The sequence below is a fragment of the Bombina bombina genome, unplaced genomic scaffold (genome assembly GCF_027579735.1).
Source record: "Bombina bombina isolate aBomBom1 unplaced genomic scaffold, aBomBom1.pri scaffold_921, whole genome shotgun sequence".
NCBI classification, from domain to species: domain Eukaryota; kingdom Metazoa; phylum Chordata; class Amphibia; order Anura; family Bombinatoridae; genus Bombina; species Bombina bombina.
The window spans coordinates 62,850-134,938 of NW_026511403.1; the positions used below are offsets into that span (position 1 = coordinate 62,850).

The 72,089-nt window shown below is 40.5% G+C and overlaps 1 long non-coding RNA gene across 1 annotated transcript; it reads right to left on the reverse strand.

Annotated features, from left to right (window-relative positions):
- Nucleotides 1-27,234: 27,234 nt before the first annotated feature.
- LOC128643732 (uncharacterized) lies at nucleotides 27,235-28,500 on the reverse strand. The gene is made up of 2 exons (XR_008399875.1): nucleotides 28,465-28,500; nucleotides 27,235-27,518 (listed from the first exon to the last, which is right to left on the reverse strand). It is a non-coding gene; the product is annotated as an uncharacterized LOC128643732 (long non-coding RNA).
- Nucleotides 28,501-72,089: the final 43,589 nt, after the last annotated feature.

Below are 72,089 nucleotides of genomic sequence, written 5' to 3' on the forward strand. Positions count from 1 at the left end.
CAGCGGTCTTCATAAGTTGTGTTTCTGGCGAGTCTGAAGACTCGCCAGAAACACGGCCCTTCAAGCTCCGTACGGAGCTTGATAAATGGGCCTGCAAAAATGTTAGTGTCTAAAAAGATAGACGATCCCTATATTTACCATTCCCCAGTTTTGCATAACCAACACTATTATAGAAATATACTTTTTTCCCTCTGTAATTACCTTGTATCTAAGCCTCTGCTTTATCTAAGTGACAGGGTATCTGTGAATAGCATTAAATAAACTAAAGAGATATCATAAAATCTAATATTTCATTTTTGGCTAAATATTTTGAAGTGAATTGGTCTCAAATACATCCAAATGAGAACAAAGAAAAAACATATGGTCTAATTAGTTCAGACAGTAATTTCAAAGGCCAGTGGGCCACTTGAAAGTAAATATTAGCATTTTGAAACCCTCAGATGTGTAGGTCCATATATAGAGTTTCCTGCCCAAAATGAATAACAAATTTACAGAAACCGTCACTGCTCAATACAGAGGGAGCCTAAACGTCTGGATACATCAGATAAGAAAACACTAAGGCCCAGGAAATAGCCCTTAGCATATAGGTGATAAATTGTCCCATCCTAAGCTCCAATATGCAGATACCAGACAATTGGCATTTCAAGTCTCTGTATGACATGGGAAAAATAAATCTTACAAACGAATTGTGGCAAATTTTCATGTAAGTTTAAGATACTCAAATGAACATGTATATTCAGACACATATTAAATATGAACATAAAAATCTGAGAGATTATCTATGCCTAGGAGGTTGAAAGCCTGAGAGTTAAGATTTTAACATGTCTTAACCTATGTATTTAAAAAAAATAAAAATAAAATCATAGAAGTCTTAAGGATTTGAAGTTTGGAAAAGCATATATATAGTTTTCAAACATTAAATATATGTACCTCAGACTGTATAAATATCTATACATGGATCTAAGAAATGCCTTTCAGATTTGTAATAAATTAAAATGAATAACTGCAAATAGATGTATAAACGTTTGACATTTTTAACAACATTTTTTCTTTATTTTACAGACAGCAGGATGTCCTATGAATATTAGCCATAAACATGGATATACGTGGATATATTTTATTTTAACATAGAAATTGATAAATACTAATGTTTGGTGTCAAATTGTACATTTTCTGTTATGTTAAATGAAATATAGTTGCTGACAAGAGAGGTTTATTAATGCAAGAAGTTATAATGTGTTAAATAATCACTTTAAAAGGATATATTAAGATGTGGAAATAAATGAATGGTAAGACTATATTTCTGGTTGTCTACTGCCCCCTAGGGGATTAGAAATGGTATGACAGGCAAGTAAATTAAAGGGACACTGAACCCTAATTTTCTCTTTCGTGATTCAGATAGAGCATGCAATTTTAAGCAACTTTCTAATTTACTCAAATTATCAATTTTTCTTCATTTTCTTGCTATCTTTATTTGAAAAAGAAGGCATCTAAGCTTTTTTGGGGGTTCAGACCTCTGGACAGCACTTTTTCATTGGTAGATGAATTTATCCACCAATCAGCAAGGACAACCCAGGTTGTTCACCAAAAATGGCCCGGCATCTAAACTTACATTCTTGCATTTAAAATAAAGATACCAAGAGAATGAAGAAAATTTGATAACAGGAGTAAATTAGAAAGTTGCTTAAAATGTCATGCTCTATCTGAATCATGAAAGAAAAAATTTGGGTACAGTATCCCTTTAACTAATGGAACACAAGCAGAGCCAAATGAGCCAATCAGGGAGGCGTCTCCCAAATAACCAATGAGAGGGACAAGCTCCGCAAGGGCGAATCAGAGACAATAATCACGGATGATTAGAATAAAAAGGGGTGGGATAATAATGTGTGATATAACCCCAGGCAAGAGAGAGAAAAAAGGGCTGCTGCTGAATTTTTGACTGTTTTGGGATCCAATCTATTATAAAGCAACCTGGGCCTAATTTTTATCTATCTTGGATTTATCAGAGGAAACCTGGAAGAATTGATTTGTTTATTTGGTGATGTATGACTGTTCTATATTTTAAATATCTTAAAGCAAATACATTCATTATTGCTACAGTCTAATTGCAGTTAGTAAATTTACAAGGGCCCAATATGTATTTTAAACTTGTGTTCATAGCCCTGTGTAGTTTAAAACTAATCATTCATGTTAAGTAATTTAAGTAATTTATCTTTGCAAATATATATATATATATATATATATATATATATATATATATTAGAATTTGTCGTAATTGCAGATAAATAAGAATTTATTTCAGCTCAGATAAATTGGCATAGAAATTGGCTGTTAAAGTATATCGTTCTATTGTTTAACTAAGCACTGTTAAAGTGAGTACCCATATTCTGGTGTTTTATTGTGATACTTTAATGTGAAAATTGTGAGTAAAGTGAATTCTAAAGGTACATTTGGTTTGTTTTGAATAGAATATTTTAACAGTTTACGCTTGTATAGTGTTTGTTTTAAAGAATAATTATTAAATATATTGTATTATAACCTGGCGATATACTGACATATTCCTCTGCTGACTGCCTCCTTATCTCAGATCTTTTGACAGACTTGCATTTCAGGCAATTAGTGCTGACTTTTAAGTGAGCACAATGTTATCTAGATGAAACACATGAACTAACGCCCTCTAGCAGTGAAAAACTGTCAAATGCACTGAGATTAGAGGCGACCTTCAACGTCTTAGAAATTAGCATATGAGTCTACCTAGGTTTAGCTTTCAACTAAGAATAACAAGAGAACAACGCAAATTTGATAATAAAAGTAAATTAGAAAGTTGTTTAAAATTACATGCCCTATCTGAATAATGAAAGTTTAATTTGGACTTTACTATCCCTTTAATGACTAGCCTTGTTGTCTGCAGACTCAAGATCAGATTGACTACTCCGAATAAGGCAAGAAGTGGATAGAGTTTAGAAAATTGCACCAAAAAAAAGTTTATATTTGGTTGATATGTTTTTCAATAGCAAGCCAACAGAAGTTTATTCTAATTACAAGGTGTTTATGGTCACTTTAAGGAAAAAAACAAATTATGCTTACCAGATCATTTCCTTTCCTTCTGTACAGGGAGAGTCCACAGCTGCATTCATTACTTGTGGGAAATACTGAACCTGGCCACCAGGAGGAGGCAAAGACACCCCAGCCAAAGGCTTAAATACCTCCCCCACTTCCCTCATTCCCCAGTCATTCTGCCGCGGAACAAGGAACAGTAGGAGAAATATCAGGGTGAAAAAGGTGCCAGAAGACCAAGTTAAAACTTAGGGCCGTCCAACGGAGAACACGGGCGGGAGCTGTGGAATATCTCTGTACAGAAGGAAAGGAAATTATCTGGTAAGCATAATTTATGTTTTCCTTCTTAATACAGGGAGAGTCCACAGCTGCATTCATTACTTGTGGGAAATTATATCAAAGCTACAGAGGACACTAAATGCTAATGGGAGGGCTTCAACAGAAACAAAAAACTCAATAAAATTTTGGAAAAAGAATGTAAGGAAGACCAAGTAGTCCACCCAACCAAACTGATTTATAGAGGCCTCATTTTAGAGGCCCAAAGAGGACGTCACTACTCGAAAAAACTGAAGCCGTAAACCTCTGAGGAGGCTTGCATCCCGCTGACTCATATCCCAAGCGGAAGATACTCCTCAACTATAAGATAAGGAAGTCTAAGATGTCTTCTGACCCTTACCCAGATAGGTAATAAACAGAGAAAACTGTCTATTCCTATATAGCCCGAAGATAGAGCCTTAAGGTACGACTCCATATTAAGTAGTAAACTTTCCTTCGCAAAGAAGGAATAGGATATATAAAATGGACCACAAATTCTCGGCTGAAGATGCGATTTGACACAACCTTAGGAGGAATCCCAACTAAGTTCGTAGAACAGCCTTACTGTCGTGGAACACCCGATAAGGAGGGTCACATTGCAAGGCCGTAAACTCAGCGACTTCTGCACGCAAAAGCTAAATTTAGAGGTAAAGGGACTTCTAGGTTAACAACTTAAAGACAACCTCATGCATAGGTACAAAGGTAGCCCGATGCAAAAACCATAAGAACAAGATCCAAAACCCCAAGAAGCAGCATCAGAACTACATACTAGCCTGAACGCAGTGAGAGCCCTAACAAAAACATAATTTATGCTTACCTGATAAATTTATTTCTCTTGTAGTGTATCCAGTCCACGGATCATCCATTACTTATGGAATATATTCTCCTTCCCAACAGGAAGTTGCAAGAGTCCACACACAGCAAAGCTGCTATATAGCTCCTCCCCTAACTGCCATATTCAGTCATTCGACCGAAAACATGCAGAGAAAGGAAAAACCATAGGGTGGAGTGGTGACTGTAGTTCAAATGAAAAAATTACCTGCCTTAAAGTGACAGGGCGGGCCGTGGACTGGATACACTACAAGAGAAATAAATTTATCAGGTAAGCATAAATTATGTTTTCTCTTGTTAAGTGTATCCAGTCCACGGATCATCCATTACTTATGGAATACCAATACCAAAGCTAAAGTACACGGATGATGGGAGGGACAAGGCAGGTACTTAAACGGAAGTTACCACTGCCTGTAAAAAAAAACCTTTCTCCCAAAAATAGCCTCCGAAGAAGCAAGGTATCAAATTTGTTAAACTTGAAAAAGTATGAAGCGCAGACCAAGACTCCGTCTTGTAAATCTGTTCAACAGAAGCCACATTTAAAAAAGGCCCAAGTGAAAACCACAGCTCTAGTAGAATGAGCTGCAATCCCTTCAGGAGGCTGCTGTCCAGCAGTCTCATAAGCTAAATGAATTATGCTTTTTAACAAAAAGACAGAGAGGCTGCTGAAGTCTTTTGACCTCTCCTCTGTCCAGAATAGACAACAAACAAGGTGAACGTTTGATGAAAACTGTAGTAACTTGTAAGTAAACTTTAAAGCACAAACCACGTCCAATATTGTGTAATAGACGTTCCTTCTTTGAGGAAGGATTAGGATACAAGCATGGAACAACTATCTCTTGAGTGATGTTCTTGTTAGATACCACCTTAGGAAAAAACCCAGGTTGGTACGCAGGACTACCTTATCCGTACGAAGGACCAGATAAGGAGAATCACATTGTAACACAGATAACTTGGAGACTCTACGAGTCGAGGAAATAGCTACCCAAAAGGAACTTTCCAAGATAAAGATTGATATCTATGGAACAAAAAAGGTTCAAACGGAACTTCTTGAAGAGCCATAAGAACCAGGTTTAAGCTCCATGGTGGAGCAACAGTTTTAAACACAGGCTTGGATCTAACCAAAGCCTGACCAAATGCCTGAACGTCTAGAATACCTGCCAGACGCTGGTGCAAAAAAAAATAGACAGAGTAAAAATCTGTCCCTTTTAAGGAATTAGCTGACAACCCTTTTCTCAAAAACATCTTGGAGAAAAGATAATATCCTGGGAATCCAGGCTTTACTTCATGAGTAACCCTTGGATTCATAACAATAAGATATTTACACCATATCTATGTTCAATTTTCCTAGAGACAGGCTTTCATGTCTGTATTTAAGGTATCAATGACTGACTCGGAGAAGCCATGCTTTGATAACATCAAGCGTTCAGTCTCCAGGCAGTCCATCTCAGATTGATTCTATTTAGATGGTTGAAAGGACCCTGAGGTAGAGGGACCTGTCTCAGAAGCAGAGACCGTGATGGAAAGGATGACATGTCCACCAGATCTGCATACCAGGTCCTGCGTGGCTACGCAGGCGCTGTGAAAAACACCAAAGCCCTCTCCTGCTTGGTCTTGACCTCCGGAGGAAATCCCACTCCCCCGGAAGAAAAGTCTGACGACTTAGAAAATCCACCTCCCAGTTCTCAACACCTGGGATATGGATAGCTGATAGACAAGAGTGAGCCTCTGTCCAGTGAATTATTGTAAGACTTCTAACCTCACTAGGGAACTTCTGTTCCCCCTTGATGGCTGATGTAAGCCACAGTCGTGTATATTGTCCGACTGAGTATGATGTACCTCAGAGTTGCTAACTGAGGCCAAGTCTGAAGAGCATGGAATATCACTCCCATAATAGTTATTAGAAGGAGGGTCTCCTCCTAAGCCCACTATCCCTGAGCCTTCAGGAAGTTCCAGACTGCATCCCAACCTTAAAGGCTGGCATCCATTGCAACAATTGTCCCATCTGACCTGCGGAAGGTCATACCCTTGGACAGATGGACCCGACATAGTCACCAGAGAAGAGAATCTCTGGTCTCTTGGTCCAGGATCAACAGGGGGACAAATCTGTGGAATCCCCGTTCCTCTGACTGAGCATTCATAGTTGCAGCGGTCTGAAATGTAGACGTGCAAACGGTACTATGTCCCTTGCCGCTACCTATTAAGCCGATTTCATTCATGTACTGAGCCACCGAAGGGCGCGGATGGGATGAAAAACACTGCAGAAATTTAGAAACTTTGACAACCTGGACTCCGTCAGGTAAATTTTCATTTCTACAGAATCTATCAGAGTCCCTAGGAGGGAAACCCTTGAGATTGGAGATAGAGAACTCTTTCCTTGTTCACTTTCCACCCATGTGATCTCAGAAATGCCAGTACTACGTCCGTCTGAGACTTGGCAATTTGGATGTTTGACGCCTGTATCAGGATGTCGTCTAACTAAGGGGCCACTTCTATGCCCCGCGGCCTAAGGGCCGCCAAAGCGACCCCAGAACCTCCATAAAGATTCTTGGGGCTGTAGATATCCCAAAGGAAAGAGCTACAAACTGGTAATGCCTGTCTAGAAAGGCAAACCTGAAAAACGAAGGTGATCTTTATGCATCACAATGTGAGGATAAGCATCCTTCAAATCCATTGTAGTCCTCTATTGACTCTCCTGGATCATAGTTAAGATGGTACGAATAGTTTCCATCTTAAATGACGGAATTCTAATTTGTTTAAGATCTTTAGATCCAAAATAGGTCTGAAGGTTCCCTCACCTTGGGAACCACAAACAGATTTGAGTAAAAACTCTGTCCCTGTTCCTCTCTTGGAACTGGATGGATCTCGTACACAATGTAAGAATGCCTCCTTCTTTATCTGGTTTGCAGATAATTGTGAAGGCGAAATCTCCCCTTTTTTGGGGGGGATATCTTTGAAATCTCTGGGATATAAATTCCAATGCCTAGGGATCCTGGGCATCTCTTGCCCACGCCCGGGCAAAGAATGAAAGTCTGCCCCCTATAGGATCCGTTACCGGATAGGGGTCCGTTCCTTCATGCTGCCTTAGAGGCAGCAGCAGGCTCCTTGGCCTGCTTATCTTTGTTCCAGGTCCAATTGTCTCCAGACCGCCTTGGACTGAGCAAAAATTCCCTCTTGTTTTGCCTTAGAGGAAGTGGATGCCACACCTGCCCTGAAGTTTTAAAAGGCACGAAAATTAGACCATTTTTGGCCCTTGATTCCTATCCTGAGGAAGGGCATGACCTTTTCCTCCAGTGATATAAGCAATAATCTCCTTCAAACCAGGCCCAAATAGGGTCTGCCCCTTGAAGGGAAGTTAAGTAGCTTATTTATAAAAGTCACGACAGCTGACCATGATATAAGCCATAGCGCTCTGCGCGCCAGTATAGTAAAAAACAGAATTCTTAGCTGTTAGTCTAGTCAAATGAACAAAGGCATCAGAAAACAAAGGAATTGGCTAGCATAAGCTTGTCAAATATATTCATCCAATGGAGTCGCTAACTTAAAGCCTCATCAAGAGACTCAACCCAGAACGCCGCAGCAGCAGTGACAGAAGCAATGTATGCAAGGGGCTGCAGGATAAAACCCTGTTGAATAAACATTTTTTATCCATTGGATCTAAAAAGCACAACTGTCCTCGCCAGAGGTAGTGGTACGCTTAGCTAGAGTAGAAACTCTTCTCTCCACCTTAGGAACTGTCTGCCAGAAGTCCCGTGGTGGTAACTATTAGAAAACATTCTTCTAAAAAATAGGAGGGGAAGAGAACGGCACACCTGGTCTATCCCATTCCTTATTAAAAAAAAATTTTAGTAAACCTCTTTAGGTATTGGAAAAACATCAGTACACACCGGCACTGCATATTATTTATCCAGTCTACACAATTTCTCTGGCCCTGCGATTGTACACATTCAATCAGAGCAGCCAAAGCCTCCCTGAGCAACAAGTGGAGGTTCTCAAGCATAAATTTTAAATGTAGAAATATCAGAATCAGGTTAAATCATCTTCCCTGAGTCAAAAAAAAATCACCCACAGACTAAGCATATTGTGAGGTAGTATCATACATGGTTCTTAAAGCGTCTGTATGCTCTGTATCTACCCCCAGAGCTATCTGCTTTCCTTTAATTTCAGGTAGTCTGACTAATACTGCTGCCAGAGTATTAATCACCACCTTTGCCATGTTTTGTAAAATAAACGCTATGGACGCCCTTGATGTACTTGGCGCCATTTGAGCGTGAGTCCCTGAAGCGGGAGTCGAAGGGTCTGACACGTGGGGAGAGTTAATCGGCATAACTTTCCCCTCGACAGAATCCCCTGGTAAAATAAACGCTATGGGTGCCCTTGATGTACTTGGCGCCATTTGAGCGTGAGTCCCTAAAGCGGGAGTCAAAAGGTCTGACACGTGGGGAGAGTTAGTCGGCATAACTACCCCCACGACAGAATCCTCTGGTGATAATGTTTTTAAAGACAAAAAATGATCTTTATTGTTTAACATGAAATCAGTACATCTGGTACACATTCTAAGATGGGGTTCCACCATGGCCTTAAAACATAATGAACACAGAGCTTCCTCTATGTCAGACATGTTAGAACAGACTAATAATGAGACTAATAAGCTTGGAAAACACTTTAAATCAAGTTAACAAGCAAATATATAAAACGTTACTGTGCCTTTAAGAGAAACAAATTTTGTCAAAATTTGAAAAACAGTGAAAAAAAGGCAGTAAAACAAACGAAATTTTTACAGTACATGTAATAAGGTAACAGAGCATTGCACCCACTTGCAAATGGATGATTAACCCCTTAATGCAAAAAACAGATAAAAAAAAACAAAAAACGACAGACGTTTTTTTTAAAAACAGACACAACAAAACTGCCACAGCAGAGCTGTGGATTACCTTCCCTAAAAACGATTTTGGAAGTCTTTTTAGCCCTTTAGAAATGTCCTGTAGTATTCATGGGACTGCTGAGGGAATCTGGATAATTCATTTTGTAATTTCAACTGCGCAAAAAAGCGCTAAATTAGGCCCCTCCCACTCATATTACAACAGTGGGAAGCTTCAGTTAACTGTTTCTATGCAAAATTTAAGCCAGCCATGTGGAAAAAAACTTAGGCCCCAATAAGTTTTATCACCAAACATATGTTAAAAAACGATTAAACATGCCAGCAAACGTTTTAAAACACATTTTTACAAGAGTATGTATCTCTATTAATAAGCCTTATACCAGTCGCTTTTACTGCATTTAAGGCTATACCAACATTACAGTGTTATCACCAATGTACGTTAAAAAACGATTAAACATGCCAGCAAACGTTTTAAAACGCATTTTTATAAGAGTATGTATCTCTATTAATAAGCCTGATACCAGTCGCTATCGCTGCATTTAAGGCTTTACTTACATTACTTCGGTATCAGCAGTATTTTCAATTCCATTCCTAGAAAAATATTTTACTGCACATACCTTATCTGCAGGAAAACCTGCACGCCATTCCCCCTCTGAAGTACCTCACTCCTCAGAATGTGTGAGAACAGCAAATGGATCTCAGTTACGTCTGCTAAGATCATAGAAAAACGCAGGCAGATTCTTCTTCCAAATACTGCCTGAGATAAACAGCACACTCCGGTGCCATTTAAAAATAACAAACTTTTGATTGAAGAATAAACTAAGTATAAATCACCACAGACTCTCACGACCTCCTATCTATGTTGAGGCTTGCAAGAGAATGACTGAATATGGCAGTTAGGGGAGGAGCTATATAGCAGCTTTGCTGTGGGTGGACTCTTGCAACTTCCTGTTGGGAAGGAGAATATATTCCATAAGTAATGGATGATCCGTGGATTGGATACACTTAACAAAAGAAAACTGTACGTCCAGAAGCTCAACAAGCCTCTGAAGCTGAAAAAAACAGACAGTGCCAAAACTGCCCCAACAAGGAACTAGCTAAGAGGCCCTTCTCCAGATCATCCTGGAGGAAGGAAAGAATCCTGGCAGGCCTGAATAGTGAGCCAGGACGAACCACGCTCTTCACAGCCGAAGGGGTCCTCCACACCTATGATAGATGACGAGGGACCAGCTTACGTGCTTTAAGGAGAGGACCATAACCTCTCAGTAAAACCTTCTCTTCGGCTAAGACTACCAAACCCGAGATACTTCCCCTTAACTATAGGGAGTCTCTCGTCCTCAGAAGGAGATCCAAGCCAGCAAAAGTAAGACCGACTAGAATCCCTACACTGGGACGAACCCAGTAGACTAAACCCTCAGAGCAGGAAAGATTTCCTGAAGATCCAGATCCATCTCTGAAGATCGAGGCAGACAGATGAAAACCCTAAAGGTTTCTATCAGAAGAGACAATAGTAAATAAACCAGAATCGTCAAGACAAGGGAAGCTACTGTTAGATCTGGATTCTAGCCACCACCCCGCCCCCCTCAAAAAAAAAGTACTAGAAGTGCCGGGCCTTAGGAACCAGAAAGTTCCCAAAGGAGGAATCAAAAGGTATGATATCCATCCTCGACAGTGATCCTGCACTGCTCCTCCCGTACAAAAGGTTGAATGTACCTTATAGTCTCCCTCTGGAACAAGGAGACATGATAAGTTTTGCTTTAGAACTATAGGACTCAAATACAGGAGTTCCCTCCCTCTAACGGACCATGAAACAACAGCGGTTTGAATAATATCCCAAACCTCACACTGCGATAGGCAATGACTCCAAAAGAGAACAAAAACTCACACCCACCTGAAAGGCTTCCCTCTCTCTGTCGAAAAGACAGGATCAAGAGAAGGAAAAACTGCCCTGGAAGGCTGGATTATTTGAAGCCTAGCTCTGACCTCTAGGACCCATGGATCCTATACGATCCTGAATCAAGCGCCTGAAAAAAAAGGCGATAGTCAGTCCCCAACGCGATCCAAGATAGGACCTGAAACAGGTCCCTCCTGTCATCTATGTTAGCTGGGCCTGCACTGCCTGGACTTATTCCAGGACTGAGTCGGCTCCAAAACCACCTGGATAGCTCAGGTCATCAAAACGGTAAAAAAACGCAGAATAGTGGAACCAAATTAACTCACTGAAGAAGAAGGAAAGAGCAGACTTAGAAGTCAAGGTCTAAACAGAAAAAACCTGAAGCCCTATCTTAGGGCTAGCAGTCTGTGAATAATCCAGATAAGGAATTATAAGCTCCAATGGCTTAATACTTTCTTGAAAATATCGAGGGAAATATCACCCCGAATTGAGACAGAGGTGCTTCAACAGGAAGTTTCCAGAAAGTGCGGCAACCTAAGTCGTCAATACATAAATATCCCGTATGACGAACCATCTTTCTAAAAAGAGTTTCCTCAATAACCAAGAGCTCTAAGAATAAACTATCCTTAAATGGAAAAGAAAAAACAATAGGCAAGAGCACAAAAAAGTGACAGCCAAGTAGTGATGTGCAACAACACAACCCCCCATACAGCCCGGAACTGGGATTCTAAAAAGGAAATAGACAAAAGGAATAGGATCTCCATCCTTCTCCACCCGTCTTAATCAAGTTCGCTATCTGATTTAGAGATCTGAGATTCGACTGGCAGATCAGTACTAGGAATCTCTAATATCGCCAAAACTTCTCTCAGAAGCAAGCGCAGACATGCCACTCTAAATCTAAAGGCGAAATCCTCCTCTGCCGGAGAAATAGAAACAGAAGGCTCTGACCCAGGAGGTCCGTCCTCTGAAGCCTCAGAGAGAACCGCATCCCCAGATGACTGATCAGATACAACCATCAATTTACGCAATGCTCCCTGGGAAGGAATGCATGGATTAACCCTTCGTTTGCGCATAGCAGTACGAGGCAAAACCAATAAGGCCGCAAACATGGCCATACAGAACTGCGCAGTAACGTCTGGTGGAAAAAGCCCCCCCTCCAGGCGGAGGATTAGTGGTGCCAGGGGAAGCTGCATGTGTAGGATCAGATGACTCTAGGGGACACAAATCACGGGACGAAGAGTCCTCAGAGGCAGAAGGCTCAGTGGTATCTAACATCTCAACATTGGTTGATGAAAACACCCTGTTGCGGCATACAGAACATAATTGAGAGGGCTGGACTACCCGGGCCTCCTCACAATATACACAAGTATCGAATTCTGTCGTAGGGGGATCCCCCTCTAAAAAAATCAGAATCCTCCATAACTAGGTAACCCTAATTAAATCAAAGAAAAACAACCGGCACCTTATACCCCCTATGGCTGGGGCACTCACCACCTCCTATGACCCAGACAGTATAGAGAAAACATAAATTATGCTTAGCAGATAATTTCCTTTCCTTCTGTACAGGGAGAGTCCACAGCTGCATTCATTACTTGTGGGGAATTATACACAAGCTACAGAGGACACTGAATGCTAACGGGAGGGAAAGAAGAGGCGGCCCAAATCTAAGGGCACCACAGCCTGCAACAAACCAATTCTCCCGAAGGCTGCTTCAGCAGAAGTAAAAAAGAAAAAGAATGCTAGGAGGACCCGATAGCCGCTCAACAATCAGAACCATAGAGATCTCATGAGACCCAAGATGACGTCACTACTCTCAAACTGAGTCATAACCTCTGAGGAGGCTAGTGTCCCGCTGACCCCTAGGTCAAGCGAACAAAACACCCCTCCCCTAAAATAAAGAAGGCAACTTAGCCTCCATAGTCTAAAAAGAACAGCAAGGCCTGATTCCCTGATAGGGGAAAAAACCCTTTACCATTTAGAAAGGGAAATGACATATAAAAAAAGAATCTTAGGGAGAAAACCCTAACAAATCTCGTAACACAGTCTTAATAAAAAGTAGACTCCTTTAAGGAGTACGTATTGCAAGATTGCAACACAGGGACTATGGCATGTAGAAATAATTTGACGAAAAGAATTCAAAGACCACCTCCTGCACGGGAACAAAAGTAACCCGATGCAACCCCCTAAAAATAAAGGTTAAACTCCAGACGGAGCAAAAGAACTAAACACCTGAAAGATCAATGATCCTCTGAAAACAGAAAAACAAACAGGGAATCGAAAAACTGCTTGCGAGCCCCCATTCAAGAAGCAAGGACTGCAGCAAGATTCAAAGCACAACCTTCCACATGCTAGGCAGCTAAGGTAACCCTCAGGTTATGACAGCTAGCAGTCCCAAAAAGGACTGCTTGAGCCATAACTAGCTAGGAAGGCCCTTCTCTAGATCATCCTGGAGGAAAATAAAGAAAAAACCCTTGAAAAAACAACGTCTTGCCAAAGACCCGGCCTCGGCTGGCTATATTACGCTTCACCCCAGTGCCAACGAAGGCCAGAAGGAGGACTAGAGGACAAAACCCGATGAGGAAATTTGCAAGATCCCAGGAAAAAAAGATTCTGTTCGTAAGACAAAACAGCATCCAAGATCCACCCTGGTGTCTACACAAGATACTCAAGTCTAGATCCCACTCTGAGGATCAAAAAGACAAGAGAGAATCCCTAAAAGTCTCTTAACAGCCGATGGTTAGAAAACCAGAAATGCCAAGGACCCAGGAGCTACTGTAACATCTGGAAGCAGAATACTGCCACATTAAACCCCAGATCCCCAAAAGGAAACCTAGTATCAGAACGAGGTCTACTGGAAGATATGGTTCCTAAGAACCGGATTTGATCAAAAGGATGAAACAGGAAAGACATCCTTCTGAACAAAGGGAAGAGAGAGACTTACATTTTCCGGCAAAAAAGAAGAACTAATAAGTTTAGCTTAAAAATCATAGAACCTAATTAGGACGGGAAGTCCCTCCCCTTATTGGACCCTGTTCCAACAGTGGAAAGAAAATATTCCCACAGTGCAATAGATACCAGGACAATGACTCCAAAGTCACCACAAAAACTTCCCTCTCTCTGCAAACCAAGAGAAGAGAGACTGCCCAAAAAAGAAGCCTAGCTCTGGCCTCTAGGACCCCTAGATCCAGAATCAAGCACCCATCCAAGATAATACCTAAAACAGGTCCAGCCTGTTCTCTAGGATAGATAAACCTGCTGTGCCTGGGCTGGAAGCTAGAAAAAACAGAATTTATGCTTACCTGATAAATTACTTTCTCCAACGGTGTGTCCGGTCCACGGTGTCATCCATTACTTGTGGGATATTCTCCTCCCCCACAGGGAAAGGCAAGGAGAGCACACAGCAAGAGCTGTCCATATAGTCCCTCCCAGGCTCCGCCCCCCCAGTCATTCGACCGACGGTTAGGAGAAAAAAAGGAGAAACTATAGTGTGCCGTGGTGACTGTAGTGTATAGAGAAAGAAATTCTTCAAACCTGATTAAAAAACCAGGGCGGGCCGTGGACCGGACACACCGTTGGAGAAAGTAATTTATCAGGTAAGCATAAATTCTGTTTTCTCCAACATTGGTGTGTCCGGTCCACGGTGTCATCCATTACTTGTGGGAACCAATACCAAAGCTTTAGGACACGGATGAAGGGAGGGAGCAAATCAGGTTACCTAAACAGAAGGCACCACGGCTTGCAAAACCTTTCTCCCAAAAATAGCCTCCGAAGAAGCAAAAGTATCAAATTTGTAGAATTTGGACAAAGTGTGCAGAGAAGACCAGGTCGCTGCCTTACATATCTGATGAACAGAAGCCTCGTTCTTGAAGGCCCATGTGGAAGCCACAGCCCTAGTAGAGTGAGCTGTGATTCGTTCAGGAGGCTGCCGTCCGGCAGTCTCGTAAGCCAATCGTATGATGCTTTTCAGCCAAAAGGAAAGAGAGGTAGCAGTAGCTTTTTTGACCTCTCCTCTTGCCAGAATAAACTACAAACAGAGAAGACGTTTGTCTGAAATCCTTTGTTGCTTCTAAATAGAACTTTAAAGCACGGACTACATCTAAATTGTGTAACAAGCGTTCCTTCTTTGAAACTGGATTCGGACACAAAGAAGGCACAACTATTTCCTGGTTAATATTCTTGTTGGAAACAACCTTTGGAAGGAAACCAGGTTTAGTACGCAAAACAACCTTATCTGAATGGAACACCAGATAGGGCGGATTACACTGCAGAGCAGATAATGCAGAAACTCTTCTAGCAGAAGAATAGCAACCAAAAACAGAACTTTCCAAGATAACAACTTGATATCTATGGAATGTAAGGGTTCAAACGGAACCCCTTGAAGAACTGAAAGAACCAAATTTAGACTCCAGGGAGGAGTCAAGGGTCTGTAAACAGGCTTGATCCTGACCAAAGCCTAAACAAAAGCTTGAACATCTGGCACAGCTGCCAGTCGTTTGTGTAACAAGACAGATAAAGCAGAAATCTGTCCTTTTAGAGAACTCGCTGATAATCCCTTATCCAAACCTTCTTGGAGAAAGGAAAGGATCCTAGGAATTTTAATCTTACTCCATGAGAATCCCTTGGATTCACACCAACAGATATATCTTTTCCAGATTTTATGGTAATCTTTCTAGTCACAGGTTTTCTGGCTTGTACCAGAGTATCTATCACAGAATCCGAAAACCCACGCTTAGACAAAATCAAGCGTTCAATTTCCAAGCAGTCAGCTGGAGAGAAACTAGATTTGGATGTTCGAATGGACCTTGTACTAGAAGATCCTGTCTCAAAGGTAGCTTCCATGGTGGAGCCGATGACATATTCACCAGGTCTGCATACCAAGTCCTGCGTGGCCACGAAGGAGCTATCAAAATCACCGAGGCCTTCTCCTGTTTGATCCTGGCTACCAGCCTGGGAATGAGAAGGAACGGTGGAAACGCATAAGCTAGGTTGAAAGTCCAAGGCGCCACTAATGCATCCACTAGAGTCGCCTTGGGATCCCTGGATCTGGACCCGTAGCAAGGAACCTTGAAGTTCTGACGAGACGCCATCAGATCCATGTCTGGAATGCCCCATAATTGGGTCAACTGGGCAAACACCTCCGGGTGGAGTTCCCACTCCCCCGGATGAAAGGTCTGACGACTCAGATAATCCGCCTCCCAGTTTTCCACTCCTGGGATGTGGATCGCAGACAGGTGGTAGGAGTGATCCTCCGCCCATTTGATGATCTTGGTCACCTCTCTCATCGCCAGGGAACTCCTTGTTCCCCCCTGATGGTTGAAGTAAGCAACAGTCGTCATGTTGTCTGATTGGAATCTTATGAATCTGGCCTTTGCTAGTTGAGGCCAAGCCCGGAGAGCATTGAATATCGCTCTCAGTTCCAGGATGTTTATCGGGAGAAGAGACTATTCCCGAGACCATAGACCCTGAGCTTTCAGGGAATCCCAGACCGCGCCCCAGCCTAATAGACTGGCGTCGGTCGTGACAATGACCCACTCTGGTCTGCGGAAGCTCATTCCCTGGGACAGGTGATCCTGAGTCAGCCACCAACGGAGTGAGTCTCTGGTCTTCTGATCTACTTGAATCACTGGAGACAAGTCTGTATAGTCCCCATTCCACTGTTTGAGCATGCACAGTTGTAATGGTCTTAGATGAATTCGTGCAAAAGGAACTATGTCCATTGCTGCAACCATCAACCCTACTACTTCCATGCACTGAGCTATGGAAGGCCGTAGAACAGAGTGAAGAACTTGACAAGCGTTTAGAAGCTTTGACTCTCTGACATCTGTCAGGAAAATCTTCATTTCTAAAGAATCTATTATTGTTCCCAAGAAAGGGACTCTTGTTGACGGAGACGGGGAACATTTTTCTATGTTCACCTACCACCCGTGAGATCTGAGAAAGGCTAGAACAATGTGTGAGCCTTTGTCTTTGAAAGAGACGACGCTTGAATTAGGATGTCGTCCAAGTAAGGTGCCACTGCAATGCCCCTGGGTCTTAGAACCGCTAGAAGGGACCCGATCACCTTTGTGAAAATCCTTGGAGCAGTGGCTAGTCCGAATGGGAGAGCCACAATAGGTAATGTTTGTCCAGAAAGGCGAACCTTAGGAACTGATGATGATCTTTGTGGATAGGAATATGCAGATACACATCCTCTAGATCCACGGTAGTCATAAATTGACCCTCCTGGATTGTAAGTAAAATCGTTCGAATAGTTTCCATTTTGAACGATGGCACTCTGAGAAATTTGTTTAGAATTTTTAAATCCAGAATTGGTCTGAAAGTTCCCTCTTTTTTTTTTTTTTTTTTTTGGGAACTACAAACAGATTTGAGTAAAACCCCTGACCTTGTTCCATAGTTGGAACTGGGAGTATCACTCCCATCTTTAACAGGTCTTCTACACAATGTAAGAATGCCTGTCTCTTTACTTGGTTTGAAGATAAGTGAGACATGTGGAACCTTCCCCTTGGGGGTAGTTCCTTGAATTCTAGAAGATAACCCTGAGAGACTATTTCTAGTGCCCAGGGATCCTGAACATCTCTTGCCCAAGCCTGAGCAAAGAGAGAGAGTCTGCCCCCTACTAGATCCGGTTCCGGATCGGGGGCTACCTCTTCATGCTGTCTTGGTAGCAGCAGCAGGTTTCTTGGCCTGTTTACCCTTGTTCCAGCCTTGCATTGATTTCCAAGCTGGTTTAGTCTGGGAAGTGTTACCCTCTTGTCTAGAGGCTGCCGAGTTGGAAGCCGGTCCGTTCCTGAAATTGCGAAAGGAACGAAAATTGGACTTATTCTTAGCCTTGAAAGGTTTATCTTGTGGGAGGGCATGGCCCTTTCCCCCAGTGATGACTGGAATAATCTCTTTCAATTCTGGCACAAAAGGGGTCTTACCTTTGAAAGGGGTATTAAGCAATTTTGTCTTGGAAGATACATCCGCCGACCAAGACTTTAGCCAGAGCGCTCTGCGCGCCACAATTGTAAACCCTGAATTTTTTGCCGCTAACCTCGCTAACTGCAAAGCGGCGTCTAAAATAAAGGAATTAGCTAACTTAAGTGCGTAAATTCTGTCCATGACTTCCTCATACAGAGTCTCCCTACTGAGCGACTTTTCCAGTTCCTCGAACCAGAACCACGCCGCTGTAGTGACAGGAATAATGCACGAAATAGGTTGAAGGAGGTAACCTTGCTGTACAAAAATATTTTTAAGCAAACCCTCCAATTTTTTATCCATAGGATCTTTGAAAGCACAATTGTCCTCAATAGGAATGGTCGTGCGCTTGGCTAGAGTAGAAAACTCCCCCTCGACCTTAGGGACTGTTTGCCATGTGTCCTTCCTGGGGTCGACCATAGGGAACAATTTCTTAAATATAGGAGGAGGGACAAAAGGTATGCCTGGCTTCTCCCACTCCTTATTCACTATGTCCGCCACCCGTTTAGGTATCGGAAAAGCATCAGGGTGCACCGGGACCTCAAGGAACTGTCCATCTTGCACAATTTTTCTGGGTTGACCAGATTGTCACAATCATCCAGAGTAGATAGTACCTCCTTAAGTAATGCGCAGAGATGCTCTAATTTAAATTTAAATGTCACAACATCAGGTTCTGCCTGCTGAGAAATTCTTCCTGTATCAGAAATTTCCCCATCTGACAAACCCTCCCTCACTGCCACTTCAGATTGGTGTGAGGGTATGACAGAAAAATTATCATCAGCGCCCTCCTGCTCTACAGTGTTTAAAACAGAGCAATCGCGCTCTCTCTGAAATGCTGGCATTTTGGATAAAATATTAGCTATGGAGTTATCAATTACTGCCGTCAATTACTGCATAGTAACAAGCATTGGCGGGCTAGAAGTACTAGGGGTCGCCTGCGCGGGCATAACTGGTATAGACACAGAAGGAGATGATGTAGAACTATGTCTACTTCCTTCATCTGAGGAATCATCCTGGGCAACTTTACAATTTGTGACAGTTCTGTCCTTACTTTGTTTGGACGCAATGGCACAATTATCACACTATATTTGAATGGGGAACTACATTGGCTACCATACATACAGAACATGATCTATCTGAAGGTACAGACATGTTAAACAGGCTTAAACTGGTTAATAAAGCACAAAAACCGTTTTAAAACAAAACCGTTACTGTCTCTTTAAATGTTAAACAGGGCACACTTTATTACTGAATATGTGAAAAACTATGAAGGAATTATCCAATCTTTACCACAGTGTCTTAATACATTCAAAGTATTGCACCCCAATTTTCAAGCTGTTAACCCTTAAAATGTGTAAACCAGAGCCGTTTTTAATTTTAACCCCCTTACAGTCCCAGCCACAGCCTTTGCTGCAACTTCACCAATCCCAGGGGGGTATATGATACCAAATGAAGCCTTCTAGGAACGTTTTTAGTGGATTCCAGACCCTCACACATGCAGCTGCATGCATTGAACTCAAAATTAACTGCACAGTAATGGCGCGAAAATGAGGCTCTGCCTACTACAGAGAAAGGCCCTTCCTGACTGGGAAGGTGTCTTAACAAGTGCCTGGTGCTAAAAACGTTCCCCAATGTTATAAAAGTGTGAAATACAACTTCAAACTGCATATAATACTTAAATAAAGCAATCGATTTAGCCCCTAAAAGTGTCTACCAGTTTATAGCCCATAATAAGCCCTTTATTCTGTTTGAGACTAAGAAAATGGCTTACCGGTCCCCATGAGGGGAAATGACAGCCTTCCAGCATTACACATTCTTGTTAGAAATATGGCTAGTCATACCTTAAGCAGAAAAGTCTGCTGTTTCCCCCAACTGAAGTTATCTCATCTCAACAGTCCTATGTGGAAACAGCAATCGATTTTAGTTACTGTCTGCTAAAATCATCTTCCTCTCACAAACAGAAATCTTCATCCCTTTCTGTTTCAGAGTAAATAGTACATACCAGCACTATTTTAAAATAACAAACTCTTGATAGAAGAATAAAAAACTACAACTAAACACCACAAACTCCTCACCATCCCCGAGGAGATGCTACTTGTTCAGAGCGGCAAGGAGAATGACTGGGGGGGCGGAGCCTGGGAGGGACTATATGGACAGCTCTTGCTGTGTGCTCTCCTTGCCTTTCCCTGTGGGGGAGGAGAATATCCCACAAGTAATGGATGACACTGTGGACCGGACACACCAATGTTGGAGAAACAAACACTCCTTCTGTGTAGATGGAAGGAGCAGACTTAAATAGTACCCACAACAGGTCCTGTGTGTCACCTAGGATATGATGTATCTGCCAGAATACTCAAAGGCTAAACTCAAGGGCTAAACAGAAAATTCTCAAGTTCCAGAAATGTTAGAAAAACTTAAAATAATCAAATTAAAGAATATAAGCTCCAAGGCTTAAAAATGTTCTCGAATTATTGGGGGAACCATCACCCCAAACAGAGATATACATGCTTCCCCGGAAGTCACCAACAATCTCAACCATCTAAGTCGATAGTACCAAAAATCCCCTGTAATGAACTTGAGTGAAGAAAGCAGGCAGGAGGAGCTGTTAATATGAATCTGGATGGTTTCGCAGAAAGACTCTCCCTGCATCTCCAGACTCTAACTTTCATCAATGCTCTCACTGATAGGCTGACAAGACTACTTAAAACTCCAGTCCCATCTCAAAGGGCAGATACCCTTCCTAAGGAACTACTCCAAAATCTTCCGACACTTTTCTGCCAAACTCCTGTGACGAAAGGCAAAAAAACAGAATTTATGTTTACCTGATAAATTACTTTCTCCAACGGTGTGTCCGGTCCACGGCGTCATCCTTACTTGTGGGATATTCTCTTCCCCAACAGGAAATGGCAAAGAGCCCAGCAAAGCTGGTCACATGATCCCTCCTAGGCTCCGCCTTCCCCAGTCATTCGACCGACGTAAAGGAGGAATATTTGCATAGGAGAAACCATATGATACCGTGGTGACTGTAGTTAAAGAAAATAAATTATCAGACCTGATTAAAAAACCAGGGCGGGCCGTGGACCGGACACACCGTTGGAGAAAGTAATTTATCAGGTAAACATAAATTCTGTTTTCTCCAACATAGGTGTGTCCGGTCCACGGCGTCATCCTTACTTGTGGGAACCAATACCAAAGCTTTAGGACACGGATGAAGGGAGGGAGCAAATCAGGTCACCTAGATGGAAGGCACCACGGCTTGCAAAACCTTTCTCCCAAAAATAGCCTCAGAAGAAGCAAAAGTATCAAACTTGTAAAATTTAGTAAAAGTGTGCAGTGAAGACCAAGTCGCTGCCTTACATATCTGATCAACAGAAGCCTCGTTCTTGAAGGCCCATGTGGAAGCCACAGCCCTAGTGGAATGGGCTGTGATTCTTTCAGGAGGCTGCCGTCCGGCAGTCTCATAAGCCAATCTGATGATGCTTTTAATCCAAAAAGAGAGAGAGGTAGAAGTTGCTTTTTGACCTCTCCTTTTACCAGAATAAACAACAAACAAGGAAGATGTTTGTCTAAAATCCTTTGTAGCATCTAAATAGAATTTTAGAGCACGAACAACATCCAAATTGTGCAACAAACGTTCCTTCTTTGAAACTGGATTCGGACACAAAGAAGGCACGACTATCTCCTGGTTAATGTTTTTGTTAGAAACAACTTTCGGAAGAAAACCAGGTTTAGTACGTAAAACCACCTTATCTGCATGGAACACCAGATAAGGAGGAGAACACTGCAGAGCAGATAATTCTGAAACTCTTCTAGCAGAAGAAATTGCAACCAAAAACAAAACTTTCCAAGATAATAACTTAATATCAACGGAATGTAAGGGTTCAAACGGAACCCCCTGAAGAACTGAAAGAACTAAATTGAGACTCCAAGGAGGAGTCAAAGGTTTGTAAACAGGCTTGATTCTAACCAGAGCCTGAACAAAGGCTTGAACATCTGGCACAGCTGCCAGCTTTTTGTGAAGTAACACAGACAAGGCAGAAATCTGTCCCTTCAAGGAACTTGCAGATAATCCTTTCTCCAAACCTTCTTGAAGAAAGGATAGAATCTTAGGAATTTTTACCTTGTCCCAAGGGAATCCTTTAGATTCACACCAACAGATATATTTTTTCCATATTTTGTGGTAAATTTTTCTAGTTACAGGCTTTCTGGCCTGAACAAGAGTATCAATGACAGAATCTGAGAACCCTCGCTTTGATAAGATCAAGCGTTCAATCTCCAAGCAGTCAGTTGGAGTGAGACCAGATTCGGATGTTCGAACGGACCTTGAACAAGAAGGTCTCGTCTCAAAGGTAGCTTCCATGGTGGAGCCGATGACATATTCACCAGGTCTGCATACCAAGTCCTGCGTGGCCACGCAGGAGCTATCAAGATCACCGATGCCCTCTCCTGATTGATCCTGGCTACCAGCCTGGGGATGAGAGGAAACGGCGGGAATACATAAGCTAGTTTGAAGGTCCAAGGTGCTACTAGTGCATCTACTAGAGTCGCCTTGGGATCCCTGGATCTGGACCCGTAGCAAGGAACCTTGAAGTTCTGACGAGAGGCCATCAGATCCATGTCTGGAATGCCCCACAATTGAGTAATTTGGGCAAAGATTTCCGGATGGAGTTCCCACTCCCCCGGATGAAATGTCTGACGACTCAGAAAATCCGCTTCCCAATTTTCCACTCCTGGGATGTGGATTGCAGACAAGTGGCAGGAGTGAGTCTCCGCCCATTGAATGATTTTGGTCACTTCTTCCATCGCCAGGGAACTCCTTGTTCCCCCCTGATGGTTGATGTACGCAACAGTCGTCATGTTGTCTGATTGAAACCGTATGAACTTGGCCTTTGCTAGCTGAGGCCAAGCCTTGAGAGCATTGAATATCGCTCTCAGTTCCAGAATATTTATCGGGAGAAGAGATTCTTCCCGAGACCAAAGACCCTGAGCTTTCAGGGGTCCCCAGACCGCGCCCCAGCCCACCAGACTGGCGTCGGTCGTGACAATGACCCACTCTGGTCTGCGGAAGCTCATCCCCTGTGACAGGTTGTCCAGGGACAGCCACCAACGGAGTGAATCTCTGGTCCTCTGATCTACTTGTATCGTCGGAGACAAGTCTGTATAGTCCCCATTCCACTGACTGAGCATGCACAGTTGTAATGGTCTTAGATGAATTCGCGCAAAAGGAACTATGTCCATTGCCGCTACCATCAAACCTATTACTTCCATGCACTGCGCTATGGAAGGAAGAGGAACAGAATGAAGTATTTGACAAGAGTTTAGAAGTTTTGATTTTCTGGCCTCTGTCAGAAAAATCCTCATTTCTAAGGAGTCTATTATTGTTCCCAAGAAGGGAACCCTTGTTGACGGAGATAGAGAACTTTTTTCTACGTTCACTTTCCACCCGTGAGATCTGAGAAAGGCCAGGACAATGTCCGTGTGAGCCTTTGCTTGAGGAAGGGACGACGCTTGAATCAGAATGTCGTCCAAGTAAGGTACTACTGCAATGCCCCTTGGTCTTAGCACCGCTAGAAGGGACCCTAGTACCTTTGTGAAAATCCTTGGAGCAGTGGCTAATCCGAACGGAAGTGCCACAAATTGGTAATGCTTGTCCAGGAATGCGAACCTTAGGAACCGATGATGTTCCTTGTGGATAGGAATATGTAGATACGCATCCTTTAAATCCACCGTGGTCATGAATTGACCTTCCTGGATGGAAGGAAGAATTATTCGAATGGTTTCCATTTTGAACGATGGAACCTTGAGAAACTTGTTTAGGATCTTGAGATCTAAGATTGGTCTGAATGTTCCCTCTTTTTTGGGAACTACGAACAGATTGGAGTAGAACCCCATCCCTTGTTCTCCTAAAGGAACAGGATGAATCACTCCCATTTTTAACAGGTCTTCTACACAATGTAAGAATGCCTGTCTTTTCATGTGGTCTGAAGACAATTGAGACCTGTGGAACCTCCCCCTGAATTCCAGAAGATAACCTTGGGAGACTATTTCTAGTGCCCAAGGATCCAGAACATCTCTTGCCCAAGCCTGAGCGAAGAGAGAGAGTCTGCCCCCCACCAGATCCGGTCCCGGATCGGGGGCCAACATTTCATGCTGTCTTGGTAGCAGTGGCAGGCTTCTTGGCCTGCTTTCCCTTGTTCCAGCCTTGCATTGGTCTCCAGGCAGGCTTGGCTTGAGAAGTATTACCCTCTTGCTTAGAGGACGTAGCACTTGGGGCTGGTCCGTTTCTACGAAAGGGACGAAAATTAGGTTTATTTTTGGCCTTGAAAGACCTATCCTGAGGAAGGGCGTGGCCCTTACCCCCAGTGATATCAGAGATAATCTCTTTCAAGTCAGGGCCAAACAGCGTTTTCCCCTTGAAAGGAATGTTAAGCAATTTGTTCTTGGAAGACGCATCCGCTGACCAAGATTTCAACCAAAGCGCTCTGCGCGCCACAATAGCAAACCCAGAATTTTTCGCCGCTAACCTAGCCAATTGCAAAGTGGCGTCTAGGGTGAAAGAATTAGCCAATTTGAGAGCACGGATTCTGTCCATAATCTCCTCATAAGGAGGAGAATCACTATCGATCGCCTTTTCTAGCTCATCGAACCAGAAACACGCGGCTGTAGTGACAGGGACAATGCATGAAATTGGTTGTAGAAGGTAACCTTGCTGAACAAACATCTTTTTAAGCAAACCTTCTAATTTTTTATCCATAGGATCTTTGAAAGCACAACTATCTTCTATGGGTATAGTGGTGCGTTTGTTTAAAGTAGAAACCGCCCCCTCGACCTTGGGGACTGTCTGCCATAAGTCCTTTCTGGGGTCGACCATGGGAAACAATTTTTTAAATATGGGGGGAGGGACGAAAGGTATACCGGGCCTTTCCCATTCTTTATTTACAATGTCCGCCACCCGCTTGGGTATAGGAAAAGCTTCTGGGGGCCCCGGGACCTCTAGGAACTTGTCCATTTTACATAGTTTCTCTGGGATGATCAAATTCTCACAATCATCCAGAGTGGATAACACCTCCTTAAGCAGAGCGCGGAGATGTTCCAACTTAAATTTAAATGTAATCACATCGGGTTCAGCTTGTTGAGAAATTTTCCCTGAATCTGAAATTTCTCCCTCAGACAAAACCTCCCTGGCCCCCTCAGACTGGTGTAGGGGCATATCAGAACCATTATCCTCAGCGTCCTCATGCTCTTCAGTATCTAAAACAGAGCAGTCGCGCTTACGCTGATAAGTGGGCATTTTGGCTAAAATGTTTTTGATAGAATTATCCATTACAGCCGTTAATTTTTGCATAGTAAGGAGTATTGGCGCGCTAGATGTACTAGGGGCCTCCTGAGTGGGCAAGACTGGTGTAGACGAAGGAGGGAATGATGCAGTACCATGCTTACTCCCCTCACTTGAGGAATCATCTTGGGCATCATTTTCAGTGTCACATAAATCACATCTATTTAAATGAGAAGGAACCTTGGCTTCCCCACATTCAGAACACAGTCTATCTGGTAGTTCAGACATGTTAAACAGGCATAAACTTGATAACAAAGTACAAAAAACGTTTTAAAATAAAACCGTTACTGTCACTTTAAATTTTAAACTGAACACACTTTATTACTGCAATTGCGAAAAAGTATGAAGGAATTGTTCAAAATTCACCAAAATTTCACCACAGTGTCTTAAAGCCTTAAAAGTATTGCACACCAAATTTGGAAGCTTTAACCCTTAAAATAACGGAACCGGAGCCGTTTTTATCTTTAACCCCTTTACAGTCCCTGGTATCTGCTTTGCTGAGACCCAACCAAGCCCAAAGGGGAATACGATACCAAATGACGCCTTCAGAAAGTCTTTTTTATGTATCAGAGCTCCTCACACATGCGACTGCATGTCATGCTTCTCAAAAACAAGTGCGCAATACCGGCGCGAAAATGAGGCTCTGCCTATGATTAGGGAAAGCCCCTAGAGAATAAGGTGTCTAAAACAGTGCCTGCCGATATTATTTTACAAAAATACCCATATTAAATGATTCCTCAAGGCTAAATATGTTATATATGAATCGATTTAGCCCAGAAAATGTCTACAGTCTTAACAAGCCCTTGTGAAGCCCTTATTTACTCTGTAATAAAAATGGCTTACCGGATCCCATAGGGAAAATGACAGCTTCCAGCATTACATCGTCTTGTTAGAATGTGTCATACCTCAAGCAGCAAAAGTCTGCTCACTGTTCCCCCAACTGAAGTTAATTCCTCTCAACAGTCCTGTGTGGAACAGCCATCGATTTTAGTAACGGTTGCTAAAATCATTTTCCTCTTACAAACAGAAATCTTCATCTCTTTTCTGTTTCAGAGTAAATAGTACATACCAGCACTATTTTAAAATAACAAACTCTTGATTGAATAATAAAAACTACAGTTAAACACTAAAAAACTCTAAGCCATCTCCGTGGAGATGTTGCCTGTACAACGGCAAAGAGAATGACTGGGGAAGGCGGAGCCTAGGAGGGATCATGTGACCAGCTTTGCTGGGCTCTTTGCCATTTCCTGTTGGGGAAGAGAATATCCCACAAGTAAGGATGACGCCGTGGACCGGACACACCTATGTTGGAGAAATGACTGGGGGATGAGGGAAGTGGGGGAGGTATTTAAGCCTTTGGCTGGGGTGTCTTTGCCTCCTCTTGGTGGCCAGGTTCTGTATTTCCCACAAGTAATGAATGCAGCTGTGGACTCTCCCTGTATTAAAAAAGGAAAAAACTATTTGCTGTGAACTATTCCTAGCCTTTAACAAACAAAATATAGATCTTCAATTGCTCCTCATAAAGACACTGACTATATAATTTGTAAGACATGGTTCACTATAGATTTCAATTTAGGATTTTATGGCCTAAATATCAACTTTTATTGTTAATGAAATTAAAAGCCGTGATTGATTTAAAACCCTTCATAGCTCAAGAGGATAATGTATTCCTGGTTGTAGGGAATATGTTCCAGTTGTAAAGCAGAAATGCCTGCAAACTAGAAATCTGCTGTATTTATTTTCACCATAGGTTGTCACAACAAAATCATAAACAGAAAGAGAAAATTACAATTTATATTATCAGCTCTTGTCATTGTCTAAGGGGGTGAAGATGCTCTTAATTAGGAACTTGGATGAGCCACTGGCATAAGTATTCAACGCAGTGTTTAATTAGCACAGGTACATTCCATAAGGCAACGGCTTGATTTATTCTCAAAAATGAAACAATTATTTTACAGTTGCTGAAATTGTAACTTTATGATTTATTTCAATACGATAAAAGCATAACAGTTAAAACCTTGTATCTAGCTTATGAACAGATGGAATTTCTAGTCCAGTGCGGCCTGTTTTGAAGCAACACAATTCCAGAGTTTTATAGAACGTATTTAAATGGATGTGTTTAAACGTTACTGGTTTTTAAACATTAAAAATTAGTGATGTGAAGTCTTGTAAAATTGTATAGCATCTATCCCTCCGGCAATGCACAGGCCCCTTCTTGCTCAAATATAAATAATTGTTTAGCTCATCTGCAAAACACGTAAACATACCAGGAAACATTTAAAGGGATATGAAACATATTTGTTTTCTGCACTGTATATCATATTTACTCACCTCAAGGGATACTCAGACTAAAACAGTGATAACTTTTACTAGAAGCATATTTGGCAATACATGTATATTGCAAATATGTTATTCATCTATGTGCATTTTAATTTTGACCAGACTGTCCCTTTAAATGTATTAGGGCTCGCCTATGAGGGGTTGATAAAAGTTCATCATAAAAGCTCTGGTATATTGCACAGATACCTGCCTTAAAGGGACATGAAACCCAAATTTTTTCTTTCATGATTTAGGTAGAACATGCAATTTTAAATAACTTTCCAGTTTACTTCTATTATAAATTTTGTTTAATTTTCTTGGTATCATTTGTTGAAGGAGCAGCAATGCACTACTGGTTTCTAACTGAATACATGGGGGAACCAATGACAATCGGTATATATTCAGCTACCAATCAGAAGCTAGAACCTAGGTTATCTGCTGCTCCTAAACTTACCTAGATAAACCTTTCAGCAAAGGATAACAAGAGAAGGAAGCAAATCAACAAAAGTAAATTGGAAAGTTGTTTAAAATTGTATGCTCTGTCTAAATCATGAATGTCTAATTATGACTTTACTGTCCCTTTAAGTAATATATAATTACATGTTAACCCTTGACAGGCAAAAAAGGCACTAATGCCTTGCAAAGTGATGCTGCTATTCATGTCAGGCAAGGGTTAAAAATGTTTTTAACATGCTGTTGACTGAAACATTTGAGCTGGCATGAGAATTTACATAAAATAAATTGTGTTCATATAATTGACAAATATTTACCTGGCACATAAAATAATCATAACCATGCATCCTCTGCATGCAAAGCTGGATTTGTCTTTAAACAACTGCCAAAATAAATGCTGTCATTGAACTCATGGTTTACCTTTGGATTGGTTCTTTGCTGAAGCCTTCGTTCTTCTCTTTCCCTTTGTAATCTCTCAAATTCCTCCCTGATCTCAGCTGCTGTTCGTTTCCTTTCCACAACCTTATAGAAAGAGAAATAATACATTAGATGGACAGAACTATTACCTGTTAATATAATGTGGTTATGGGATACAGCAATATCCTAAGTGTTGCATCATAAAACTGAGCGCTTAAAGTGATGGTAAACTCTGCCCTTTATAAAATCAGATCCAGAATATTAATAATATTTTAGATTGAGTTTCATTCATCAGTTGTAATGAAGTTGCACTATAACTTGGTGTTTAATGTAGTTATGAAATTCAAATATACCCGCGCTCCGCCGCCCACTTCGAAAGTACATTTTTTGTGATCTTACTGTTTCAACTGTTGTCTAATCAGCGCTATAGCTACAATGAAAGTGCCATATGGGGAGAGCGCTGATTGGAGAACAGTTCCCCAGAGGCAGAGCTTTTCTTCACTTTCTGCGATGAGATTTTTTAGTGAACATTTTTCTGCAGGTCATTTTTAAATAAAATATAATCTTAAATTAGACAGTTACACTAAGGCACCAGTTGAACTGCAATGTGTTGGTTAACTGAAGAATAAAGCAATTTTTAATGCTTTATAATATAATTGCATTGCAAATTAGCTGCATACAAAAAAATAAATTTTAAAATGTCTCTTAAATAAATCTGTTTCCTTTTCTCTTGGTTTAACATAGAAATGTAGTAATAAAAAATATGCAATGCTCATACTAACGTCTTACATACAGAATAAACAGCTTTGCAGACTGAAAAAGGCTAGGGGGCGGGTCAACAATCTCTGAGAGCAAGTCAACAAGCAATGTGCTGCTTCTTTGAAGCGCTACTGCATATTTGACTGCTAACTTCAAACAGCGCTTTGCTCTGGATGCACTGTGTTAAGAAAAACTTACACACTGCAACCAGAGCACAGCTCTGTTTGAAGAGAACTGTCTAATGTGGAGCAGCAATAAAAAGTTCAAGCGCTAACAGTGCCTGCATGTGTCCTGTTCTTTCTGCAGACATGCTGCATTTTCTGCGATGACATCTCAGATCACTCTATGTTCTGCCTTGGGGAACAGTTCAAACCATTAGCTCACAGAAAAATTGACTTTTGAAGTGAGCAGCAGAGCGCAGGGTTTTTGAATTTTAGATCTATATTAAAAAGTAAGTCATAGCGCAACTTCATTACATCTGCTGAATTAAACTTCATCTAAAATGTCACTAACATTCCGGATCTGTTTTTAAAAAGGGGAGATTTTATCAAAAAAGCACCAAATAGGAGGTGACTTGTCTTATTCAAAATAACAAAATGTTAACAAAAAGTTGTGTATTTTACCATATTTCAGCCACATACTGTTCTAGAGAAACTTTTACACTGATGAAGTGTAATACAGGTTTACTTTAATAGGATGAAAGTGAACATAAAAAGTAATTTTTTTATATGAAAGAGAAATTAATCATTGTACGACAAAAGATCTGCATACTTAATATTTATTTTAAAATTTTAAATTAGTAAACAATGTATTACATTGTTGGACTTACCTTTGCTCCAACAAATTAGAGTAACAGCAAAAGAAACAAAAGAAACCTGAAATTTGTTTAAAAAGCAGGTAAGTGGCACCGAGGGTAATACCAAAATAGTGTGCAGCTATACGTCGGAAAGTGTGTTTCCAGAATGTTCTGTTCTTACTATCGTCACAAGAAGGTAGGAAGGAGTCCCATACTTCCCTCCTATGAGGCATGGAGAGAAGGTACACTCTGACAGCGATTTCTCCCCAGGACCTTTTAAATTGGTGCACTACCCAGCTGATTTCACAGACCACCGGGCTAAAATTTTAGCCAATATTAACTAACATTAAAACTCTTTGCTGGGGCCCCACATCTACTCTAGATTATAACAAAGTTGTTTAGGCAACAAACTACGCGTCAACCATAAACCGCACAGCAATCAACTTACTAAAAAACAAAACACTTTTCATACCAACCTTTACAGGGGTCTGAGAAGAAAAAAGCAATTCAAGAGAAAAAGTAAAAAAGATAAAGAGAGAAGAAAAAAAAATAAGGGAAAGACGAGACAGAAAGGGGTAAAAAAAATAAATATAGGGGCATACAGAGAAAGGCAGAGACCAATAAATAGAAAAAAAGTAAGGTAAAAGCACAGATGTGTACGGAGAGCGTGGGAGCAAAGTAAAATGGAGAAAAAAGAAATTGTAATAAACAATAGGGAAAATGTTATAGTAAAAAAAAAAGATTAGGTGAGAATAGGTAAAGAAAGAATGAGATGGGAGCTAATAAAAAAGAATAATTTTAAAGGGGAAAGGATAGAAAATGTATGAGGCAGCTTCTGGGGTGTTGCAGTGAAGCTGTGCATGATCAAGTCTGCAACCACAAATGTAAGTGTCAGTTCCAGCTTCTTATCCTCTCCGCCACATCTGAGGCAGCTGAGAGAAATCGCCCTGAACTCATTTTGTTTGATATGATTGACAGGCCCTTCTCCCACGTGACTGGTTGTACTACAGCAGGAGGTAGAATTGCACAAGAGAGATAGCGAGCAATCTTACATTTTGCCAAGGGATGCTGCATTGCAAATGCTCTGCTTGAGAACTTGCCTGTCTGCAGCTTAATATATTTTCCTGATGATGCACATCTTCATGCATTATAAAAGCATTTTGAAATATGCCTCTGCTTTCAAAAATGGTTCTGTTAAACCTGACATGATAACAACTCACTGGCTGTGATTTTGTGTATTTCCATTTATTTAACGCTTATGTTTAGGGATGTATTTTAAATTCCACTATTACACCATAGAGCATGCAATATTAAACAACGTCTTACATTTATTTATATTATCTAATTTGCAATTTTTTTTTTTTTTTTAAATCCTTTGTCGAAGAGCATATCTAGATAGACTCAGGAGCCGCCTGCTATACTGGAAACTAGCTGTTAATTGGTGGCTGCACAAAATGCATTTTCTCAATTGCTCAGTTGTTATGTATTATAAATAGAACATTAGTTGACAAATGTATTCCAAATTTAGGAGTCAGACACACAAGAAGTCAGTAAAGATTTATGTAAAATCATTTTTAAAAAGTTAGGAGACGGGGGGCGTGTCCTAGCAACGGCTTAGAGCAGTCGTATATCTCTGGAGCTCCGGGCGAAAATTTGATAATCCGCCGATTGTCAATACTACCCTACAGCTTTTATTAAGAGTGCAACTGCCTTTGTACTCTATCACATCACCAACAAAGAAAATTGAAATAAATTGCTGTATTTGTGAACCTGGAAACGGAGTTGGACATTAGGGACCTGTAGCGGCGGCAATACCACAGGCGGCGTGTCCCCCCCCCCCCCCCGGATCCCCGGGGTGTTTGCCTTTATTGGTCACACCAGCCAGAGACTGCTGTACAGATACACTACCGCTGCTTAGCGGAATTGAAAATTGTGAAGGAAGAGGAGAGTAAAATACTAATCTTTATATTACCGATTATCACAAACCCAAGATGGCAGCTGGAGGAGAGGATGACTTCTTAGTGCGTTTAGACAGCATCTTTGAAAGGCTTGAGATGCACCTAATGGACATGTGGGAGAGAGCTCCTTGGGATTTCTTTCAGAATTCACATTTCAACATACCCTTGGCAGTGAGCATTAAAGAAACCCCACTAACAATCTGTGAGCAAGAAGGGATCACGGTCACGGGCGCCCCCGTGGTCCCCCAGAGCCAAAAGAATCTCACGTGCTCAACGAACAAGCCATCCTCTCAGCAACTTCTGAGTAACGTACCTATAGTTCGGATGGGCATAGACAGACCCTCGCTCCCCATGCCGCTAAAGGATGACGGTTCTAGAGAGGACCACAGCATTGAATATGCACCCAGACATCTAAGCAAAACCACATCAGGTATCTACGCCGCCATTATACCCTCCTCAGAATATGGATTTCTTTCGGCCGGCATAGGAAAAGAGCACATGGGGTGTTCCCGGGGAGCTGGGGAGGATCCTCTGGATGCCGCAAATAACATTACCTTTTGCAGAGCTATTGCCGATATTGCACAATCTAAACGGAGCCATACCGTTCCAACACATTTGGACATAGTTCACTACCCAAATCATTGAAGTTGTGACATGCAGGTGACTTACTACCCTAAAATACCAGGGATAAATCAGCAAAGCAAATAATAAAGATATAAATGCATCCAGCTTATCACGAACACCTCTTCTCACTTGCATGAACTTTATTAATTAGATAACCAGAGGCTTACAAAATAATAAGGAAATAAACATATCTAGCTTAACGAGCACTCCTCTCCCCACTTAAATGGATTGTATTAATCTGATAACCAGAGGTTGGTAGTATATAGCACTGTAATATTTATGCTGTGTGCCTTTTCCATCATGTTGTATCTGTATGACTCGGGGCGTTGCTTGATGGGGTTTGGGGGGGCCTTAGAGAGTTGCCTTATTGTCTGCAGAATGGCATGGTAATTGTTAAACAGAATCATATTGAGTACAACCAGGACATTCCGTGGTTTCCCTCCCTGGGTCTTATGGCCGGGACTCGGGGCAGGACATGGACAAGAGTTTTACATGATCGCCAAAACATACTTCAGGCACAATGTGGAGATTACAAAAGACTGCCACCATATATAAGCGCTAAAACAAGGTTAATGATTTTGTAGAGTATAATATTAAAGGGGGAGAGGATTGAACATTTAGGGGTGCTCCTTCATGATACTACAGCATGGATGTAAACGTATATAAAGAGATCCTCTCCTATATCTGTTACTAGTGACTGAACTCTTCTTTGCAGCAACAAATTTGTCTGTATAGTTGTGAAAGTTTATTGTTCATGGTGTGTCCAGTTCAGGCATTTGCAGCATTTTGTTTGTGATAATCTTTTTATTCATATAAGGCTTTCTTACAGCTGCATTCTCTCTTTTTGTGTTTGTTTGTTTTTCTTTCTATTTCTTATGTTTTGGATTGACCCCTAGCATAAACTTAATATGTATGTCAAGGTCCAAAAGAGGCCTGTATTAATTTAGAAGGGGAAGATGTTATAATCCCTAATGTTCTTAAAATCCATTATGGATTCAAGATGTGTTTGCAATATACTTAAGAGGGATAAAAAAGAGGACACTTTGTTATTTAATGCATATAGGTTTATTATACAGCACTTGTATTTTCACTAAATGTATATCTTTATGCATGCTTGTATTTTGTATGTTGCAGATCCTCAATAAAAATGTATATATAAAAAAAAAAGTTAGGAGACATAGCTGCTTGTATTTAGTTAGATCTGTGTTAAAAACAAATGTGAGGTTTGTGTCTTTTTGTGCCTAGCATACACTTGAATTTTAATATTGTGATAAGGCTTCTTAAAGGAACATAAAACAAGTTGGGCTAGAGCCAAAATATAATAATATGTACTTGAATAACTTTACCTGCAAATTTATACTGCAGTGCCTCTTCATTAACTCTTTCTTTTTAGTTTCTAAATTGTAAAGCTCTAACTCCCCCCCCCACCACACACATTTCCTTCTATGGCTGTATCTATGTTTATTGTTGTTTTGGTAGAATGCGAAAATGCACAGTGATTATCTGCTGGAGCATGCCTAGAATACAATGCCTGTGTCTAAACACTGATAAGGGGGGTGGAGTTGGCTTCTCCAGGCAGCTTAGCTATGTAATTCATTTTGCTTATTTTTTTAAATTATTTTAAAATACTTGCCAGCCATTTTTAAACAATTTTTTTATGCAAACTATTTTTAATTAATTAGCCCTTTTAGGATATGCACATATCTCAACCTGTTTGATGTCCCTTTAAATACAATAAAAAGCAGGTAGAGTTTACTTATTGTTCAATAGAATGAGATAACAGGTGCTCTCTGCTGAAGAGAATTACTTGGCATCGTGATCTAGTAGCAGAAGCCAGAAAATGCCACAATGACTGATAGGCGGCAGACAGCGCCGTTACGATATCTTCTTGGGCACATCTGTAATCAGTATGCAATATTCCAAAGAATCATTACAATACTTTTTTGCAACTATGACCTACCTGTACAACTGAGTGGTTTAACTTTTTGCAAAGGACAAAATAATAAAAAGACAATAGTGCTAGTAATTAATGCACACAGCCAAGTTGAGACTCTTTTGTCTAAATATCCTTATCTTTAGAAGACACTAATGAATAAAATAGAAAAATGCCTGCAATTGCCACTACAAATCTCAAACTGTACATTAAGCAGATTATATCTAACAGATATTGCAAACGTTTCGCTTTTGGCCCATTTCCTTCATCTTTTTCTGCCAATTCTGTACCAGAGAAAGAGAATCCTATTTTTAGAAAGACAATTTCAGAAAATCACCAGTAACTGGATTTATCACTTTGCTGGTATTTCAAATCCAATGTTATCGCTTCAGAAAAAAAAACGCCCTGTTTCACAGTCAAATTATGGATAATTTGCTAACTTACTTGGCTAGTCTAAATCAATTTTATAGGCTCAGATTGCTAATGCTAAACTACGGCTTATTATATATATATATATGAAAAAAAGATAATATTATATATATATATATATGAAAAAAAGATAATATTATATATATATATATATATATATATGAAAAAAAGATAATATTATATATATATGAAAAAAAGATAATATTATATATATATATATTTGTTTTAAGCAACTTTCTAATTTATTCCTATTATCAAAATTCCTTTGTTCTCTTGGAGGGTTCTGTAATATTTCCCTACCTTGTTATGTTGTCCTACTTACGTAACACGTACGGCCAAGCCTACATCTAGATAGAGAACTTTCATATCCGCCATATTTGTTTCAAAAGGAGGCTGATGTTTAAAGTGAAGGTAAAGTTACCTGGGTCTCAATATAGGATATCATCCTTTGTCCAGAAATACTATGGCTTTCATTCATAATTTTTTTTTAACAATTTGCTTGAAGTGAAGTTATCGGCGTAATAAATTATTTATTTTTGCTTCTCAAATTCAACTCGTAATTTAATAATTTTTTTTCTTTTGGTCACATTTTAAAACTAACCTATTGAAAATCTGTCCGTTAGGCAGCCCTCTTCCCACATCATCCACCTGGTTTAGATCCCAATACTTGCGGTTGCGCGCTCCCGTTTCGCACATGCGTTTACCAATTCTTTAGGAAAGGATATCAGAAAGGATATTGCATGCGAATAGGAAAAACAGAGAAGCCGAATATCGCATGCGCAGTAGGGAGAGAATGCTGATTTGCACATGCGCAGTAGGGAGAGAATTGACTATTTGCACATGCGCAATTGATCTGGGGATCGTGAACGCGCATTGGAAACATGTATAGAGTGGGTGGGACCGCTCTATACGTCACTCATTAGAAAAGAAGGAAATAGCGGTTGGGAGGAGTAAAGCTACCAACGGTATTGGCATTGATTGATATATAACTTTTATTTCACTAATATTTAAAACATATTTTAAAGAAAGTTAGCGATTAGCTAATTGAAGTTAATAATTATTGATTTGTGTCTTCAAGAGGTTCCAAATTTACCTTCACTTTAAATAGTGATCGTATTCTGTATACTTTACCTACCACCTTATATTTCGCTGTTTTGAGTGCATATCTCGCTCAAGCATAAATAATTAAAACATAAACACCAAATATTTGTATGGTATTAGGATGTTGTAAATACTATGTTAAAATCATGAAATATATAATATCCAATATATACATGTTATCAAAATTGTGTAAGGACCGGTCCATGTGAAAAGACATGCATAAGAAAATTAGGTATAATATAAATGTACCCAGATATATAATAATCTAAAGATAATGGAGTTGTCCAGGCACAAAATGCGATTCACAATCTATGCGCAGACCTAAGCAGGTTTTAATAAAACTGAGCATAGGAATTAATACATATGTGCGCTTAAAGCGTAGATATTAGTATTGCAGCATGGCACTTGGCTGGCCGCTCCATGTGACTTGACACAATTGTTTGTGGACCGTTTGCGGAGAAGCCTGTGCGTACAACATAGCTTGTGAGCCTAAATGACTATATTCTCTCTGGAAGATGTCCCAAGGGATATGGACACTACTTTTATAATACATGCAGCGGATTACTTGCTCCAACATAAAAAAAAGTTCCTTTTTCGCTAAGTGGAAAAGGAAGTGGCGAAGCCCGGCAGCAATCAGGTGTAGTCGACAGAGGGATACAGACACATACACGTTGTATCCTCCTGCATCTTTGCTTTGAGCCAATACTGTGTTGATAAATTTTGCTTCTAATCCAATCTAAACATCTGTTGTGGATTTACACTAGACGGGTGCAGTTGACAGAGGGATACTTTTTACTAACACAAGATATCCTCCTGCATCCTTGACTGTGTTACTATAACTTTTTTATGCTGCAATACTAATATCTACGCTTTAAGTGCTTAACCATCTGTTTCATATCCATGTATGCTCTGACTCAAGATGTCCAGTATAACCTGTTATAAAATCTACCTATGGTTAAAGGATGTTTGACATCTACAAAGAGACTGTTTAGTCCACTTGGTTTTCAAATTCAGATATTATTATATTTGTTCTTTATATTGGTTTTGATATCACAATACCCGCTTTATCGTTCCACACAATATACCCTATATATGTGTCAAATTTCTTGATTTGAGGCTATGTAATGTTTAGCCTTGCATTAATTTACTAATGTATGGTATTTAATCTATACCTATGGATGTCTATGCACATATGTAATAATTCCTATGCTCAGTTTTATTAACCCTTTCGTGACAGGGTTAAAGTGTCTACATCGGAACACCTGTTCCGATGTAGACAAATTGAAACTACGCGATCGTGCATACGATCGCGAGATTTCAATTATTGGATCGCATCTGGGGGGCGTCCCTACAACCCTAGGAACGCCCTCCAGACCGCGATCAAGTCCTTGAAGCGCAGAAGGCTTCAGGACAGCCGTTTGATATGACGTTCTATTCCGTCATAACGGCTTTAAAGCCCAGTGTAAATATGACGGAATAGAACGGCATAACGGCGTTAAAAGGTTAAAACCTGCTTAGGTCTGTGCATAGATTGTGAATCACATTTTGTGCCTAGACAACTCCATTATCTTTAGATTATTATATATCTGGGTACATTTATATTATACCTAATTTTCTTATGCATCTCTTTTCACATGGACCGGTCCTTACACAATTTTGATAACATGTATAATTTGGATATTATATATTTCATGATTTTAACATAGTATTTACAACATCCATCTGTTTGGATGCTGTCTTTTTATGGGCCTGCGCTTAGCACTGTGTGAGAATAAAAATACCACTTTCTTCATACATTATTTGTGTTGCAAACTTCTTTCTAATTTTTCAAAAGAGTGCTGAATTCCCAGTCTTTGATGGGGTTTTATTGTAAACCTCTTCCTCTTCTTGATCTATAGTTGGTAAATACTTAGGGTCTGCACCATATTTACTAAACATTTACCTTCTCCTAAAATTTGTATACAAGTTGGTCTCCTTGTGTGTATATCTAAGGAAAACCTTCTATACACTTGCAACACTATATAAATTATAGCAGTTTTTCCATACACTTAAATCTTTACATAATATTTTGTGTTTATATTTTATGTTTGAGCGAGATCTGCACTCCAAACAGCCAAATATCCCCATCCGTTTAATAAAATTGCGGATATGAAAGTGCTCCATCTGGCCGAACGCGTTATGTAGGTAGGATAACGTAACACAGTAGGCAAATATAACAGAACACCGGCCCATTTTAAGTTCAGCACCTGGGTAGCACTTGCGGATTGGTGGCTAAATGCTTTTACAAATAAAGATACAAAGAGCTGCATGCGAAAACTGCTCTGGAGCCCTTGCAAGGCAGGTTCGCATATGCGAGCCTGCTTCCCGCAATGTAAGAAGCAAAGGTCATTAGACTTACACGATTGGTCAGGCGACAGAGGGGGCGGCTTTACACGCTCACTTGAGCGTGTAATGATACATATGGGACGTGGATCCAGTTAGTTCGCTGCCCGTATGTAGCCTATATACAACCTATCTAGGAACAGGGGAGAGAGGGGACTGGTGCTAAATGGAAATCAATCAAGCTACACATATTACTCACATAATATTATACATTTTCTTTCATCTCTTTTTATAGCATAGGACTCTTTAATGGTAGGTTGGTAACAAAAGGTTCTGGTTGGGAATTTTGCCACAAAGGCAATATCACCATACCACAGCCATGATGTCACCATAGACACAATATTTTTAAAAGTCACCTATAGCATTTCCATGTGGGTGGCACAATTCTTTTAGTTGCCATTTAGGACTGAAACAAATGGTCTTTTTTTGACATTCACACAGTTAACCATAGTCCTAGCCCTGACTATAATATTGGCAGCATGAAAATGCTGTTGGCCTTTTTACTTAGTGGAAATGAGGTCTACAGGGTCGTTCTACCAAATGCTACATGCAAAAAGATATATTTAGTGAGCATCTAGAAGGAAAACAAGGAAGCTAATTTGCAAAACTGTTCCATTAAAGTCTGCTTATGATTAGCCCAGAATGAAGCTATGGTCCTAGTATAAAAAAAAGTCACCTTAAATTGTGGGGATACTTTTAGGCTATAACTACATCAAGACTAAACATTAGAGCCTTTTAACAGCTCTTAAATAGCAATTACATTCTTAAAGGGTCAGTCTATGTTTTATTGTTTAAAACGATAACTAATACCTTTTTTTTTTTTTACCAATTCCCCAGTTTTGCATAACCAAAATTACCTTGTATCTAAGCTGCAGCAGACTTCCCTTTTATCTTAGTTATAATGACAGACTTGCATTTTAGCCAATCAGTGCTGACTCTACGGGAGTGAGCACAATGTTATCTATATGACTCACATGAACCATTAGTGTCTAAATGTACTGAGATAAGAGGCAGCCTTCAATTGCTTAGAAATCAGTTTAAAAGCCAAACTAGGTTTAGCTGTCAACAAAGAATACAAAGAGAACAAGTCAAATTTGATGATAAAAGTGAATTGGAAAGTTGTTTAAATTTGCATGCCCTATCTGAATCATGAAAGTTTAAATTTTGACTTGAGTATCCCTTTAAGATGGTCCCTTGTTGAAAAATAAATAAATAAATGCAGAAGAGACCAAAGCTACAACTAATAACAAGTAAGATTGTCTTGAATGGCCAATAGTTTTAAAGATTTATGTACTGGTACTAAAGGATGATGAAGGAATAGGATGTTTAAAAACAAAAATAATTTTCTACAGAATCTGGAAATGTGTCAGACAACTAAAAAAAATTCTGCGTTCAGATCCTGAAGACCATGAATGTAAAAAGCTAAATTATGCTAAGACTGATCTGTGTCAACATGGAATCTGACATTATGACCTAGCTTCCATTGAGGTGGTAAAAGTTTCCAATGAAAACTAGGCCTATGTTGGCTTATGGCTTCAAAGATAGTAAAACAACTCACATTTCAAAGTATACTGGCAGACTGGACTCCTAAGAAGATAATTTCCTTAGATTCCAAGATGATTCCAGACATCATCCCAAGAAAACAAACTAAAATCTATGATGAAAACAGCCCAACTAGACTGCAGACACGCTTGCCATGGTATCATCTTCTTTCTACCAACAACTAGTAAACAACCTTGAATGATGAGATATATCTTCTTAAAGGACCAGTAAATACAGTAGATTTGCATAACCAAAAATGCACAATAAAAAGACAAGAAAATAGCACTTAGTCTAAACTTCAAAGGAGTAGTTGATTTTATTTTTCTGACAAATTTATGTATATTTCCACTTCCCATGTATCATGTGACAGCCATGAACCAATCACAAATGCATATATGTATATTCTGTGAATTCTTGCACATGCTCAGTAGTGGCTGGTGACTCAAAAATTGTAATATAAAAAGACTGAGCACATTGTGTTAATGGAAGTAAATTGGAAAGTTGTTTAAAATTGCATGTTCTGTCTATCCGAATCATGAAAGTTTAATTTTAGACTCGTGTCCCTTTAAATAGATCCCTGGGATAATGGTTGAACTGTGTCAAAAAGCTCATCTACAGCGGTTGTCTAGTCCCAAACAATGGTCACAATATAAACGTTATCAAGTCTGTCTTTGGAGAGAAAAAATAATCAAATATTTTTTTATCCTGGGTGGTACCTAGAAATAAGTCCTTGTTTTATGTAGCATGCAAGCAAGCTTTTACATAGGTTAACGTGCCAACTATAGCTCTGAATGACTTAAATAACCGTGTAAGTGTGACAGGGTTCCAACCTACTGAGGAGGTGCAGCCAAACCCTTATCTGTACTGACAATGGTTATAATTTCTTCATCTGTTCCAACAACATTTACACTAATGGCATGATAGTGAGGGGTGTAGATGAGAATGAGTAATGTTTGATTTTTAGCATTAAAGGGACATTAAAGCTTAACATTTTCTTTATACCATTATGTGTAACAAGTACTGAATAATATATTTTCAAATAGATTTAATTATTTTGTTTTGCTTACCTTCTTAACAAATAGCGATTTAATATTTTATCATTTCAAAGCCCTCCTTTATGGTCATTATTCATGCCCTATTGATAGGATAACCGGATACGACTTTGGTCGCGAGCACGCCACGTTTGCACATGTGCACCTCTGTATCACTGACATAATGGCAAATGTCAGCCATGCTTAGTTTTAGTGGTCGGAAGTGACAAACTTATGTTGTGCAAGTGTATATAGGTTAACGCCACTGCGCATGTGTTCGGGAGTGTCCTTTACTTGATTATGTATGCAGAGATTATGTGCGTTCACATTTTTCATGAGGGGTTTGCTGTTTTAGATAAGTTGGAGTTTAGGATCTACTGACGGATACTTTGAAATGCTAAGTTTGGGTTCAAAACACAAAATATGGTTGCAAATAGAATATAACTTACATCTAGGAAGCTAAAAAAACAGCTGTAGCCTTCTGACACTATCTAGAACCTGAAAAATTATTAAACAGGCTAGAAGATTGTCTAAAACCCTTAGTAGCCTGCAAATAGAATTTTAAAGCTCTGACCACATACAAATTATAAAGAAGCCTCTCCTTAGAATTCAAAAACAGAAAACAACAATTTCACAATTAGTATTGTAAGAATATACCACTTTAGGCAAAATATCAAACTTAGTTCTCAAAACCGCCTTATCCTGACGAAAAACTCTTCTTGCAAAATAAATAGACAAAAGAAACAGAACTTTTCAGGAGAAAACATAAATATCCAGATTATGCATACATTGATAAGGAGAAATCTGAAAAACTCTTAAAACCAAATTAAAGTTCCGTGGAGGAGAAATTGGTTTAATTACTGGCTTGATCCTGACTAAAGCCTGAACAAAAGTCTGAATATCTGGAAGCTTAGCAATCTCCTTGTGAAACAAAACAAAAAAGGCCGAAATCTGGCACTTTAAGGAGTTAGCGGGTAAACCCTTATCCAAACCATCCTGAAGAAATTGACAAAGCGCATTAATGAAATAACCTAGGCACGTGAAACCAAAGCTAAAAACCCAACACCTGCATGTCTAAGTAGCGCACCAGACAGCGCTACACATATTCGTGCATTAAACAATATGTGCAATACAAACAATGCGCTATAAGCCAACGTGCGCTAAAAATAATATGCATGAAAACTTCAGAACAGTGCACAAAAACATAATTTATGCTTACCTGATAAATTCCTTTCTTCTGTTGTGTGATCAGTCCACGGGTCATCATTACTTCTGGGATATTATCTGCTCCCCTACAGGAAGTGCAAGAGGATTCACCCAGCAGAGTTGCTATATAGCTCCTCCCCTCTACGTCACCTCCAGTCATTCGACCAAAGACCAACGAGAAAGGAGAAGCCAAGGGTGTAGTGGTGACTGAATTATAATTTAAAAAATATGTACCTGCCTTAAAAAACAGGGCGGGCCGTGGACTGATCACACAACAGAAGAAAGGAATTTATCAGGTAAGCATAAATTATGTTTTCTTCTGTTATGTGTGATCAGTCCACGGGTCATCATTACTTCTGGGATACCAATACCAAAGCAAAAGTACACGGATGACGGGAGGGATAGGCAGGCTCATTAAACAGAAGGAACCACTGCCTGAAGAACCTTTCTCCCAAAAATAGCCTCCGAAGAAGCAAAAGTGTCAAATTTGTAAAATTTGGAAAAAGTATGAAGCGAAGACCAAGTTGCAGCCTTGCAAATCTGTTCAACAGAGGCCTCATTCTTAAAGGCCCAAGTGGAAGCCACAGCTCTAGTGGAGTGAGCTGTAATTCTTTCAGGAGGCTGCTGTCCAGCAGTCTCATAGGCTAAACGTATTATGCTACGAAGCCAAAAAGAGAGAGAGGTAGCAGAAGCTTTTTGACCTCTCCTCTGTCCAGAATAAACGACAAACAGGGAAGAAGTTTGGCGAAAATCTTTAGTTGCCTGCAAGTAGAACTTGAGGGCACGAACTACATCCAGATTGTGTAGAAGACGTTCCTTCTTTGAAGAAGGATTTGGACACAAGGAGGGAACAACAATCTCTTGATTGATATTCCTGTTAGAGACAACCTTAGGTAAGAACCCAGGTTTAGTACGCAGAACTACCTTGTCTGAGTGAAAGATCAGATAAGGAGAATCACAATGAAGGGCTGATAACTCAGAGACTCTTCGAGCCGAGGAAATAGCCATTAAAAATAGAACTTTCCAAGATAACAATCTTATATCAATGGAATGAAGGGGTTCAAACGGAACACCCTGTAAAACGTTAAGAACTAAGTTTAAACTCCATGGCGGAGCAACAGTTTTAAACACAGGCTTGATCCTAGCTAAAGCCTGACAAAAGGCCTGGATGTCTGAATTTTCTGACAGACGCCTGTGTAACAAGATGGACAGAGCTGAGATCTGTCCCTTTAATGAGCTAGCCGATAAACCCTTTTCTAAACCTTCTTGTAGAAAAGACAATATCCTAGGAATCCTAACCTTACTCCAGGAGTAATCTTTGGATTCACACCAGTATAGGTATTTACGCCATATTTTATGGTAAATCTTTCTGGTAACAGGCTTCCTAGCCTGTATCAGGGTATCAATAACCGACTCAGAAAACCCACGTTTTGATAAAATCAAGCGTTCAATTTCCAAGCAGTCAGCTTCAGAGAAGTTAGACTTTGATGTTTGAATGGACCCTGAATCAGAAGGTCCTGTCTTAGAGGTAGAGACCACGGCGGACAGGATGACATGTCCACTAGATCTGCATACCAAGTCCTGCGCGGCCATGCAGGCGCTATTAGAATCACTGATGCTCTCTCCTGTTTGATTTTGGCAATCAATCGAGGAAGCAGCGGGAAGGGTGGAAACACATAAGCCATCCTGAAGTTCCAAGGTGCTGTCAAAGCATCTATCAGAACCGCTCCCGGATCCCTGGATCTGGATCCGTAGCGAGGAAGTTTGGCGTTCTGGCGAGACGCCATGAGATCTCTCTCTGGTTTGCCCCAACGTCGAAGTATTTGGGCAAAGACCTCCGGATGAAGTTCCCACTCCCCCGGATGAAGAGTCTGGCGACTCAAGAAATCCGCCTCCCAGTTCTCCACTCCCGGGATGTGGATTGCTGACAGGTGGCAAGAGTGATACTCTGCCCAGCGAATTATCTTTGATACTTCTATCATTGCTAGGGAGCTTCTTGTCCCTCCCTGATGGTTGATGTAAGCTACAGTCGTGATGTTGTCCGACTGAAACCTGATGAACCCCCGAGTCTTTAACTGGGGCCAAGCTAGAAGGGCATTGAGAACTGCTCTCAATTCCAGAATGTTTATTGGCAGGAGACTTTCCTCCTGACTCCATTGTCCCTGAGCCTTCAGAGAATTCCAGACAGCGCCCCAACCTAGAAGGCTGGCGTCTGTTGTTACAATTGTCCAGTCCGGCCTGCTGAAAGGCATCCCCCTGGACAGATGTGGCCGAGAAAGCCACCATAGAAGAGAGTTTCTGGTCTCTTGATCCAGATTCAGAGTGGGGGACAAATCTGAGTAATCCCCATTCCACTGACTCAGCATGCACAATTGCAGCGGTCTGAGATGTAGGCGTGCAAAGGGAACTATGTCCATTGCTGCTACCATTAAGCCGATCACCTCCATGCATTGAGCTACTGACGGGAGTTGAATGGAATGAAGGACACGGCATGCATTTAGAAGCTTTGTTAATCTGTCTTCTGTCAGATAAATCTTCATTTCTACGGAATCTATAAGAGTCCCCAAAAATGGAACCCTTGTGAGAGGCAAGAGAGAACTCTTCTTTTCGTTCACTTTCCATCCATGCGACCTTAGAAATGCCAGAACTAACTCTGTATGAGACTTGGCAGTTTGAAAGCTTGAAGCTTGTATCAGAATGTCGTCTAGGTACGGAGCTACCGAAATTCCTCGCGGTCTCAGAACCGCCAGAAGGGCACCCAGAACCTTTGTGAAGATTCTTGGAGCCGTAGCCAATCCGAATGGAAGAGCTACAAACTGGTAATGCCTGTCTAAGAAGGCAAACCTTAGATACCGGTAATGATCTTTGTGAATCGGTATGTGAAGGTAAGCATCCTTTAAATCCACTGTGGTCATGTACTGACCCTTTTGGATCATGGGTAAGATTGTCCGAATAGTTTCCATTTTGAACGATGGAACTCTTAGGAATTTGTTTAGGATCTTTAAATCCAAGATTGGCCTGAAAGTTCCCTCTTTTTTGGGAACCACAAACAGGTTTGAGTAAAACCCTTGTCCTTGTTCCGACCGCGGAACCGGATGGATCACTCCCATTAATAATAGATCTTGTACACAGCGTAGAAACGCGTCTTTCTTTATTTGGTTTGTTGACAACCTTGACAGATGAAATCTCCCTCGTGGGGGAGATAATTTGAAGTCTAGAAGGTATCCCTGAGATATGATCTCTAGCGCCCAGGGATCCTGGACATCTCTTGCCCAAGCCTGGGCGAAGAGAGAGAGTCTGCCCCCCACTAGATCCGGTCCCGGATCGGGGGCCCTCGGTTCATGCTGTCTTAGGGGCAGCAGCAGGTTTTCTGGCCTGCTTGCCCTTATTCCAGGACTGGTTAGGTTTCCAGCCTTGTCTGTAACGAGCAACAGCTCCTTCCTGTTTTGGTGCAGTGGAAGTTGATGCTGCACCTGCTTTGAAATTCCGAAAGGGACGAAAATTAGACTGTCTAGCCTTAGCTTTGGCCTTGTCTTGAGGTAGAGCGTGGCCCTTACCTCCTGTAATGTCAGCGATAATTTCTTTCAAACCGGGCCCAAATAAAGTTTGCCCCTTGAAAGGTATATTAAGTAATTTGGACTTAGAAGTTACATCAGCCGACCAGGATTTTAGCCACAGCGCCCTACGTGCCTGAATGGCGAATCCTGAATTCTTAGCCGTAAGTTTGGTTAAATGTACTACGGCCTCCGAAACGAATGAATTAGCTAGTTTAAGGACTCTAAGCCTGTCCGTAATGTCGTCCAGCGTAGCGGAACTAAGGTTCTCTTCCAGAGACTCAATCCAAAATGCTGCCGCAGCCGTAATCGGCGCGATGCATGCAAGGGGTTGCAATATCAAACCTTGTTGAACAAACATTTTCTTAAGGTAACCCTCTAATTTTTTATCCATAGGATCTGAAAAAGCACAGCTATCCTCCACCGGGATAGTGGTGCGCTTAGCTAAAGTAGAAACTGCTCCCTCCACCTTAGGGACCGTTTGCCATAAGTCCCGTGTGGTGGCGTCTATTGGAAACATCTTTCTAAATATTGGAGGGGGTGAGAACGGCACACCGGGTCTATCCCACTCCTTAGTAACAATTTCAGTTAATCTCTTAGGTATAGGAAAAACGTCAGTACTCGCCGGTACCGCAAAGTATTTATCCAACCTACACATTTTCTCTGGTATTGCAACAGTGTTACAATCGTTAAGAGCCGCTAAGACCTCCCCTAGTAATACACGGAGGTTTTCCAATTTAAATTTAAAATTTGAAATATCTGAATCCAATCTGCTTGGATCAGAACCGTCACCTACAGAATGAAGCTCTCCGTCCTCATGCTCTGCAAGCTGTGACGCAGTATCAGACATGGCCCTAGAATTATCAGCGCACTCTGTTCTCACCCCAGAGTGATCACGCTTGCCTCTTAGTTCTGGTAACTTAGCCAAAACTTCAGTCATAACAGTAGCCATATCTTGTAATGTTATCTGTAATGGCTGCCCAGATGTACTAGGCGCCATAATATCACGCACCTCCCGGGCGGGAGACGCAGGTACTGACACGTGAGGCGAGTTAGACGGCATAACTCTCCCCTCGCTGTTTGGTGAAATTTGTTCAATTTGTACAGATTGGCTTTTATTTAAAGTAGCATCAATACAGTTAGTACATAAATTTCTATTGGGCTCCACCTTGGCATTGGAACAAATGACACAGGTATCTTCCTCTGAATCAGACATGTTTAACACACTAGCAATAAACATGCAACTTGGTTACAATCTTATTTAACAAAAACGTACTGTGCCTCAAAGAAGCACTAAACGATTAAATGACAGTTGAAATAATGAACTGAAAAACAGTTATAGCATCACTCTTTAAAAACAACATAACTTGTTAGCAAAGGTTTGTTCCCATTAGTAAAGCAATACTAATTAAATTTTAAACATAAAAATCACAGAGCAACGTTTTAAAACACAGTCACTATATAAATCTCACAGCTCTGCTGAGAGAATCTACTTCCCTTCAAAGAAGTTTGAAGACCCCTGAGTTCTGTTAGAGATGAACCGGATCATGCAGAAAATATAAGTGTAACTGACTGGAAAGTTTTGATGCGTAGCAAAGAGCGCCAAAAACGGCCCCTCCCCCTCACACACAGCAGTGAGAGAGAAACGAAACTGTCATAATCAAAAAGCAAACTGCCAAGTGGAAAAATAATGCCCAAATATTTATTCACTCAGTACCTCAGAAATGCAAACGATTCTACATTCCAGCAAAAACGTTTAACATGAATTAAATACCTATTAAAAGGTGTAATGTATTTTAACAGAGTAATTCCGGTGAAATACCATCCCCAGAACACTGAAGTGTAGAGTATACATACATGTCATTATAACGGTATAGCAGGATTTTCTCATCAATTCCATTCAGAAAATAAAAACTGCTACATACCTCAATGCAGATTCAACTGCCCGCTGTCCCCTGATCTGAAGCTTTTACCTCCCTCAGATGGCCGAGAAACAGCAATATGATCTTAACTACTCCGGTTAAAATCATAAGAAAAACTCTGGTAGATTCTTCTTCAAACTCTGCCAGAGAAGTAATAACACGCTCCGGTGCTATTGTAAAATAACAAACTTTTGATTGAAGTTATAAAAACTAAGTATAATCACCATAGTCCTCTCACACCTCCTATCTAGTCTTTGGGTGCAAGAGAATGACTGGAGGTGACGTAGAGGGGAGGAGCTATATAGCAACTCTGCTGGGTGAATCCTCTTGCACTTCCTGTAGGGGAGCAGATAATATCCCAGAAGTAATGATGACCCGTGGACTGATCACACATAACAGAAGAAATATATAAGAAAAACTGCAATAAGCTGAGGCGTTAACCTACTCTAATGCGGTAGAAAATAACCGATGCGCGCTACAAAAACAAACATAGGGTGTATTAAAAAATAAGATTCCTGCAGCCCAAATTCCCATACATAATATATTATAAAAATACCTGTCATAATAGCCCCCTGGCTATGATGTACAACACTAAGTGTACCTACTAATAGCCTTTAGGCTAAGTGAGTGCCCATATAAATAAACTATATACTTACCTAATAAACACCCACACTGATGGACTTACTCTCTGCAGAAAAAAATACTTCCAGTAGATATCCAATCCAGTGCTGTATATGTGACAGCAGAGGATCTGTATACGTGGAGTATAACGAAGAACTAAAAGGAGTTGGCTAGGGACCGGTACTTGCAACACCTGTGGCTGGCCTGTGACTAACTCCCTCTGGGTATAATTGTGCCACAAATACTCCATAAAATTCCCTTTATCCAAACAGTAGCTCTCTGAGGGGAAAATGGGCCTCAAATCAGTCTGAGGGCCCCTCTCACAGAAGAACATCTGGAGCCCCTCCATTCTTCCCCTTTCTCCTGTGTAGGCAAAGATAAGACTAGTTTCCAGTAAGGTGGGAGGGTTTTTAAGTGCTCTTGGAGTTTTGTGGATCTTTGCCTCCTGATAGTGGTAAAGGAGTTGAATTCCCAGGAGTAATGGCTTATGTACTCTTACCACATATATGAAAGAAAAATATTTGAGAGTTCATACCTCTATTGATTGAGTAATGTCAAAATTGGTTTAACAACCCAAGGGACATTTTCCCAGATCTGCAAAGAAGACTGAAAAAAAGACAGAAATTGTCAAACCTAGAAGAAAAAAAAATAATTCTGAAATGCTCCTGAAAAATAAGACCAGAAACAATGGAATAATAGTATAAGCCCTTTTATCTCAGTCCTGGCAATAAATAATCCAACGGCAAAACATAAATTCACAACTTAAGATCTAAATGTAAAGGGGTTGCCTTAAGCATCCCTATAGCAAGACTGGAATGACATTCAAAGAGAAGTCCCTTATGCTTCTTCCTTCTAACCTAATGTGAAAAAGTACCAACAGAAGCAAAACTGAATCCATTTGGGAAAGTAAGGAAACAGAAGAGGCATTAAAGGTACATAATACTCATATGCTAAATCACATGAAACTGATGCAGTATAACTGTAAAAAGCTGACTGGAAAATATCCTCTGAGCATCTCTATGTAAAAAAGGAAGATATTTTACCTCACAATTTCCTCAGCTCAGCAGAGTAAATTCTGTGTAAAAAGTTATAATTCAGCCGCTGCCCAGCTGCAGGTACAAAAAATAAATAAATGAAGAAATGAACTACAGCCAATCAGCATCAACAGTGCTGAGGTCATGAACTCTTTTACTGTGATCTCATGAGATTTGACTTAACTCTCATGAGATTTTATAGTAAACTTCCTTAAACTGAATAGGGAAATAAGATGAGTGTGCACGTAAGCTCACCCCCTTAGCTGTCCCGGGACAGACACACTGATTTGCTGCTTAGAAGTCCTTTACAATGGGATGTGGCTACTGAGGAACTTTTGAGGTAAAATATCTTTCTTTTTTAAATAGAGATGTTTAGGTAATATTTTCTTGTCAGCTTTTTACAGGTATGCTGCATCACTTTCAAGTGTTTCAACATTTGGGTATCATGGCCCTTTAAATAAGTCTATGCAGGGCGGAGCCTGGAGGGGCACAGTGATGGACGCTTAATCACTGAGCTCCATGCACATATAGCAATGAAGGTGTTTATTACAGCGCCATAATGTGATAAACTGACCGAAAACCAAGAGAAGGTATCCCCTAACCCACTGGTAGCAAAGTTGAGCTACAAAAACCTGGAGAAAAAGAACTCCGCGAGATACTCAGAGCTTATACGCAGCTCACAGCGTGGCAGATCCGCCATCTAAACAGAGGCCTGCGGCTGCTGGCAAAGGAGGCTAATAACAGATGCCGGAGTGGAGCAGAAGAACACACAAACTCATACTTTAAGACTACGCCCGACTCCGGTAAGTAACAGAATAAACCGGTCTCCACGCTGCCGTTAGCTGCAGAGACAGGAGGTGCTGACACACGGCTCACTGAACCGCCATCTTTAAAGACGCTCATTGCAGCTACAACAGACGTAACAGTCTGCTTCACAACACAATAGCAATGTGATAAAATAAAGCATGCCCTATGTTTAAAACCGGCACTTAGAAGTTGCAAGGGGGTAAAATATGAAAATTAGAGGCACCTCCAAATTATAAAGCAGACAGGAGCTAGGACATAACACAACACTTGCAGTGTAATTGCATGAGGAGCTCCATGAACAAAAGAGCAATGCCACTGATCTGGATACATTATATGTAGGTCCAGAGCTGAAACACTTATATTAGTTAATTGAGCTCCAGCATTAAGATTTCTCAAAAACCATATATGGCTATTGACTTATATATCTAATGAAGTGACAAACGTTAAAGTCACATCTTACACAGCTACTTTAATCTGCACACTGCTTCTCCCTTTCCACATCTCAAAGTTTGAAATCTTCAGCCGCACGAATAGGAGGAGGCATTAAAGAGTGGGGTCTCAAAAGGAACTTTAGACAGCAGAATCCATTCTTTTTCACTTTATAAATTGGATCTAAAAGAGATTTACCTCTCTGGCAATCAACAAACTAGGTTTTGATACCATTAATCACTTCTAAGAGATAAAATGTCTACTAGAAAACAAAATAAACCAGTGTCAACAACTAAATCGTCTACACAACATCCCTTTTTTAAGTCCTCTAAAGGAGACAAGACTCAAGAAATAGATGCCTCTTTACCCGAGGAAGCGTTAGACTCAGATCCAGAGCCCCAAATCACTAATATGGATACGACTCCAGCAACAAAGGCAGACCTTCAGAATCTTGTTTCTAAGCATGGTATTGCCACCATCTTCGACAAGATGTAGGAAAAGATGGATACACTACAAAATACTGTTACCAACAGTATGGCGGATATCAAACAAGACATTCTAGAACTAGGAACAAGAGTTGAAACGCTAGAAGACAAAGAGGATGCCACAATGGATGAAATAAACACACTATCCCAACATATATCCTACCAACAGCAAGAAATAGATCAAATCCGTGATAAAATGGAGGATTTGGAGAACAAGAGTCGTTGCTGTAATTTAAGACTGAAGGGAGTTCCTGAGTCCGTGACATCTATAGAATTACCTGAATTCCTCCGTCAACTATTCCAAACTATTACAGACGATGAGGACGGCAAATTCCAAATGGATAGAGCACATAGAGCCTTAAGGTCAATACCCAAAAAAGATGACCCACCAAGGGACATAATAGTAAAAATGTTTCGCTTCCAGGAGAAAGAAGAAATAATGGCAGCGGCAAAGAAAAATCCTACCTTTAAATTCAAAGGTTCAGTTATCCAATTTTACCAAGACCTATGTCTGAGAACATTAGAAAAACGCAGTGCATTGCGCCCTCTCACACAATTTCTGCGCAGAAACCAGATACCCTACAGATGGGGATTTCCGTTTGCTCTGCATATCCAACATGAAGGTAAAACGATTTCATTCAAAGAACTGACAGAGATTCCAGAGATATGTAAACATCTGAGACTTGATTGCCCAGAATTTCCAACGTCACTTCAGGACAGCAAAAAGCCTCAACCTTTCGCTCACCGCATCGCCAGCTAAAGAAAAATGGTCTATTGTTTCTAAGAAAAAGCAGACAACTTAGTTCCCTATCCACCCAGTGGCTCTATCCTGGGAAACTAACCCAAAGGACGAAAACAGGTAAGTTCCAGAGCTGGACTCTATATGGACAGTACTTCTCAGATAAAAGACAGCTAGCAGATGAGTATAATTTTATGTACATAAACTGCTTTAAAATTTGATGAGACTTTATTTTGATTCATGTTGGACATTATTAGCCAAATATTATAGCACAACTGCAGATATCAGCAGAGACATACCACAAGTTGGTTATGTTTGTCTCGCTTTATTATGCAACAGGGGATCACCCTGGGAATAACATAAAAACCTTCACTACAAAACGTATAGAGATTATAGACTTTCATAATGCACACCCACCCTGATGTGTATTTCCTACATGTTAACAGATGATGGTTATAATCTACACATTAATGTTTTTGTGTTTTTTTATTGTATGTTTGTTACAGTTAACTATGTTAGTTCAGTATGGTTTTATTCATGCTGTAAATTTGTTATGCTCATTTGGTCACTGACTTATTATGCTTATTTAAATTTTTTCAATGTGTCATGCGAAGTGAGGAGGAGGTTTAGAACTCACATTCAGGAATGCTATCAACCTATGTGTCCTAACTTAACTGAACTCGGGCAGGGTAGGGTCCATATCCCCAGCGGCATAACTCTAATGGAAAACTCTAGCTATACTAGCAGCCACATCTTTCCCACTATAAATGGATTCTTGGGCAATTAACCTGATCTCACACAGCGTTAGAGGGTTGAACTCTGATATCAAACGCAGGACGGCAATTACACAATACAAATATCCCTAAGAGCAAATGTGATCTTCCTTCAGGAAACATATTTTTTTAAAATCACAAATACCCAGGTATTGGACCAGAGATTTCCCGCACCATTTTCATACCACAACCTATTCTAAAAAACGGGGGGTCTTAATTCTTATACATTCCTCTCTACGCTTTAAGCACTTAGAAACCATCGAGGACAAGGAAGGTAGATTTTTAATAGTTAGAGGCCAAATTCGAGAATTTGACATTCTATTCTGCAAAATAGTTGTCAAAGAATCTCATTATCAATTAGGTGGTCAGCGATTAGTTGGTTAATTGCACAGCACCAGCTGCTTCAATCCGATGAATTCCCGCACATGGTATTGTGCAAACATTTGTATTTATTATTATTTTTTCTATCCGATTAATCGAATGAATAATGTCCTATTAATCGGATAGAAAAAAAGATTAAAAAAATTAATAAATTCAATTTTTTTTGCACAATCTTAGTTGCAGTAGATCATCAGATTAAAGCAGCTGGTGCTGTGCAACTGACCAACTAATCGCTGACCACCTAATTGATAAAGAGATTTGTTGACAACTATTTTTATGATCAAACTTACCGATTAGTTGTTGCAGCCCTACTAAATTCCTAGACAAGGCCCAACTAACTTCCATATCGGGGACAGACAGAGACAACTTAAATCAGGTGATTACTCCCAAAGAGGTACAGCAAGCCATTAAAGATTTAAAGCCAGGTAAGGCCCCAGGTCCTGATGGCCTTCCTGGAGAAAATTATAAACTATTCAAATCCTCTCTAATACCTCACCTAGTTAAATTCTCAAACTATATTTTGCAGGGTTATGAGGTACCTTTGGACCTCCTTAGAGCCAGAATTGTTGTGATACCCAAACCAAAGAAGAATCTAAAGTGGTGTACCAGCTATAGACCTATATCTCTTATAAATCAAGACCTAAAAAACAGAATTTATGCTTACCTGATAAATTACTTTCTCCAACGGTGTGTCCGGTCCACGGCGTCATCCATAACTTGTGGGAATATTCTCTTCCCCAACAGGAAATGGCAAAGAGCACAGCAAAAGCTGTCCATATAGTCCCTCCTAGGCTCCGCCCACCCCAGTCATTCGACCGACGGACAGGAGAAAAAACAGGAGAAACCATAAGGTGCCGTGGTGACTGTAGTTAAAGAAAGAAATTCATCAAACCTGATTAAAAAACCAGGGCGGGCCATGGACCGGACACACCGTTGGAGAAAGTAATTTATCAGGTAAGCATAAATTCTGTTTTCTCCAACATTGGTGTGTCCGGTCCACGGCGTCATCCATAACTTGTGGGAACCAATACCAAAGCTTTAGGACACGGATGAAGGGAGGGAGCCAATCAGGTTACCTAAACAGAAGGCACCACGGCTTGCAAAACCTTTCTCCCAAAAATAGCCTCCGAAGAAGCAAAAGTATCAAATTTGTAGAATTTGGCAAAAGTGTGCAGGGAAGACCAAGTCGCTGCCTTACATATCTGATCAACAGAAGCCTCGTTCTTGAAGGCCCATGTGGAAGCCACAGCCCTAGTAGAGTGAGCTGTGATGCGTTCAGGAGACTGCGGTCCGGCAGTCTCGTAAGCCAATCGGATGATGCTTTTTAGCCAAAAGGAAAGAGAGGTAGCAGTAGCTTTTTGACCTCTCCTCTTGCCAGAATAAACGACAAACAGAGAAGACGTTTGTCTGAAATCCTTTGTTGCTTCTAAATAGAACTTTAAAGCACGAACTACATCTAAATTGTGTAACAAACGTTCCTTCTTTGAAACTGGATTCGGACACAAAGAAGGCACAACTATTTCCTGGTTAATATTCTTGTTGGAAACAACCTTTGGAAGGAAACCAGGTTTAGTACGCAAAACAACCTTATCTGAATGGAACACCAGATAGGGCAGATTACACTGCAAAGCAGATAACTCAGAAACTCTTCTAGCAGAAGAAATAGCAACCAAAAACAGAACTTTCCAAGATAACATCTTGATATCTATGGAATGTAGAGGTTCAAACAGAACCCCTTGAAGAACTGAAAGAACTAAATTCAGACTCCAGGGAGGAGTCAAAGGTCTGTAAACAGGCTTGATCCTGACCAAAGCCTGAACAAAAGCTTGAACATCAGGCACAGCTGCCAGTCGTTTGTGTAACAAGACAGATAAAGCAGAAATCTGTCCCTTTAGAGAACTCGCTGATAATCCCTTATCCAAACCTTCTTGTAGAAAGGAAAGGATCCTAGGAATTTTGATCTTACTCCATGAGAATCCCTTGGATTCACACCAACAGATATATCTTTTCCATATTTAATGGTAAAATTTTCTAGTTACAGGTTTTCTGGCTTGTACCAGAGTATCTATTACAGAATCCGAAAACCCACGCTTAGATAAAATCAAGCGTTCAATTTCCAAGCCGTTAGCTGGAGGGAAACTAGATTTGGATGTTCGAATGGACCTTGTACTAGAAGATCCTGTCTCAAAGGTAGCTTCCATGGTGGAGCCGATGACATATTCACCAGGTCTGCATACCAAGTCCTGCGTGGCCACGCAGGAGCTATCAAGATCACTGAGGCCCTCTCCTGCTTGATCCTGGCTACCAGCCTGGGAATGAGAGGAAACGGTGGAAACACATAAGCTAGGTTGAAGGTCCAAGGCGCTACTAATGCATCCACTAGAGTCGCCTTGGGATCCCTGGATCTGGACCCGTAGCAAGGAACCTTGAAGTTCTGACGAGACGCCATCAGATCCATGTCTGGAATGCCCCATAATTGAGTCAACTGGGCAAATATCTCCGGGTGGAGTTCCCACTGCCCCGGATGGAATGTCTGACGACTCAGATAATCCGCCTCCCAGTTTTCCACTCCTGGGATGTGGATCGCAGATAGGTGGCAGGAGTGATCCTCCGCCCATTTTATGATTTTGGTCACTTCTCTCATCGCCAGGGAACTCCTTGTTCCCCCCTGATGGTTGATGTAAGCAACAGTAGTCATGTTGTCTGATTGGAATCTTATGAATCTGGCCTTTGCTAGTTGAGGCCAAGCCCTGAGAGTATTGAATATCGCTCTCAGTTCCAGAATGTTTATCGGGAGAAGAGACTCTTCCCGAGACCATAGCCCCTGAGCTTTCAGGGAGTCCCAGACCGCGCCCCAGCCCACTAGACTGGCGTCGGTCGTGACGATGACCCACTCTGGACTGCGGAAGCTCATTCCCTGGGACAGGTGATCCTGGGTTAGCCACCAACGGAGTGAGTCTCTGGTCTTCTGATCTACTTGAATCACTGGAGACAAGTCTGTATAGTCCCCATTCCACTGTTTCAGCATGCACAGTTGTAATGGTCTTAGATGAATTCGCGCAAAAGGAACTATGTCCATTGCTGCAACCATCAACCCTACTACTTCCATGCACTGAGCTATGGAAGGTCGTGGAACAGAGTGAAGAACTTGACAAGCGTTTAGAAGTTTTGACTTTCTGACATCTGTCAGGAAAATCTTCATTTCTAAAGAATCTATTATTGTCCCCAAGAAAGGAACTTTTGTCGACGGAGACAGGGAACTTTTTTCTATGTTCACTTTCCATCCGTGAGATCTGAGAAAGGCCAGGACGATGTCTGTGTGAGCCTTTGCCTTTGAAAGAGACGACGCTTGTATCAGAATGTCGTCCAAGTAAGGTGCCACTGCAATGCCCCTTGGTCTTAGAACCGCTAGAAGGGACCCGAGTACCTTTGTGAAAATCCTTGGAGCTGTGGCTAGCCCGAATGGGAGAGCCACAAACTGGTAATGTTTGTCCAGAAAGGCGAACCTTAGGAACTGATGATGATCTTTGTGGATAGGAATATGTAGATACGCATCCTTTAGATCCACGGTAGTCATAAATTGACCCTCCTGGATTGTAGGTAAAATCGTTCGAATAGTTTCCATTTTGAACGATGGCACTCTGAGAAATTTGTTTAGGATCTTTAAATCCAGAATTGGTCTGAAAGTTCCCTCTTTTTTGGGAACTACAGATTTGAATAAAAACCCATTCCTTGTTCCACGGTTGGAACTGGGTGTATCACTCCCATTTTTAACAGGTCTTCTACACAATGTAAGAATGCCTGTCTCTTTATTTGGTTTGAAGATAAGTGAGACATGTGGAACTTTCCCCTTGGGGGTAGTTCCTTGAATTCCAGAAGATAACCCTGAGAAACTATTTCTAGTGCCCAGGGGTCCTCAACATCTCTTGCCCAAGCCTGAGCAAAGAGAGAGAGTCTGCCCCCTACTAGATCCGGTCCCAGATCGGGGGCTACTCCTTCATGCTGTTTTGGTAGCAGCAGCAGGCTTCTTGGCCTACTTACCCTTGTTCCAGCCTTGCATCGGTTTCCAAGCTGGTTTGGTTTGTGAAGCATTACCCTCTTGTCTAGAGGCTGCAGAGTTGGAGGCCGGTCCGTTCCTGAAATTGCGAAAGGAACGAAAATTAGACTTATTCTTGGCCTTGAAAGGCCTATCTTGTGGAAGGGCGTTTTACCCTTTTTTTTTACCCTTGAAAGGGATATTAAGCAATTTTGTCTTGGAAGATACATCCGCTGACCAAAACTTTAGCCAAAGCGCTCTGCGTGCCACAATTGCAAACCCTGAATTTTTCGCCGCTAATCTTGCTAACTGCAAAGCGGCATCTAAAATAAAGGAATTAGCTAACTTAAGTGCGTGAATTCTGTCCATAACCTCCTCATACGGAGTCTCTCTACTGAGCGACTTTTCTAGTTCCTCGAACCAGAACCACGCTGCTGTAGTGACAGGAATAATGCACGAAATAGGTTGCAGGAGGTAACCTTGCTGTACAAAAATCTTTTTAAGCAAACCCTCCAATTTTTTATCCATAGGATCTTTGAAAGCGCAATTATCCTCAATAGGAATAGTAGTGCGCTTGGCTAGTGTAGAAACTGCCCCCTCGACCTTAGGGACTGTCTGCCATAAGTCCTTTCTGGGGTCAACCATAGGAAATAATTTCTTAAATATAGGAGGGGGGACAAAAGGTATGCCGGGCTTCTCCCACTCCTTATTCACTATGTCCGCCACCCGCTTGGGTATAGGAAAAGCGTCGGGGTGCTCCGGAACCTCTAGGAACTTGTCCATCTTGCACAATTTTTCTGGAATGACCAGGTTGTCACAATCATCCAGAGTAGATAGCACCTCCTTAAGCAGTGCGCGGAGATGCTCTAATTTAAATTTAAATGTCACAACATCAGGTTCTGCCTGTTGAGAAATTCTACCTGAATCAGAAATTTCCCCATCTGACAAAACCTCCCTCATGGCCACTTCAGATTGGTGTGAGGTTATGACAGAGCAATTATCATCAGCGCCCTCCTGCTCTACAGTGTTTAAAACAGAGCAATCGCGCTTTCTCTGAAATGCAGGCATTTTGGATAAAATATTTGCTATGGAGTTATCCATTACTGCCGTCAATTGTTGCATAGTATCAAGCATTGGCGCGCTAGAAGTACTAGGGGTCTCCTGCGTGGGCAAAACTGGTGTAGACACAGAAGGAGATGATGTAGAACTATGTCTACTCCCTTCATCTGATGAATCATCTTGGGCAACCTTATTATCTGTGGCAGTACTGTCCTTACTTTGTTTGGACGCTATGGCACAATTATCACACAATTTTGAAGGGGGAGACACATTGGCTTCCATACATACAGAACATAGTTTATCTGAAGGCACAGACATGTTAAACAGGCTTAAACTTGTCAATAAAGTACAAAAAACGTTTTAAAACAAAACCGTTACTGTCTCTTTAAATTTTAAACAGGGCACACTTTATTACTGAATATGTGAAAAACTATGAAGGAATTGTTCAAATTTAACCAAATTTTCACCACAGTGTCAAAGCATTGCACCCCAAATTTCAGACCTTTAACCCTTAAAATGAGGAAACCGGAGCCGGTTACAGTTTTAACCCCTCTACAGTCCCAGCTACAGCCTTTGCTGCGACTTTACAAAACCCAGGGGGTATACGATACCAAATGAAGCCTTCTAGGAACCTTTTCAACTACTTTCAGACCCACACACATGCAGCTGCATGTCCTGCTCTCAAAAGTAACTGCGCAGTAATGGCGCGAAAATGAGGCTCTGCTACTACAGAGAAGGCCCTTCCTGACTGGGAAGGTGTCTAAACCAGTGCCTGACGTAAAAAAACGTTCCCCAAAGTTTATAAAGTGTGAATTTCAACATAAAGCTGTATAAAATGCCCAAATAAAGCAATCGATCTAGCCATAAAAGTGTCTACCAGTTTTATAGCCCATATTAAGCCCTTTATTCTGTTTGAGACTAAGAAAATGGCTTACCGGTCCCCATGAGGGGAAATGACAGCCTTCCCAGCATTACACAGTCTTGTTAGAAATATGTCTAGTCATACCTTAAGCAGAAAGTCTGCCAACCGTTTCCCCAACTGAGTTATCTCATCTCAATAGTCCTATGTGGAAACAGCAAACGATTTTAGTTACTGCTGCTAAATCATATTCCTCTCACAAACAGAACTCTTCATCTTTTTCTGTTTCAGAGTAAATAGTACATACCAGCACTATTTTAAAAAACAAACTCTTGATAGTAGAATAAAAAACTACAACTAATCACCACATACTCTTCACCATCTCCGTTGGAGATGCTGCTTGTTCAGCGAAAAAGAGAATGACTGGGGTGGGGCGGAGCCTAGGAGGGACTATATGGGCAGCTTTTTGCTGTGCTCTTTGCCATTTCCTGTTGGGGAAGAGAATATTCCCACAAGTTATGGATGACCCCGTGGACTGGACCACCAATGTTGGAGAAATCTTTACAAAATTCTAGCGAATAGGTTAAAAATTATTTTACTGTCAGACGTGTTATAGTTACAATTGCCCAGTTGGCCAAGATGAAAACGCCTTCTCTGGTCCTTTCATTGGATGCGGAGAAGGCTTTTTGACAGAACTGATTGGAGGTATATGTTATGCAGTTTTGGATAAAATGGGATTTGAGGGCCCCTTTATTGCAGCTTTGCACAGTATATGCTCTAAACCCTACTGAAACAATTAGAGCTATGAGACACCAGTCAGAATCAAAAGTATAAAAAAAAGGTACGAGACAAGGTTGTCGTTGTCCCCACTGTTGTTCGCCCTATGAATGGAACCCTTAGCAGCTTGTATTAGACGGTCACCCCTGACATACTGGACTGCAGATTAAAAATACTGACTATAAGATAACACTTTTTGCGGATGATGTCCTGATTACATTGACTAAGCCCTTGACATCCCTTACTAACCTTTATGATATTCTTCACCAATTCTCTGACATATCGGACTATAAAATAAATATGGACAAAAGTGAAGCCATGGCAATAGCGTTACCGGATCATACGAAGAAACTAATAGAATTAAACTTTACATTTTCTTGGGTTAAATCACACATTAAATATCTAGGAATTAACCTATCAACTCAATATACAGATTTATACAGAATAAATTATCTTCCATTATATAAAGAATTGCACAAAGATATTGCAAGGTGGAAACTCCTTAACTTCTCCTGGTATGGAAGAATATCTGCAATAAAGATGAACATTCTCCCGAGAATTTTATATTTATTTCGAACCCTACCCATCTCAGTCCCAAAAAATGAGCTACAAACGCTACAATCAGAAATTACCCACTTTCTAAATAATAAGAAACAATCAAGGTTTCCTTTTCAGATATTAACTAAGCACAGACAGTTAGGTGGTATTGGAGTCCCTAATCTACAAGATTTTTATGACGCCTCTAGGTTAGCACAAACTGCGTTGCTGGGCTCTACAAGAAAAGATGTAGTTTGGACTGGCTTGGAATCAGATCAGGGAGACCATAGTTCACCAGAAGATCTAATATGGGATAAATCTCTGGTCCAACATAAAATTCACAACTACTCTCAAATTACTAGTTTTTCAGTTCTTCACTGGAAAACCTTAATAAAACATAAGAGGGTACTACCGGATTTTTCCTCAAAAATGCCAATTAGGTATCTTATCCCGGCTGAGTATCAGCAACAATTAGATAAATGGGAAAACAAAGGCCTATATCGGATAGGAGACTTATTAGCGCACATCAAACCCTTAACTTTCAACCAAATACAAGATAAGCTGGGCCCAGTGCCTCTTAAGTGGTACTTGTATCTGCAGCTCATCTCCGGCTTAGGCAAGTTTCTTCCTAACATGTGCAGACAACTCAGCACCCCCTTAGAGAAAATTTGTAGTGCCAGTAGCAGAGAGAAAAAAAACATTTCACAACTATACATAGCACTTCAGACCACGACAAAAGACACTAAATCATCTATCATGCTCAAGGTCTCACACCTCTAGATACCAAGATGTATTACATTGATCTCATATGTAAATAAGACTTCACAGTCCATAACACTTTTGACTTTTTCCCCGGACAATATGTAAACCTCTCTACAACTGAATTGTGTGGTGCAATAATAATTGCAGTGAAAATACAACACAACTGTGAATGTCCCACAGGCTACCCAGAAAAACCTGTACACTGTGTCAGCTTGCAATATAGTAGATATAAAGTATACTTGCTTCCTTACAGCTTCCTGTCGGATAACGCTTGGTCAGCGTGCAGTGTATCTGCTCCTTTGCTTACAGGATCAGATACACTGCACGCTGACCAAGCGTTATACGACAGGAAGCCGGACGGAAGCAAGTATACTTTATATCCCTTTGCTTGCAGGAGCAGATACACTGCACGCTGACCAAGCGTTATGCGACAGGAAGCCGGACGGAAGCAAATATACTTTATATTTACTATATTGCAAGCTGACACAGTGTAAAGGTTTTTCTGGGTAGCCTGTGGGACATTCAGTTTTTTTGTATTTACGCTGCAATTATTACTGCACCACACGATTCAGTTGTAGAGAGTTTACATATTGTCCGGGGACAAAGTCAAAAGTGTTATGGACTGTGAAGTCTTAATTACACATGAGATCAATGTAATACATTTTGGTATCTAGAGGTGTGAGACCTATAAAGGATAGGAGTATCCCATGTGTATGGTGGTTACACAGGGACAGTGAATTTTGCTCTTAAACTACATTCAAGTTGGATAGTTTGTTGCATTACATGTGGATTACAAGGGTTACCATTCTGATGTTTGTAATCCAAATAGAAATAATAAGTTACGCTTGATTGAAGCTCATTACAAAGTATCTACGTTTTTCACCCCTGAGTTATTCATTTACATTATAGAACTGTGTATCATCTGAAAAGACGCCTCTATTTTTTCCCCCTTAGGGACGCCTAAGGGGAAGTGTATTGTATGCGAGTGTATGCTGTATGTGAGTCTGAGTGAGAATAGGTTGGGGACCTTGCACCTTGGTTTTGTGTGTCGATTATATTTTTTGTATTTTGGCAATTTTTCAGGAATTGATATTCCTGCTTCAAATTAAAAATTATTTCTTGCTTGAACTATTTAGGAGTGCTGAGTATTTTGTATTATTGTAGATTATTGGTATGTAGGCGATACCTTACTCTTGCACCCGCCCCTCTTGATATTTGAGGATAGAAGTTTATTAGTAGTGCTGTTATTTTGGTATTTATTTATGATATGTACTATGTTTAATGATATAACTCCAATAAAAACTATTTTAACATAAATAAGTCTATGCATTCAAGTTAGAACTACATTTTATATGAAAGTGACCTGGCGCAAAGCCAGGATTACTTAGTATGGAAAAGGAATAGCAATTTATAGAAAGCAAATAAAGCAGTGGAATAAAAAAAAAAGAAGAAAAATTCAGGATTATATAAAAAGAAACAAACCTGAAAACAATTCTAACGTTCAGGCATTATACAATGTAATTTGTATTTATGCAAAAAAAGGCTAGAGAGTAGCTACAGACTCTCCGTGGACATAATTTGTTTTGAAGGATATCTGACCTTGCCTTGCCATTCCCTAATATTCCATAAAGCTATATAGTTTAATATCATAAAGAATATTTTAGAACTCTTTAGTTTAGCTTGGTCCTTACTGCTTTACAATTGGGATTTAGTCTGTCACAATCAGTCACATAACTTGAGTCTTACACAAGTAAAGAGGAGGCACCAATAACTGTTGCACACATAGTTACTGCTGAACAGTGATGTTCAAAATGCTTGGTTGAGCACCAGATCAGTTTGGAAAGCTTCTGCAAGCATGAGAACGCAATTCACATGGCAGCTCCACCATTTTAACTTATGCGATGCCAGTTCTGGCAAAACTGGACGAATGAAAAACTTTACAAAAAAACAAACTGTGCAATTGTGCATGAAAAAGTAAAAATACATTATGCATCAACAAAATAATGCAGGGCACCCATACTAAAGTCATATGGCATAAAATATATATATATATATATATATATATATATATATATATTATATATATATATATTTATATATATATAATATATATATGAAAAACAAAGCCGTCCCAGAAAATTGGCTATAATAGAAATGACGGTAAGAATACTGACCCAGAACACTAAAATAGGATCATACAAACTGAGGGTGCTTAAAGAGCAGAAGATTGCACAAGGTTTGGACTTCACAAGGTATAGAATCAACACAGATTATTAAAAAAACTAGAATACCCCCAGGGAAAACTCATATATGTTAGGGGAGCCTCCATGCTTGGACTCCAATAGGGTCACAATCTAACTTCATCTATGATAAATATAGCAATAAATACCAGTATAACTCTAAATAGGTAGAAACAGAACTAACACTGCAGAAATGAAAAGGGTAAATATAAGGAGAGGGATTGACTCCAATGACTTCTGGGGGATTTCCACAGTCCAAAAAGTCTCTATACAATATACTCACCAGTACAGAATATGTTACTACACAATTATTAGAGAAATGTGTAGAAAACCCTGATGTTTTCTGAACTTAAAGTGAAAGTAAATTTAAACCATAAAATTAATGCCATTGATTCAGCTTCTAACACTGTATGTAGTCGCTAAGTTAATTATTTTAAATTCCTTCTTATTTGTTATATTTTCTTGATATATCTGACATAACATTTTTTTTTTATCCTCCGCCCACCCGCTCATTTCCTGGTTTCTCTCGTTTGCAAGTAAGAGCGGTCCCACCCGTTCTAACGTGTTCAGCCGTGCACGCTACTATGTAACATCATTTTTTGTACATGCGTTTAGGTGATGTCTCTGCTGTGATTCATATGAGTCACTCGATGTGATCTCAATGTTGAAGAAGTGCGCATGCATGTCTCATGAATGCGCTTCTATACAGGGAGTGAATTCAATGAGACATGCATGCGGTACTTTAAGGTGGGGGTGTGAGTGAGTTTATCCAGACGCCATTGGGGGACCAATCAGAATCCTGAAGACGATATTCGTCATTTGTAAATAAAGAATTTTTATTTATCCAGGCGGAGGAACAGCTATATAATATTTGAGGATTGAAAGGTATTATAAATAAATAAATTATAAAATTATAACTTTATTAATACGTTTAAAAATAATTCATGAATTAAACTCAACCTAATTTTATATGTACTTTGCGTTGCTGCAAAGTTGCTTAAAATTGCATGATCTATCTATCTGAATCATGAAAGAAAAAAAATTGGGTTTAGAATCCCTTTAATAAGTTTATTAGAATAAAAAACTGCCTTGTGTTCCTAACTTACAGTTTTAAAACATGACCAGAACAATAGGTTTGAATAAGGACTATATGGTACTAAAAGGAGATTTGTTGTACGCCACTGTTGGAGTTTAACCTTTACACGCTAGAATTAATAACTCTAAATTATGTTATCTATGACATTTTTTGTGACACACTGAAGAACAAAAACGTGCTGGTTCACTTGATTTCTACTCATCAAATTCTTATATGATTTACAAATTTGGAACACGTCTTGAAGGACTAACATCAAGGTGAAAATATTTGGCCTTTATAATTCCCATCAATGCTCAGAAATAAGTATTTCAATGGTATATGAACAAATTAATACACATTACATAAAAGACAGGATTTAACAGTGTCTTTGGCATGCTATTCAGAGTTCTTGTATTCATTTATTTATATAGAGTCAGATAACTTGTATACAGCAATTATCCTTCTAACATGTAAAACCATTAACTGAAGGCGTGATCATGGGCTTAAATGAAGGCGTATATCATGGGCTTAACTGAAGGCGTATATCATGGGCTTAAATGAAAGCATATATCATGGGCTTAACTGAAGGAATATATCATGGGCTTAACTGAAGGCGTATATCATGGACTTAACTGAAGCGTATATCATGGGCTTAAATAAAGGCGTATATCATGGGCTTAATTAAAAAGTTGTATATCATGGGCTTAACTGAAGGCGTATATCATGGGCTTAACTAAAGGCGTATATCATGGGCTTAACTGAAGCGTATATCATGGGCTTAACTAAAGGCGTATATCATGGGCTTAACTAAAGGCGTATATCATGGGCTTAACTGAAGGCGTATATCATGGGCTTAACTGAAGGCATATATCATGGGCTTAACTGAAGCGTATATCATGGGCTTAACTAAAGGCGTATATCATAGGCTTAACTAAAGGCGTATATCATGGGCTTAACTGAAGGCGTATATCATGGGCTTAACTAAAGGCGTATATCATGGGCTTAACTGAAGGCGTATATCATGGGCTTAACTGAAGGCGTATATCATGGGCTTAACTGAAGGCGTATATCATGGGCTTAACTGAAGGCGTATATCATGGGCTTAACTGAAGGCGTATATCATGGGCTTAACTGAAGGCGTATATCATGTGCTTAACATGTAAAACCATTAACTGAAGGCGTAATCATGGGCTTAAATGAAGGCGTATATCATGGGCTTAACTGAAGGCGTATATCATGGGCTTAAATGAAAGCATATATCATGGGCTTAACTGAAGGCATATATCATGGGCTTAACTGAAGGCGTATATCATGGGCTTAACTGAAGCGTATATCATGGGCTTAAATAAAGGCGTATATCATGGGCTTAATTAAAAACAGAATTTATGTTTACCTGATAAATTTCTTTCTCCAACGGTGTGTCCGGTCCACGGCGTCATCCTTACTTTGGGATATTCTCTTCCCCAACAGGAAATGGCAAAGAGCCCAGCAAAGCTGGTCACATGATCCCTCCTAGGCTCCGCCTACCCCAGTCATTCGACCGACGTTAAGGAGGAATATTTGCATAGGAGAAACCATATGGTACCGTGGTGACTGTAGTTAAAGAAAATAAAATATCAGACCTGATTAAAAAAACCCGGGCGGGCCGTGGACCGGACACACCGTTGGAGAAAGAAATTTATCAGGTAAACATAAATTCTGTTTTCTCCAACATAGGTGTGTCCGGTCCACGGCGTCATCCTTACTTGTGGGAACCAATACCAAAGCTTTAGGACACGGATGAAGGGAGGGAGCAAATCAGGTCGCCTAAATGGAAGGCACCACGGCTTGCAAAACCTTTCTCCCAAAAATAGCCTCAGAAGAAGCAAAAGTATCAAACTTGTAAAATTTGGTAAAAGTGTGCAGTGAAGACCAAGTCGCTGCCCTACATATCTGATCAACAGAAGCCTCGTTCTTGAAAGCCCATGTGGAAGCCACAGCCCTAGTGGAATGAGCTGTGATTCTTTCGGGAGGCTGCCGTCCGGCAGTCTCGTAAGCCAACCTGATGATGCTTTTAATCCAAAAAGAGAGAGAGGTAGAAGTTGCTTTTTGACCTCTCCTTTTACCTGAATAAACAACAAACAAGGAAGATGTTTGTCTAAAATCCTTTGTAGCATCTAAATAGAATTTTAGAGCGCGAACAACATCCAAATTGTGCAACAAACGTTCCTTCTTTGAAACTGGTTTTGGACACAGAGAAGGTACGATAATCTCCTGGTTAATGTTTTTGTTAGAAACAACTTTTGGAAGAAAACCAGGTTTAGTACGTAAAACCACCTTATCTGCATGGAACACCAGATAAGGAGGAGAACACTGCAGAGCAGATAATTCTGAGACTCTTCTAGCAGAAGAAATCGCAACTAAAAACAAAACTTTCCAAGATAATAACTTAATATCAACGGAATGTAAGGGTTCAAACGGAACCCCCTGAAGAACTGAAAGAACTAAATTGAGACTCCAAGGAGGAGTCAAAGGTTTGTAAACAGGCTTGATTCTAACCAGAGCCTGAACAAAGGCTTGAACATCTGGCACAGCTGCCAGCTTTTTGTGAAGTAATTGCGAAAAAAACATGAAGGAATTGTTCAAAATTCACCAAATTTTCACCACAGCGTCTTAAAGCCTTGAAAATATTGCACACCAATTTGGAAGCTTTAACCCTTAAAATAACGGAACCGGAGCCGTTTTAAGCTTTAAACCCCTTTACAGTCCCTGGTATCTGCTTTGCTGAGACCCAACCAAACCCAAAGGGGAATACGATACCAAATGACGCCTTCAGAAGTCTTTTATAAGTATCAGAGCTCCTCTCACATGCGACTGCATGCCATGCCTCTCAAAAACAAGTGCGCAACACCGGCGCGAAAATGAGACTCTGCCTATGCTTTGGGAAAGCCCCTAAAGAATAAGGTGTCTAAAACAGTGCCTGCCGATATTATTAAATCAAAATGCCCAGAATAAATGATTCCTCAAGGCTAAATAAGTGTTAATATCAATCGATTTAGCCCAAAAAAAGTCTACAGTTTAAATAAGCCCTTGTGAAGCCCTTATTTACAATCGTAATAAACATGGCTTACCGGATCCCATAGGGAAAATGACAGCTTCCAGCATTACATCGTCTTGTTAGAATGTGTCATACCTCAAGCAGCAAGAGACTGCAAACTGTTCCCCCAACTGAAGTTAATTGCTCTCAACAGTCCTGTGTGGAACAGCCATGGATTTTAGTTACGGTTGCTAAAATCATTTTCCTCATACAAACAGAATTCTTCATCTCTTTTCTGTTTCTGAGTAAATAGTACGTACCAGCACTATTTGAAAATAACAAACTCTTGATTGAATAATGAAAAACTACAGTTAAACACTAAAAAACTCTAAGCCATCTCCGTGGAGATGTTGCCTGTACAACGGCAAAGAGAATGACTGGGGTAGGCGGAGCCTAGGAGGGATCATGTGACCAGCTTTGCTGGGCTCTTTGCCATTTCCTGTTGGGGAAGAGAATATCCCACAAGTAAGGATGACGCCGTGACCGGACACACCTATGTTGGAGAAAAGTTGTATATCATGGGCTTAACTGAAGGCGTATATCATGGGCTTAACTAAAGGCGTATATCATAGGCTTAACTGAAGGCGTATATCATGGGCTTAACTGAAGCGTATATCATGGGCTTAACTGAAGCGTATATCATGGGCTTAACTAAAGGCGTATATCATGGGCTTAACTAAAGGCGTATATCATGGGCTTAACTAAAGGCGTATATCATGGGCTTAACTAAAGGCGTATATCATGGGCTTAACTGAAGGCATATATCATGGGCTTAACTGAAGCGTATATCATGGGCTTAACTAAAGGCGTATATCATAGGCTTAACTAAAGGCGTATATCATGGGCTTAACTGAAGGCATATATCATGGGCTTAACTAAAGGTGTATATCATGGGCTTAACTGAAGGCGTATATCATGGGCTTAACTGAAGGCGTATATCATGGGCTTAACTGAAGGCGTATATCATGGGCTTAACTGAAGGCGTATATCATGGGCTTAACTGAAGGCGTATATCATGGGCTTAACTGAAGGCGTATATCATGTGCTTAACTGAAGGCGTATATCATGGGCTTAACTGAAGGCATATATCATGGGCTTAACTGAAGGCGTATATCATGGGCTTAACTGAAGGCGTATATCATGGGCTTAACTGAAGGCATATATCATGGGCTTAACTGAAGGCATATATCATGGGCTTAAATGAAGGCGTATATCATGGGCTTAACTGAAGGCATATATCATGGGCTTAACTGAAGGCATATATCATGAGCTTAACTGAAGGCGTATATCATGGGCTTAAAATGAAGGCATATATCATGGGCTTAACTGAAGCGTATATCATAGCTTAACTGAAGGCATATATCATGGGCTTAACTGAAGGCGTATATCATGGGCTTTTAAATGAAGGCGTATATCATGGGCTTAACTGAAGGCATATATCATGGGCTTAACTGAAGGCGTATATCATGGGCTTAACTGAAGGCGTATATCATGGGCTAACTTAAGGCGTATATCATGGGCTTAACTGAAGGCGTATATCATGGGCTTAACTGAAGGCGTATATCATGGGCTTAACTGAAGGCGTATATCATGGGCTTAACTGAAGGCGTACATCATGGGCTTCACTGAAAGGTGTCCTTGCTACCTTTAGACACAGGTGGGCTAGATTGGCAAGTGGAGCGCTATATATCCTCGTTCATGAAAGTGACATTAGCACTCAACTTTGTAATACCAGCGCACGATAGAGCGTGCTTCCATAGGTTCCTATGGGAGCCTCATTCTGATGGCATCAGAACTTCAGCGCCAGCAAAGGGGGTAAGTCACGCAGCAATTAAATACTTATGTATATGCTGATATACATATATATTTATGGGTTTAATGGGGTGTATAAACATATTAACACATAAATATATATGCATATAAGCATATACATATATATTTACTGGGAACACACAGTTCCCATTGACCAAAATGTAAAGGCACTTTTTAGTGCTGTTTTTTCTTAAAACACCCCACTCCCACCAACTAGCAATACCCAGCCACTTGTAATGGCTGGTTAATTATTGCAATCCCGCAAACGGGCAAATCTGCCCATTTGAGGGAGCGCAATCATTTAGCGCTCCACTTGTAATCTAGGCCAGTGTGTGAAGAGTCTGCATCTCAAGACTATCCTAAATGTACCTGTGAAAACACCTCTAATACACAAGTGTTTACACTGCTTGACAAAGAATACATTGTTTGTAAAAAATTAAACTAAGTGTTCAAAGCCAAGTCAGGGATAGTCTTGCACTTTTCAGTTGCATATTATTCTAATAAAACTAACATAACAACATAGATTTTATAAAAAAAAAAATATTATGATTTAAGAGCCATTAAAAAAAGTGAATAAAAAAGTGAATAAGAATAGGTTTTCAGTAACAAGTACAAAGCATGGAGTGTGTTTCTGAATCATGAAATAATGCCGGTATGACTGTGGCAGTCGAGTGAGGAAACTGTCACAGTATACCGGCTTGGTTTACTACACAGCAGCGAGACTCAGGAGATCCCAGAAGAACGTTGTTACTCATAAATCACCACCCGCACTGTCAATCACCAAGTGAGTGCTCGGACTAGCATCACCAGGACCCGGAACCAATAAAGGTGACTTCCTTAAATTACTTCAGGGCAGACCTAAGGCATCGGCTTCCTTGACAATGTAATGCGATCGCTCTTGATCCGGGCATTGGAAGTAAACCCGGCCGGGCACCAATAAAGGGGCGTGTTTCCGTGTAAGCACTGCAGCTGCAGGCAGACCCTTGGGAGCGGAGCGGCGGAATTAATCTGGACATCATTAGCAAATATGCAGCTAAGATATGGGTTCAGTAGTCAGTGAGTGATTTCTTTAGAGTCAGACAGAGTTGTTAGCGCTGGGCACCATTATATGCAGCTTCCGGATATGTAGGGCTTAGCGGCTAGCGCGATTTCTTGATGAGACAGAGAGTGACTGTTCAGTGACCCGGCCGGCACCAATAAAGGGGCATATCTAAGCATTGTTGTAAGTTAAAGGGACAGTATACTGTAAAATAGTTTTTCCCTTAATGTGTTTCAAATTGCTTTTTTTACCAACTGCAGAGTAAAAAATGTATGAAAATTAGCTTTTTAAGGCTTATTTGTGTATATTAAAGCTCTGATTTTGTGTTTTGAAGCCACAACCTAATAAAATAGGTTGAGCTTGTAGGTATAATCAGATCTCATTACTGTATCACATTGTGCACATATACCTGCTTCTTTATCTTATAGCTGTCCTTAAAACAATCACCAGTACTTTGAGAGAACAATGGAAAATCAACATTGTATTACCTTATCTCTGCTATATCCGACTGGGAGTGTAATTTCTTCTGCTGGCTGTGTTTACAAAGCTTATCTATAGCTGGTACGCGCGGCCACAAACTTTCAGAATAGGTGGGGATACAACATGCTAAATTAACAATTTCAAATGCCAATATAAGGGTAAAGGAGCTACTTGTAAATAATTTAATACACTCCAGCAGGTAAAGTGGATCATTGGGAACAAATTAAAGGGGAGAAAATTTTTGAGTAAACTGTCCCTTTAAGTTAACCAATCAACAAAGCCAGCAATAGCACATATTGAAATCAAACATTGCAGCTAAACAGCATAGGATAGGATTTAGTAATAGCATGATATGTTTGTTTGGCCACATCAGATGAAAAACCCAACTAAACTTGAAATTGGGTGTACACCCAGTCCCAGTCACATCAATACTGATCCGTGTGGAACTTCAAGGGGCCGGATTAGTCTGCCCTGAAGTAACTCAAGGAAGTCACCCTTTATTGGTACCCCCCCGGGTCCTGAGCTCTGCATATCCCTCCCTGGCCCACGCTATCTGCCACTGCCTGGTTAGTACAAATTAAATGGACTTCTCTACAACCACTTTTATTCTTTGTGTGTATATACGTAATTATGTATGTATGTAACATTGTATGTGTCTATGACATATGTATATGTGTGTGTATGTATGTGTGACTATATGTATATATGTGTGTGTGTGAGAATGTATATGTAACAATTTCACAATTTCACAATACCCTGACCAAAAAATATTGTGGCATAAAATTGCCTAAAACCTAGGGAGGGGGGAGGGGGTAGCAGAATTTTGAGTGCCTAGGGCAGCACCAAACCTAAATACGCCACTGGTTGGGAAACAATACCCAAACTAGAGGACACAGATGATAAGGGAGGGACAAGACAGGTACCTAAACAGAAGGCACACTGCTTAAAGAACCTTTCTCCCAAAAGAAGCCTCAGCCGAAGCAAAAGTATTAAACTTGTAAAATTTAGAAAAAGTGTGTAAAGATGACCAAGTGGCAGCTTTGGAAATCTGTTCCACAGAAGCATCATTTTTAAAGGCCCAAGAAGAAGAAACAGCCCTTGTGGAATGAGCCGTGATTCTCTCAGGAGGCTGCTGACCAGCAGTCTCATATGCCAAGCGAATAACACTCCTCAGCCAGAAAGAAAGATGTAGTCATAGCTTTCTGACCCTTGCGCTTCCCAGAAAAAACAACAAACAAAGAAGACTGGCGAAAAATCCTTAGTCTCCTGCAAATAATATTTCAACGCACGAACCACATCCAGGTTGTGCCAACAAACGCTCCTTATGAGAAGAAGGATTAGGACACAAAGAAGGAACAACTATTTCTTGA